Below are 72,089 nucleotides of genomic sequence, written 5' to 3'. Positions count from 1 at the left end.
TACTGATATTTAATGTCTATTTCACTTTCTTTTATGCAAAGCACTTTGAATTACCACTGTGTATGAAATGTGCTATATAAATAAACTTGCCTTGCCTTGCCTACAGCGTTGTAAGCATTTTTTACTGTTGTGTAAATAAAGTCCAGTGTGTTGTTTCCCCTTGTTGAAAAAGTTCACATGTTGGTAGAACTTTGGCCAAACTGTCTTTAAATTTGCGTGGTTGAAGTCACCGGCTATGATGAAAAAGCCATCAGGGTTATTTGTTTGTTGTTCTCTGATGGCGCTATACAGAACTCCCACGGCAGATAGAACGGTCGACACTTCACAAACATAAACTCCACCAGCGATGAACAGTGTTTTGATAATACTGCAGCATTGTTACACCAGTCTTTGTTGATATACACACACAAGCCATCTCCGCGGGAGGAAAAAAAAAACTTGATTCTGTTTTTCATAGCGCTTTACATTTAAAAAAAAAAAAAAAAAAAATGAAGTGAAGTGACCTACTGCCAAGTATGGTGACCCATACTCAGAATTCGTGCTCTGCATTTAACCCATCCAACGTGCACACACACAGCAGTGAACACACACAAACCTGGAGCAGTGGGCAGCCATTTATGCTGCGGAGCCCGGGGAGCAGTTGGGGGTTCGGTGCCTTGCTCAAGGGCACCTCAGTCGTGGTATTGAGGGTGGAGAGAGCGCTGGACATTCACTCCCCCCACCTACAATCCCTGCCGGCCCGAGACTCGAACCCGCAACTTTTGGATTACGAGTCCGACTCTCTAACCATTAGGCCACGACTTCCCCTTTTATTGATCTTCCCTTTAATTATTGGTTGTAGTCATCAAAAACATCATTGTACTTTATATGAGAAGGCTGAGTTATCATCGTTGTATACTCAAAGTTTTAATTGGTATTGTTTTATTTATTAGTCTGTTTGTGGGCTAACTCCATTTTATTTCTCTGAGCTTTTCTAAATCAAAGATATGCTACAATCTACGTTCTAATGATCAGTTATATTTTATAGTCCCTCGGGTTCCCTTGTATAGTCCTGTTGGGGTTGAGAGAGTCCTCTCTCCTAAGTAAGCACATGGCTGGGTGTAAAATGGAGCCTGCTGGCCCTGTGGGCCGCAGTGGAACTGCAAGCCGCAATCCAGAGATGAAGATGCAGAGACTGCCGGGAGCGGAGAGAGAGAAATATCTGAGCGAGGGCATTTCCATGATGTTGAATTCCAGGGTTGAGTGAAGATGAACTCCCAGTGGTATTAGTCTGACTCTCTGTAGTCAAGAGCCATCTCCCCAGGCTGGGGAAACCGCACATGGCTCTATGTTGGGGCCTGCCGGGCACGCTCGCACCGGCTCAGGCGCTCCATGAGTCCAACCATACGGGCAGCAATCGGAAGATTTAGCAGAAGAGAGGGATGGACCTGTGCGTGAGCCCTTTAAAGTCAGGGAAGAGTCACACCTTTCAGGATGGGCTTGAAAATGAGAAAGGCTGAATTTCCAAGTGGGAAGCTGGGAATATTGGGTGGTTTTATGACCCTTTGTCTGAGAGCATGGTTCGAAAGGCTCTGGCAGTCTATACTTTGATTAACCTTTTGAGCGGTACGGTCCCACATATGGGATTTTTTTTCCGTGCCCCAGGGAGTATGGTCACACATATAGGATTTAGCACATTTGGTGACGTCGCATAACTGCCAAATTCAAACTGGTTTCGCGTGTTGACTGGCGCTGAGCCAGAGAGAGACGTGCACTGTGATTGTCATATTATCACAACTATGCAGTGTTTTTATCCGCATAATGCATATTTTATGTTTCAGACATTTAAATACAATTCAATTCAAGTTTATTTGTATAGCGCTTTTTACGATACAAATCGTTGCAAAGCAGCTCTACAGGAATTTAAGTTTCCACAATATATTTATAAATTGCAGAACCTTAATATGTTTGACTTATGGCAAAATTTGGTAATTCTGTATGTTGTCTGAGCATTGGCATCCTGCGAAGTCCTCTGAGGGGTTGGTATCATCTTTCTCTGGTGTTCGGTCATCTCAGATCATTTAAGGGTTGGATCCAGACTGAAGCTTCTGTCATTCCTAGTTACAGAGAAACAAATAGAGACATTAGCGTAGCTGCTGTTCAATCTAAGCAAAAATGTTTTGTTCAACCCAAGCTAAAGAATAATAATAAATTTACATTTGATCAGATATAACTGCAGTACAAGATTATAAGATGCATTATGTGAATGCTTGGCTAAAGAGATGTGTCTTTAATCTAGATTTAAACAGAGAGAGTGTGTCTGAACCCCGAACGTTATCAGGAAGGCTATTCCAGAGTTTGGGAGCCAAATGTGAAAAAGCTCTACCTCCTTTAGTGGACTTTGCTATCCTAGGTACTACCAAAAGTCCAGAGTTTTGCGACCTTAGGGAGCGGGTTGGATTGTAGCTTGGTAGAAGACAAGTTAGGTACGCAGGAGCTAAACCATTTAGGGCCTTATAGGCAAGTAATAATATTTTGTAAATGATACGGAACTGAATAGGTAGCCAGTGCAGCAACTGTAAAATTGGGGTAATATGATCATATTTTCTTAACCTGGTAAGAACTCTAGCCGCTGCATTTTGGACTATCTGTAGCTTGTTTATTGAAGATGCAGGACAACCACCTAGCAGTGCAATACAATAGTCCAGTCTAGAGGTCATGAATGCATGAACTAGCATTTCTGCATCAGAAACAGGTAGCATGTTTCGAAGCTTGGCAATGTTTCTAAGATGGAAGAATGCTGTTTTTGTAACATGGGAAATATGATTTTCAAAGGACAAGTTGCTTGACGTTTCATCTGGTCTTGTTGATATATATAGTTGAGTATCATCAGCATGACAATGAAAACTAATCCCGTATTTTCTAATAATATTACCAAGAGGCAACATGTATATTGAAAATAGCAGAGGACCTAGGACAGATCCTTGTGGTACTCCATACTTTACTGGTGATAATTGTGATGACTCTCCTTTTAAATGAACAAAGTGGTAGCGATCGGACAGGTAGGATCTAAACCATCTTAAAGCCTGCCCTTGAATACCAGTATAGTTTTGTAATCGATCTATGAGTATGTCATGGTCTATAGTGTCGAACGGAGCACTAAGATCAAGTAATAATAGCAATGAGATGCAGCCTTAGTCTGAAGCAAGAAGCAAGTCATTTGTAATTTTAACAAGTGCAGTTTCTGTACTATGGTGAGGCCTGATACCTGACTGAAATTCTTCTTAGAGATCATTTTTTTGCAAGAAGGAGCACAATTGAGCAGACACAACTTTTTCTAAAATGTTAGACATAAACGGAAGATTTGAAATGGGTCTGTAATTTGCCAGTTCATTAGAATCTAGTTGTGGTTTCTTAATAAGAGGCTTAATAACCGCCAGCTTGAATGGTTTTGGGACGTGACCTAAAGATAACGATGAGTTAATAATATTGAGAAGCGGTTCTTCTGCTACAGGTAACAACTCTTTCAGTAGTTTAGTGGGTAAAGGATCTAATAAACACGTTGTTGGTTTAGATGCACTGATAAGTTTATTTAGCTCTTCCTGTCCTATAGTTGTAAAGCACTGCAGTTTTTCTTTGGGTGCGATGAATGAAGCTGAAATACTAGACGCAGTAGAATCTACATTTGATATTGTATTTCTGATGTTATCTATTTTATCAGTAAAGAAATTCATAAAGTCATTACTATTAAACTGTGAGGGAATATTTAGATCGGGCGGTGTCTGTTTATTTGTTAATCTAGCCACTGTGATAAATAAGAACCTTGGATTGTTTTGGTTATTATCTATGAGTTTGTGGATATGCTCTGCCCTGGCAGCTTTTAGAGCCTGTCTATAGCTGGACATACTGTTTTTCCACGCAATTCTAAAAACTTATTTGCGCTCGAGATTACGAGTTTCTTTCTTGAGAGAATGGGTATAACTGTTGTACCATGGCGCAGTGCGTTTTTCTCTAACCTTTTTCAATTTGAGGGGGGCAACAGCTTCTAATGTATTAGAGAAGATAGTGCCCATGTTGCTAGTCATTTCGTCTAGTTCATGTGTATTTATGGGTACGCAGAGCAGTTGAGATAAATCAGGCAGGTTATTTGTGAATCTGTCTTTGGTGGTTGGAACAATAGTTCTACCCGGACGATAACGCGGAGCCATATAATTAATATCAGTAATACGCAGCATGTACGATACAAGGAAATTATCAGTAACATCATCACTTTGAGGTACGATATCTATATCCGTAAGATCAATTCCATGCGATATAATTAAATCTAGCGTATGATTAACCTGTTAGCCTTCACCAGAGCGACCTCGCACTGAACGATCTTTGTTTGCATGTGTCATTGTTTTCTAATAGAATAAATGAAACGGGACAAAGTTAATCTTGTCAAACTCTATATCATTCTGAGGGTCTAAGCCTCAAGCATCGACGACAGATCGCTGTTTTTCGATGGAAAGCTTATAAGGAATGAGTGGCACAAATTTGCAACATTTGTGTAAGCAGTACACATCCAAACACGCAGAGTAAAAAAGCAGTACGTACCTTTATCATTGTAATAACAGGCCACAAACGCGTCCACTGCTGAAATCCCAGTTTAGTTAGAGAGGTAAGGGTCCACAGAAAAACATCCCAGCGAGCACTTTTAGTCCAGCGAAACAATAACGTTGTAATAAGGATGAATATTCCTTTGTTTACGTTTCATTTCTTCAGAGAGTTATTGTTCGCGTCCGTTATGGAATAAATTACGCTCAAAAACAGCGTCTTGGTGGTAAAAAAAACTAAACGATGTTGCAGCATACGGTTTTACAAATATAATGAGACCGTCTACGGAAAAAAACGTCTCAGAAAAGCGGAATATAGATTATTTGAATTTGGCGCTCCCTCCTGCCGGCAGTGACGCTTCTGTGACGCACGCTGTCATCTGAGCGGGGCATAACTTAGCGATCTGCTTTATCCATAAAAAACTGTTTTTTTTTTTTTCTTCTACATTTTTTATGTGTGTGTGTGTATTGTGTGGGGAATGTGGCCGTGTCTGCATGATTATAATCTGTATGGACGCACATCAGCGTGTTTATTAGCGACTCTATGACGGCTATCATTGTGATTCATTGATCAGCTATTATTGATTATATGGCCCATCTGTTTGATTATAATCTGAATGGAAGCACATCAGCGTGTGTTTACTGACTCTATGACCATGTCTGGCAATATCACTTCACGTCTGGCAGTGATATTTATCATTGTAATAACGAATAACGAAGAATACTTCAGTATACATACTATATACAAAGCATTTTTTTTTTCTATTTTTTTTCCTTTTTTATTACTCAAATAATTATTTTTGTATTTTTTAGTGCTCAAATAAATCTGTCTATTGTTTTATAGTTGAAAAACTATGCAGGAACATGTATAATGACTAAAATAGTTTGTATAATTCTGCAATCCATTTGGTGGTTATTTTTCCTCAAACAGGGGGGTGGGGGGACCATAAATAGTTTCAGAAAAAATATTGCAGGAATCTCATTTTTCATGGTATCTTCTTCAAATTTGAAATATGAACTGATGAGACACATGGCTTTCGATCCATTACTTTTCTGGATTGCTCCAGGACTTATTTCATGTATTTGTATATGAAATAAAAAAAAACATTCAGTGTGGAAAAATATTTTTCAAGGCACGTCAGTGCCTATAACTTTTTATCTTTTTGAGCATTATCAACTCTGGATGATAGATAGTAAAGCCCTGAGTCTCTTCTTTCTAAAGATACCTAATTTGTTTGTGTAAGCACACTTTGTCACAAACTGTTACCATTTTAATTTAGGTAGGTTATTTTCACCTGCGAGGCCACAAATGGCAGTGAAGGTTAACAGGTTAAAACGATGAGTGGGCCCGGTGACGTTTTGCTTGACTCCAAAAGAGTTTATTAGGTCAGTAAACGCAAGTCCTAACACATCATTTGTATTATCAACGTGAATGTTAAAATCTCCGACAGTTAGCAGTTTATCAACATTAACCAATAGATCTGAGAGGAAATCTGCAAATTCTTTTAGGAAATCTGTATATGGCCCTGGCGGTCTATACACAGTAGCCAGAGCAAGAGATAAGAGAGATTTCTTTTGCATATCTAACAGTGTAACATTAAGCAGAAGTATTTTGAATGAGTTAAACCTCCTGTATCCTGTTTTCTGAGTAACATTGAGAATATCACTATATATTGTTGCAACACCGCCGCCACGACCAGTGTGACGGGGCTCATGTTTATAACAGTAGCTTGGTGGAGTAGACTCATTTAGACCAAAATATTCATTTGGTTTCAGCCAGGTTTCATTCAGGCAGAGTACATCAAAATTATTATCTGTGATCATTTCATTTACAATAACTGCTTTGGGTGCGAGCGATCTAATATTTAGGAGCCCAGTCTTTAAAAATAGTTTTTGTTCATTTATTTTGCGTTTTTCTGGTTTAATCACGATCAGATTTTTTCTAGATCCTGCATTAAATTTATATTTTGACCTCGCTATTCGGGGAACAGACACAGTCTGTATAGATTGGACAATGCAAGTACTTCTATCTTTTAAGTGGGTAGAACAAAAGTCATCATAGTAGTTATTTGAGAATTGGCTTACTAGTCAGATGGAGCGTAGCGTCCTGGAGATGTTGTCCGACAGGAGTTCCGCTCCGACTCTGCTGGGGTGCAGGCCATCAGCACGGAAAAGCCTAGGATGCTCCCAGAAAAGATTCCAATTATTAACAAAGAGCAGTTTCTGTTCTTTACACCATGACAATAACCATTCGTTTAAAGCAAACAGTCTACTGAACCTTTCGCTTCTTCGTCGATACGTGGGAAGCGGTCCTGACACGATGATCGTCGTCACGGGTGATGTGCTGCGTACCATCTCGATCAGGCTCCTGAAGTCCCTCTTCAGTGTTTCTGTCTGCCGCAGCTTGGTGTCGTTAACCCCCGCGTGCAGCACAACAGCACCGATGCTCTCATCGCCCTTCAGGATCGCGGGTATCTGTGCAGAAAAATCGAGAACACGAGCACCGGGGAAACAGTGAGTGTGCACTTTACCTTCAGCTAACGTAGCACGGACGTGCCGGACGATGGAGTCTCCGACGATCACAGCGTCGCGTTCCGTCTTGCGGAGGGGAGCGAAGCTGTTCCGGGTGGAGATCTCGAAGACCGGAGGCGGCGAGGTCGTTGCACGGGGCTTGGCTTGCGTCTTCCGCTGATGGTACAATCAGGGTCCATGGCATCCCAGCGCCGGAGTGAGGGACATCTGGGAAGATCGCGTCCTGTGTGCACAGGGTCTGTGCAGAGAAACACACGGAGTAGAGGTGGTGGGAGTGTTAGCAGCGTGCTGTATACTTACAGTATACTTTGACTTGTGAGCGTCAGCCCGGGATGTTTCCAGCGCGGCTCTCTGCTCTCTCAGCTGGGCCTGCTTCTCCACCAGGTCGTGGATCTGCTTCTCCACGGACTCCAGCTCCTGCTGCACCGAATGCAGCTCGAACGTGTCCTCACCTGCACTCAAAGTTAGACACAAATCCGCCATTTAAGCAAGTAACAGTGAAACAATGTTAATGTGTGTGAATAGAGTATTAGCAAGCGAGATTAGCGGCAGCCACACTGCCGATGCTAACGGGCTATAAGCTAATAGCAGACTCAAGAAGTCAAAATAAACTAGTGATAACAAGGCGCTCTGATTGGTTTTGTTTTAGAATGCTATAGTGGATATATTCACACGTTATAGAAACGAAAATGATAGTGTATAAAATTGTTTTTAAGATAGAAAATAGACGATAAAGAATCAACTTGACGGAGCTCAAACTCAAAACACGCAGTACTAGTAAAACAATACATTTAGAGCTTGTAAAATACACACAGATGTCTATGAATCAGAATCAGAATGAGCTTTATTGCCAGGTATGCTTGCACATACAAGGATTTGTTTTAGTGACAGTAGCTCCACAGTGCGACAGAATGACAGCAACAGGACAGGACACAGATAATAAAAAAATAAATAAATAAAAAAAAATAATGTACAAATATACAAAAATGGACAATGTGCCAAATAGCACAAACACAATATACAAAATAGACAATTCGGTATGTACAGGTATGTTAGGTGCAAATTTTAAATGAGTATATGTGTAAAATAAAATAAAAAGTATGATAGTGTTGTGTGTTTCATGTTTATTGTTAAGTGTTCAAGTGTTCATGCCTGAGGGAAGAAACTGTTTCTGTGTCTGGTCGTTCTGGTGCACAGAGCTCTGTAGCGTCGAACAGACTACATCAGTTCAAAGAGGGAGTGTGCTGGATGTGAGGGGTCCAGAGTGATTTTACCAGCCCTTTTGCTCACTCTGGATAAGTACAGTTCTTGGAGAGTGGGGAGGGTTGTACCAACGATTCGCTCAGCAGTCCGGACTACCCTTTGTAGTCTTCTGAGGTCAGATTTGGTAGCTGAGCTGAATCAGACAGTTATTGAAGTGCAGAGTATGGATTCAATGATGGCAGAGTAGAACTGTTTCAGCAGCTCCTGTGGCAGGTTGAACTTCCTCAGTTGGCGAAGGAAGTACAACCTCTGCTGGGTCTTTTTCACAATAGAGTCAGTGTGAATGTCCCACTTCAGGTCCTGAGAAATAGTGGTGCCCAGGAACCTGAATGTCTCCACTGCAGTCACAGTGCTGTTCATGATGGTGAGTGGGTGGGGGGGGGGGGGGGGGGGGGGGCAGGAGGGTTTCTCCTGAAGTCCACAATCATCTCCACAGTTTTGAGTGTGTTGAGCTCCAGGTTGTTAAGACTGCACCAGATAGCCAGCTCCTTAACCTCCTGTCTGTAAGCAGACTCGTCACCATCCTGAATGAGACCAATCAGTGTGGTGTCATCTGCAAATTTCAGGAGCTTGACAGAGAGGGATCTTTAGATGTGCAGTCGTTGGTGTAGAGGGAGAAGAGCAGTGAGAAGAGAACACAGCCCTGAGGAGCTCCAGTGCTGATGGTGCGGGTGCTGTATGTGTATTTTCCCAGCCTCACTAGCTGCTGCCTGTCTGTCAGGAAGCTGTTGATCCACTGACAGACGGAGGTGGACACGGAAAGCTGAGTTAGTTTGTGCAGGAGGAGGTCTGGAATGATAGTGTTAAAGGCCAAGCTGAAGTCTACAAACAGGATCCTCACATAAGTCCCTGGTCTGTCTAGGTGTTGCAGTGTGTAATGCAGTCCCATGTTGACTGCATCATCCACAGACCTGTTTGCTCTGTAGGCAAACTGCAGGGGGTCCAGTGATGTCCTTCAGATAAGCCAAAATGAGTTTTTCAAACGACTTCATGACCACAGATGTTAGAGCCACAGGTCTGTAGTCGTTAAGTCCTGTACTCTTGGGTTTCTTTGGGATGGGGATTATGGTGGAGCATTTGAAGAATGAGGGGACTTCACACAGGTCCAGTGATCTGTTGAAGATATGTGTGCGAAGATGGAGGCCAGCTGGTCAGCACAGGATTTCAGACAGGCTGGTGTCACACCGTCTGGGCCTGGTGCCTTCCTTCTCTTGTTCTTTTTGAAGACCTGGCGCACGTCATCTTCTCTTATCTGCAGTTCAGGTGTGGGGGAGAGGGGGGTTGCAGGAGGTGTGAATGGTGTTTTTTCAAACCTACAATAGAACTCATTAAGATTGTCTGCCAGTTGTTGATTCTCCACAGTGCTGGGGGATGGTGTCTTGTAATTGGTGACGTCTTTCAGACCTTTCCACTCTGAAGCCATGCCACTGGAAGATAATTGGATCCTTAATTTATCGGAATAATTCCTCTTTGCCACTCTGATCTCCTTTTCCAGTGTGTATTTCGCCTGTTTATAGAAGACTCTGTCCCCATTCCTGTAAGCATCTTCTTTGGCCTGACGGAGCTGTCTGAGTTTTGCAGTGAACCACGGTTTGTCGTTGTTATAAGTTAGATGAGTCCTGGTAGGAATGCACATATCCTCACAGAAACTGATATAAGATATTACAGTCTCTATGAGCTCGTCCAGATCATCAGCATCTTCAAAAACGTTCCAATCAATAAGGTCGAGACAGGCTTGTAAAACCCGCTCTGACTCATTAGTCCATCTCTTTACGGTCCTTAATACAGGTTTAACATTTAAGTTTCTGCCTGTAGGTTGGAATAAGATGACCCAAACAGTGATCAGAGAGTCCTAAAGCTGCTCGTGGAACAGAGTGATATGCGTCCTTTATTGCTGTGTAACCATGATCCAGTATATTACTGTCTCTGGTGGGACATGCAACATGCTGTCTGTATTTTGACAGTTCGCGGGAGAGATTTGCTTTATTAAAGTCCCCGAGAATTATTAAAACAGAGTCCGGGTGTTGTTGCTCACTCTCTGTGATCATATCAGCAAGTTTCTGTAAAGCTGTGCTCACGTCCGCTTGCGGTGGAATGTAGTCACTCACGAGAATGAACGAGCAGAACTCCCGCGGCGAATAGAAAGGTTTACAGTTGATGAAAAGTGTTTCTAGATCTGAACAGCACATTTTCTTTAACACAGTTACATCTGTACACCAGCTGTGATTGATGTAGAAGCATGTCCTGCTGCCGCGCGATTTCCCTATTGATTCCGTGTCGCGATCTGCTCTGGAAATCACTTGGAAATTAGGCAGATGTAAGGCGCTGTCTGAAATGGTGTCAGCCAGGTTTCCGTGAAACACAGAGCAGCAGAGTTTGAAAAAGTCCTTGATAAAACAAGAAAGCAGAAGGAGTTCGTCCATTTTGTTGGGTAGAGAGCGGAGAGTCGCTAGATGGATGCTAGGCAACGGCATTCGAAATCCACGCTGTCTGAGCTTCACAAGCACGCCGGCTCGCTTGCCCCGTCTGTGCGTCCTGAAGCGTCTAAACAGCGCTGCAGCTCCCCCAACTACTATGTTCAGCAAAACAGCCGAATAATCGAAAACCGGTTGGAGATTTTGTGGTGTGTTCTGCCGAATGTTCAGCAGCTCTTCCTTGGTGAAACTGATCGTGTTAGACAAACAAAAAACAGGAAAAACTAACAAAAACACTAAAACAACTGGAGAGCCAAACACAATGGCTGCCATGCTTGGCGCAATCTTGTTATTTGGAGAACATTATATGGAATATATTATGTTATATGGAAGCAACAATAACAATCCATTCAAATTTAATTGGCTGATGTGTTTTATTCATATCAGATACACATAGTGTAAGTAACTATAAAGTTCACTCTATTCTTCACCCAGTACACCGGCCACTTACTTGCATGAATTTCGGGAGAAATTGATGAATTCACGTGCTCTAAATCTGACTGACAGGACTCTCTGAACTGCAGTGCGAACAAACATGGCGGCACCCATCTCACATTACAGATCAAGATCAACATAATTTATAAAGGTGTTTAAACAACAAAACACACTCATTTACACACAATTGTGAATCAGAATATCAGATTGTAAGCAAGTTTGTGAATATATTAAATAAAAAAGGAAAAACGAAATAAAAGCGACCCATCTGTCATACAGTGTTATTGTCGCCGCGGTGTGTCACTTGACAATCATGACGCGTCGCCATGGAAATGGTAAGGGCAAACGTTCTAAAATAACCATCGCCTTAAAAAAACTCACTCTGAGGGGACCACTAGAATATTTTAAACTGACCACTGAAAGGGTTAAATTACAAACACACATGGCATTCTATGTGAAGGTGGTGTACACCAAAGTGTGCATCATCAAGTGAGCATTAATTTGGTAGGAGACACGATATAGGTGGGGTTACATTAACTAGTACTTCACTCATAAAGCATGCATAAAACAAAATACAATGCAAGAGACACTATACAAGATAGTTAAAATTGTACACAATGTTCTGGGATGCATGTATATCTGTAGAAAGGTTTCAGATGGGTTTCACATCTCACATACTTTTGAGCAATAAAACAGTCTTATCAGATGGTTGCCCTGGTAACTGGGCCCTTTAGGGTGCTCTTTAGGGGGGAAGGGTCCATAGACCCTCACAGATTGTTTGTTGAATGAGAGGGTTTGCTGGATTATTCATTAAATATAATTAATAAATGTGTCTGATTGGTCCAAACGCTACATATTTATTCAAAGTTACGGTGCTTCATATAACATTATCCAAAGAAACAAGTGTTACTGATAAATCCCCTGTGATGTTTGTACTGGTTACTGTATACAGGCCACCAGGGCACCATACAGACTTTATTAAATAATTTACTGATTTTCTATCAGACTTACTGCTGGCTGCAGATAAAACCTAATTGCTGGTGATTTTAATATCCATGTTGATAATGAAGAAGATTCGATGGGATCAGTTTTTATAGACATTCTAAACTCTATTGGTGTTAAACAACACGTGTCAGGACCTACTCATTGTCGAAATAATACTCTAGATTTAATACTGTCATATGGAATTGATGTCAGTGGCGTTGAAATTTTGCAGCAGAGCGATCTCAGATCATTCTCTAGTTTCGTGTATATTCCATATAGCTAAAGCTGTAAAGCCAACTCCTTGTTACAAATATGGTAGAACCATCGCTTCTACCACAAAAGACTGCTTTATAAATAGTCTTCCTGACTTATCTTATTTCCTCAGCATATCCAATTGCTCAGAACAACTTGATGATGTAACAGAAACTATGGACTCTCTCTTTTCTAGCACTTTAGATACGGTTGCTCCTTTACTGTTAAGGAATATTAAGGAAAAGAGTCCAACACCGTAGTATAATGAGCACACTCGGGCCCTAAAGAGAGCAGCCCGGAAAATGGAGCGCAGCTGGTGAAAAACAAAATCAGAGGTATTTTGTATTGCTTGGCTGGAAAATACTCTCTCCTACAGGAAAGCCTTAAAAACTGCTAGATCTGCTTACTTTGCGGCTCTTTTAGAAGAAAACAATCACAACCCCAATTATTTATTCAATACAGTGGCTAAATTAACAAAAACCATAATATCAGCAGGTGCAGACATTACCCAGCAGCACAGTAGTAATGACTTTATGAACGACTTTACTTCCAAGATCGAAACTATTAGAGATAAAATTGTAACCATGCAGCTGTCAGCCACAGTATCGCATCAGACCAGTATAGATCCCCTGAGGAAGATTTCCACTCATTCTCTTTTATTGGAAATGAAGAATTGTATAAACTTGTTAAATCATCTAAACCTACCACCTGTATGTTACACCCTGTTCCATCTAAGATCCTAAAAGAGATGCTTCCAGAAGTAATAGATCCTCTTCTGACTATTATTAACTCATCATTGGCATTAGGATATGTCCCAAAAACCTTAAAACTGGCTGTTATTAAGCCTCTCATTAAAAAAACACAACTTGACCCCAAATAATTAATTAATAACAGACCGATCTCGAATCTCCCTTTTCTGTCAAAGATATTAGAAAAGGTAGTATCATCACAACTATGGTCCTTCTCAGAGAAACATGATATATGTGAGGATTTCCTGTCAGGTTTTAGACCATATCATAGTACTGAGACTGCTCTCTTTAGAGTTACAACGACCTGCTTTTATCATCTGATCGTGGTTGTATCTCTCTATTAGTGCTATTGGATCTTAGCGCCGTGTTTGACACTATCGACCACAACATTCTTTTAAATAGACTAGAAAATTATGTTGGCATTAGAGGAAGTGCACTGGCATAGTTCAAATCGTACTTATCTGACCGCCATCAATTTGTGGCAGTAAATGAAGAGGTATCATACCAATCACAAGTGCAGTATGTAGTACCTCATGGCTCAGTACTTGGCCCCTTTTCACAATTTACATGTTACCCTTGGGAGATATCATTAGGAAACATGGTGTTAGCTTTCACTGTTATGCTGATGATACTCAGCTCTATATATCTTCCTGAGCTGATGAAACTTACCAATTTGCTCAACTAAAGGAATGTATAATTGATATCAAAAACTGGATGACTAGCAATTTCTTACTGCTAAATTCTGAAAAAACAGAGGTGTTTATTTTTGGACCAAAAACTTTTGCATGTAATAACCTAGATCACGGTTTAATACTTGATGGCTGCTCTGTAAATTCTTCGTCATCAGCTAGGAACCTAGGCTTACTTTTTGATAGCAATCTTTCTTTCGGAAAAACATGTTTCTAGCATTTGTAAAACTGCATTTTTTCCATCTTAAACATATCTAAATTACGACCTTTGCTCTCAATGTCAAATGCAGAAACATCAAATCAAGGCTAGATTATTGTAATGCTTTATTGGGTGGTTGCTCTGCACATTTAATAAACAAACTCCATCTGGTTCAAAATGCAGCAGCTAGAGTTCTTACTAGAACCAGGAAGTATGACCACATTAACCCGGTTCTGTCAACACTGCACTGGCTCCCTATTAAACATCGTATACATTTTAAGATCTTGCTAATTACCTATAAGGCCCTGAATGGTTTGGCACCTCAGTATTTGAGTGAGCTCTTATCGCATTATCGTTCTTCATGTCCGCTGTGAAACTCTGGCCATTTGATAATACCTAGAATATCAAAATCAATTGCGGGTGGGAGATCGTTTTCCTCACACTGTTCGGGAAGCAGACACACTCTGCCAGTTTAAATCTAGATTAAAGACCCATCTCTTTAACCTGGCTTACACATACTACACTATCGCATTTCTAGAATTCAAATCCGATAAATGATTGTTAGGCTGCATTAATTAGGTCAACTGGAACCGGGAACACTTCCCAAAACACCCAATGTACTTGTTACATCGTTAGAAGAATGGCATCTACGCTAATATTAGTCTATTTCTTTCTTATTCCGAGGTTACCGTAGCCACCCAGATCCAGACTATATCCAGATCAGATGGTGGATCAGCACCGAGAGATGACCTCTACAGCCCTGAACGTCAGCGGAGATCAGGACAACTAGATGAGCCCCAGAGACTGATCCCCAGTGAAGACCCTGTCTCCTAGACGGCCATCGGGACAAGACCACAGGAACCAGATGAGTCCTTTGCACAATCTGACTCTGCTTTATCCTAGATTTAAACTGCTGATTTTGTCTTGCCAGAGGAGAATGACACTATTTCGACAAACTATTTCCCCATCTAAATACTGTAAAGCTGATATAAAGCCACCCAGCTTTATCAAGCTGATGTAAAGCTGCTTTGACACAATTTGCATTTTTAAAAGCGCTAATAATAATAATAATAAAGCACAAATAATAGTGACTTGACATAAAAGACCTTAAATCCTGACTAATAAATCATATTAATTTTTGTTGTGTTATTCTTATAAATATTATCATAAGAATAGGCCCACTGTGTAAACACAGAGGATGTGGATTGTGCTTTTGATGGACATTAAACAAAATTAACAAAAACGTGATGCATCACATTTTTTGTCTGCAAATGTCACAGAATTTTATACAACATTTGCAATATCTACCTGACTTGCACTAATGTACACTACAGTGTAACATACTAAAAATATTTGAACAGTGTTTACTCCACAAATAGTCCATGATAGTCATGGGTATAAATTTAGTATCTATTTTGTATTTTATATATATTTTTTTTATTATTCAAGTTAGTCTTTACTATTTGTATATTGCAGTATTTTTATACCGGTACAGGGAATTAAAACCCTATAATCATATCCCTACTTCTCAAGACAGGCTCATAATAGACCCTACTAGCCAAAGCAAAGACTGACAGAGATTTACAGCTGGCCTTCACCCCTAGCTTCACCCCTCTGTTCCCAGTGTCCGTTCTAATTCAGTCAAGTTCTGACCACTTGAAACTCGATGTTAAGGATTTATTTAGGTTCTGATAACTAGTTATTTAAGAATTAATTACTCAGAGACTGATTTAAAAGTTTAACGAATCACCAATACATTGGCTTCGTTTTATTTAAGAAATACAGTAACTCATAAGCAAATAACAAAAATAACAAACGAGATGTCTTCACCACGCAACTTGTTGACCCCGTCCATCTCTGCCTTCAGCTTTTTATAGTCCTCCATCCACCTGCATTCCTTTTGCATGTGTCGCCTGTCTCCCCCCCTGTCTGGGTTGGTTTCAGTTCCTCCAGCTGGCAGAGACTGTGACCTTTCACTCAGATATCATTCATGGCATGGTTAGTTCAAATACAAAATAACAACTTCCCCATTTTTCTAAATAGCAAAACATACCCATTATTATTTTAAACTATGGAGAAGTGTAGCTCATCATTTCACACATATACATTCCAAATGTAAGTACAAAAACCCTACACTTCATATACAGCAAACATGAATAACACCACATGACTTGGTCTTGACTAGAAGGTCCATCCTGCAAGTGTATTTTAACAAGTGCAAAACGCATCTCCTTAACAACAACCATTTATTTGCAAAACAAACTTCATAAACACATTATTAATAACTTCAAAGTAATTCATATTCGTGCTCTCCATATACAGCACATACTGGAAACATAACATCCTAACATTTATACTTCTGCAACAAGAGTTTGAAGTTCCATTACCTCTAAATCATTTGTTAACATTTTAAATTCAGTAGAAAACCTACTCAAATTAATCCTCTCTCTCATATTCTTCATTATTCTTTTGTTTAAAGATTCTTGCTTTCTCATCAACTTCAGAATCTCTTTTAACTTAACACAGATTCCAGTTCTGCTTTTGGCCCTCTTGCGTCGTTCCTCTTTTTGTCTCTTCTTGTCCTCCTTACTCTGGTAATGTTGCAGCCCCGGTCTAAAAGATCGTGAAAATCAATTTCTATCTTTTCTGGTCGTCTTGTTTGATTAGTTGCTGGGGATTGATTAGAAAATGTCATACTATTATAACCAAATACAACAATATGTGTTTAATTCTATTGGTTTATTATCTTTTTTTTAATTTTATTTATTTTAACTCATTCACAAACTCACTCACACTAGTTGCTAGAAAACTAGTATTTTTTCTATTTTAGAAAAATTTCTTTTTCAAAGAAATTTATTTTTCTTTGCTATTTTAGAAAAGACCGCAAAACACTTGGTGTGCGATCTTAGCACAGCGTGGCTTTCAGAAAGTGCCCAAAGACTAGCGTGCGCACTTACCATAACATGGATTTGTAAACATCGTTCTTTTCAAATGCTCTGGAGAGATGCTCAAAGGTGACCCTCTATAAAGAGGGGAACAGTGCCAGCTCGACCAACAAGGAGAGCTCGTGAGGGAGCAGCATGCTCATAGGTGACCCTCTATAATGAGGGGAGCAATGCTAGCTCTACCAAGGCAGAGCTCTGGAGAGCGGAGAACTCAACTCTCAGCATGAGAGGATACTCAGCACATACATAAGTAGAGTGGGGCCCAATGTGAAAACCGGGGCCTGACCGACTCAAAGAATGGGTACAAAGCCTCAGCGCGTAACCCATACCATAAAGGATTTTAGAAAAGACCACAAAACACTTGGTGTGGGATCTTACCACAGCGTGGCTTTCAGAAAGTGCACAGAGACTAGCGTGCGCACTTACCATAACATGGATTTGCAAACTCCGTTTCTCCAAATGCTCTGGAGGGAGCAGCATGCTCATAGGTGACCCTCTATAACGAGAGGAGCAATGCCAGCTCGACCAACCAGGAGAGCTCGTGAGGGAGCAGCATGCTCAAGATAACCCTCTAAAATGAGGGGAGCAATGCTAGCTCTACCAAGACAGAGCTCTGCAGAGCAGAGAACTTAACTCTCAGCATGAGAGGGAACTCAGACGCTCAGAAGGGAGCGGCATGCTCATAGGTGACCCTCTATAAAGAGGGGAGCAGTGCCAGCTCGACCAACAAGGAGAACTTGTGAGGGAGCAGCATGCTCAAGGTAACCCTCTATAGCGAGGGGAGCAATGCTAGCTCTACCAAGACAGAGCTCTAGAGAGCGGAGAACTTAACTCTCAGTTCATGAGAGGATACTAGCACATACATGAGTAGAGTGGGGCCCAAGGTGAAAACCGGGGCCTAACCGACTCCAAGAATGGTACGAAGCCTCAGCGCGTAACCCATACCATACAGGATTTTAGAAAAGACCGCAAAACACTTGGTGTACGATCTTACCACAGCGTGGCTTTCAGAAAGTGCACAGAGACTAGCGTGCGCACTTACCATAACATGGATTTGCAAATTCTATTCTCCAAATGCTCTGGAGGGAGCAGCATGCTCATAGGTGACCCTCTATAATGAGGGGGAGCAATGCTAGTTCCACCAAGGCAGAGCTCTGGAGAGCGGAGAACTCAACTCTCAGCATGAGAGGATACTCAGCACATACATAAGTAGAGTGGGACCTAAGGTGAAAACCGAGGCCTGACCAACTCAAAGAATGGTACGAAGCCTCAGCACGTAACCCATACCGTACAGGATTTTAGAAAAGACCACAAAACACTTGGTGTGTGATCTTACCACAGCGTGGCTTTCAGAAAGTGCACAGAGACTAGCGTGTGCACTTACCATAACATGGATTTAAATAACGTTTCTCTCTATCAGATGCTCTCTGGGGGGAGCAGCATGCTCATAGGTGACCCTCTATCGAGAGAGGAGCAATGCCAGCTCGACCAACAAGGAGAGCTCCTGAGGGAGCAGCATGCTCACAGGCGACCCTCTAAAATGAGGGCAGCAATGCTAGCTCTACCAAGACAGAGAGGATACTCAGCACATATATATAAGTAGAGTGGGGCCCAAGGTGAAAAACTGACCTAACCGACTCAAAAAATGGGTACGAAGCCGCAGCGCGTAACCCATACCATACAGGATTTTAGAAAAGACCGCAAAACACTCGGTGTGCGATCTTACCACAGCGTGGTTTTTAGAAAAGTGCACAGACTAGCATGCGCACTTACCAAATATGGATTTTAGAAACCGTATTGTCAGATGCTCTCTGGAGGGAGCAGAATGTTCATAGATGACCCTCTAAAATGAGGGGAGCAATGCTAACTCTACCAAAAAAAAAGCTCTGGAGAGCGGAGAACTTAACTCTCAACATGACAGGGAACTCAGACGCTCAGAAGGGAGCGACACGCTCATAATTGACCCTCGAAATAAGGGGAGCGATGCCAGCTCAGCCAACAAAGAGAGCTCAAAAAGGGAGCAACATGCTCATAAATAACCCTCTAAAGTGAGGAGAGCAATGCTAGCTCGACCAACTATGAGAGCAACCTGACAAGGAGGCCTAAAGAAAGGCCTGACGTGCTGAGGTTTCTGAATAACAGAGCTCTGGGAGCGGAGACTCGACTCTCATATGAGAGGAAACTCGGACGCTCAGCAGGGAGCGGCATGCTCATAGGCAACCCTCTATAGTGAGGGGAGCAATGCCAGCTCGACTAACAGGGTAGAGCTCGTAGGGGTACAGCAGCAACAAGGAGCAGGTTGTTAAGTAACAAAGCTCTGGGAGCGGAACTCTACTTACAGCAAAAGAGGGAACTCACACGCTCATACAAGAGCAGTATACTCAAGGTGACCCTCAACAGTGAGGGGAGCAAAAACTAGCTCTACCGTGATAAAGCTCTAGAGAGCGGAGAATCTACTCTCAGCATGAGAGCTCAGACACTCAGGAGGGAGCGGCATGCTCATAAATAACCCTCCACATTCTAGGCGAGGGGAGCAAAACCAGCTCGACCTACAAACAGAGGGATACCTAACAACCCGAACAAGCTGCTGGAAATAGTATCAGGGTAATAGGTAGCTGAACAGAAGGCAACAAGGGCTCAGGGAAACTGCTACTTAAAACCCTAATAAGGGTGGGCAGTTCTAAGCTAAACCTCTATGCACCTATCATGGCCTCGTTTGAAGAACAAAAGGGCCAGACTTAGAAAATGCTGCTCCTCAGAGCCAAAGCATTGTAATAAAGTCGATCAGCACCATACTTGGTCGAGCAGGGGTAACTCGACCAAGATGGCGGCGCGAACACATCGCGAGGCTCAGCGTCTCTCCAGTTTTTGCAATTTTGCAGTATTTTTCCTGCTCATCTCGGGTCTGTTCTCACTGAACAGCTTTGCCTTAACATCATACACCCGACAGGAGCTTTTGGATATCGGTCTGCACTTTTCCAACAGTTTTATAACCAATCATCGACTCATCCCGGAGATCTCCAGAACACCCGAGGCTACGCACTCTGCTCGGCCGGGCGGAAGTGCTCACAGGCGGCGCCGAGATCGTAAACAAAGGCGGGGGAAGCGCGGAGGACTAAGAGCTAAGCTAAAGCTAACACCGCACCGGCTCTCTTTACCCAGCATTTTCCTCGCTAATGTGCGGTCACTGGTGAACAAAATGGATGAAATACGACTTCGCATCACCCATAGTAAGAATTTTTGGACTGCAATGTCATGGTTTTCACTGAAACATGGCTACATAGCGACATACCCAATAATGCTATTGATCTAACCGGACGCTACACGCTCCGAGCAGATAGAACGGCAGATGACTCCGGCAAGACCAGAGGTGGAGGATTGTGCATTTATGTGAACAAAGCTTGGTGTACAAACTCTGACATTGTTGGAAAACACTGCTCACCTAACCTAGAGTTTCTCATGGTTAAGTGTAGACCTTTCTATCTGCCGCGGGAGTTCACTTCCACCATCATAACTGCAGCCTTCCCCCGGATGCTAATGCCAAGCTTGCTATGAACGAACTGCATGCGGCCATTAGTAAACAACAGACTGTACACCCGGAAGCTGCATTTATTGTTGCGGGTGATTTTAATCACTCCAACTTAAAGACAGTGCTCCCCAAATTCCATCAGCATGTCTCCTGCCACACTAGAGGAGAAAAAACTTTGGATCATGTTTACACAAACATCGCAGGAGCTTACATCGCGACACCCCTCCCCCACCTGGGACAGTCTGATCACCTTTCTTTGTTTCTCACCCCCAAGTATTCACCCCTCATCAACCGTGTGAAGCCATCAGTGAAGACCATCAAAGTGTGGCCAATGGGAGCAGAGTCTGTACTTCAGGACAAATTTCAACAAACGGACTGGAGTATGTTTGCTTCCCAGGCTGCCAGTGGCTCTCACACGGACATTGACATCTATACCACCTCTGTACTGGATTACATCAATACCTCCATTGACAGTGTTACAACAGAGAAACAGATCACAACGTACCCTAATCAGAAGCCATGGATGAACAAGGAAGTGCGGCTCCTGCTGAAAGCCCGCAACACTGCTTTCAGATCAGATGACGCTCAGGCCTACTGCATATCCAGGGCTAACCTGAAGAGGGGCATCAAGAAGGCCAAGCACTGCTACAAGCTAAAGGTAGAGGAGCATTTTTCCAACTCTGACCCCGGCGCATGTGGCAGGGCATCCAGGTCATCAGTGACTACAAGCCATGCAACTCCACTCCAACGGTCACAGACGTCTCCTTCCTTGATGAGCTAAATGACTTTTATGCTCCCTTTGAGAATAACAACAAGGAGACAGCCACCAAGATCACACTCTCAGGAGACCATCAGACCCTCAAACTCACCTCCACAGATGTCTGCACAGCATTGAGCCGGATCAATGCATGCAAGGCCGCTGGCCCTGACGGCATTCCTGGACGTGTGCTCAGGATATGTGCAGAGCAGCTCGCAGAGGTCTTCACAGACATTTTCAACCTGTCCCTCACCCAAGCAACTGTGCCAACATGCCTTAAGGCCACATCCATTGTGCCAGTGCCGAAACACTCCTCCCCGACGTGCCTGAATGACTACCGCCCCGTAGCACTCACACCCATTGTAATGAAGTGCTTTGAGCGACTGGTCCTGGCACACCTCAAGAACTGCATCCCACCCACACTGGACCCACACCAATTTGCCTACCGTAGCAATAGGAGCACTGAGGATGCAGTATGCACAGTACTGCACTCGGTACTCACACACCTGGATAATAACAACACTTATGCACGGATGTTGTTTGTTGATTTCAGCTCAGCATTCAACACCATCATTCCCTCCAAGCTGATCACTAAACTTGGAGACTTGGGTGTTAACACCTCCCTCTGTAGCTGGATTATGGACTTTCTGACCAACAGACCTCAGCATGTTAGGTCAGGCCACACCTGCTCCACCACCATCACACTCAACACCGGCGTACCACAGGGCTGTGTGCTGAGCCCATTCCTCTACTCCCTCTACACCCATGACTGCAGGCCTGTGCATGGATCCAACTCCATCATCAAGTTTGCTGACGACACCACAGTGATTGGCCTCATCAGAGACAACGATGAGACTGCCTACAGGGAGGAGATACAGCACCTGGCTGCATGGTGCGCTGACAATAACCTGCTCCTCAACACCAGCAAGACAAAGGAACTTATTGTGGACTTCAGGAAGAAGAAAAGAGGAACGCATGACCCCATCCACATTAACGGGATGGTTGTTGAACGTGTCTCCAGCTTCAAGTTCCTGGGAACCCACATCTCGGAGGACCTGACCTGGACCACCAACACATCCAGCCTAGTCAAGAAGGCTCACCAACGCCTCTTCTTCCTTAGGACACTGAAGAAGAACCACCTGTCTCCAATCATCCAGCGGAACTTCTACCGGTGTGCAATTGAAAGCATCCTGACCAACTGCATCACAGTCTGGTATGGGAACTGCACAGTTGCTGACCGCAAGGCACTGCAGAGGGTGGTGAAAACCGCCCAACGCATCACAGGGACACCACTTCCTGCCATTGAGGACGTCCAGAGAAAACGCTGTTTACGTCGAGCTCGCGGCATTCTTAAGGACTCCTCTCACCCTGACCATAGACTGTTTAAATTACTGCCTTCTGGGAGGCGCTTCAGGAGCCTCCGATCAAGGACAAGCAGACTCAGGAACAGCTTTTTCCCTACAGCTGTTTCCCTACTAAACTCTGCCCAATGATACCCCCCTCACACACCACCACAAACTCTTCACCCCTCCCCATCATTAAAATCGGTTAAAAAACAAAAACAAAAAAACATCCACACACTGAGTACTATGCACTGGAAATTTTTATTTCTATGCACTTTCAATGTTCATTGCACTAGTATTTATATATCTTAATGTATAGCTTATTCATATCCATTTGTAATTATATTCATAGTTTTTGCTCATAGTGTACATACATTTACTGTACAATCCATCTGTATAGTATGTTCATATCACCCATCTGTATATCATACTGATAGTATTTAAAAAATTTGTAAATTATGTCCATAGTACTACTGCCTTATCTGTATATTCTGTACATATGTAACTATTGTAGACACTGTATATCCTGTACCTCTGCTTATTGCACTTCTGGTTAGATGCTAACTGCATTTCGTTGCCCTGTACCTTACATGTGCAATGACAATAAAGTTGAATCTAATCTAATCTAAACCTGATACCAGCCTGCTTAGTACTGGAAGAAAGGTAGTTCGAATGGTATAAAACACACATACCAGCGAATCTGATAAAATTGGATCGTACTCACCCATCCATGGATCCCGCGCAGAAGAACAGTCCAGTGTAGGGGCTGAAATAAGAGCGCAGGAGGTGCTCACCTAACCTCGGTCAGGTGGTAGAAAACTGAGGTTGCAGGGGAATTAGAGAGGGGAAGATGAGGGCTTTAGATGTACAGGCCCCCTGAGGGAAGGAGAGATGTTCAACTCTTACCCTGGCCTGGGCGAGAGCATTGCAGCGCCCCGTCCGGACCACCTCCCTCAGGTCTTGCTACCTCTCTTTGACCCGCGCCACACTTGAAGCCCTACCCGCAGGCGGGGAAGGGCGCGAGTCACGACACTAGCCTTCTGTGCCCATCTCTGATCCTCAGATCAGGATGGGCCAGGACCCCTGCGCTGTTTGGGCTCAAACCTGGACCTTCTCGTTTAAATGAAGGTTTTTTTTTTTTTTTTTTACAAACCTTTTATCCAGGTCTTTCAACAGATCAGCCTGGTATGCCTGAAACACTGCCATAGTGTGTAATGAGGTGACAGCCTGACCTGCTGCTGCGTATGCATTGCCATTCCAGCGTTTTGTTTTTTTTTTTCTCAGATGACGTCAGCGAAATCGCGTCATTGTCATCCAACAGCTCGCCCTCGCTCGCGACTGACAAGCGCGAGAAGGAAAACCCCTTCTATAACTCATTGGTGAGAACCACCTGCAAACCCCATGAGCTCATTTTCATGAGCTGCTGAAACACGGAGGGTCCTGAACCGCGGGAAGCAGACAGCTGCCCCTCTTTCCTCGAAAAGAGAGACAGACGAGAGCAGAGATTTTAGAAAAACGCTCGCAGTACGTGCAGCGCAAACAAAAGACGCAAAGATCATGTGAGTCATCAAGCATCAGATAACGTGGACACGGATGCACACATCGCTTAACGCCTTGCTAGTGCTCGCATTACAAAAGTAAACCATACTTACCTCGTAAGATGCACGCTTCAAACAAAACAGTCATTGAAGACGAAGAAGAGGATGACGCTTTTTCCCGGTGCCCTTTTATACTGTGGTCGCACCGGGAGTGACGTCATAGGCTGTCGCCGGCCAATATTTGGTGTTTTTGTATATATGCTTCAGACACGGGTCACGTAGATGGAGTTCCCCATAGCGACCTCTAGAGGACGCAGTTCGAAGTTCCCTTGAAAGGGAACAATAAATATAATTACAATTTTAGGTTTTTACTTTCCAAAAAAAAGCAAATACATAAATTAATGGAGACAAACAAAGCAGTTATAACATAATCTCTTTATTTACAAATTAGTATGTTCAAGTAGGTTTATGCCACTTTTCTAATGTAAATCATTTTAGACATTACATTGTCCATTTATTTTTAAGGCTATTTCTTAGCATCTCATTCAATCTGGTTTTATGTACATTGTCTTATTGTATGTGCATTGTAGATGATGACAAATCAGGATAAATGTTATTCTTTGGGGCTGTGTGATATTAAATGATGAATCATGCAGGACAGACATATGACAGAAATGTTTTGACCTCATTAGCAACGATAACAGGTCCTGGGTGAATATTTCACGTAGATAGTGACAGGAAGTCATCTGCCAGACATCTAAATAGATTATTCCATTAATATCTTTGAACATCTCTTGCATCACTGTGTTCAGCTGCATCGTATACCAATCACTCTGAAAAATATTCTGTAAGAACACAGATCAGAATCAGAATTCCGTGCACACACAAGGAAGTTTTCTAGTAAATGAAGCTTTCAGTGCTTCCAAGCTTCAAGACAATAAAATCTAAAAATGTATAAGGAATATAGTTAGTTTGAGACAGAAGAAACATGTTTACAGATGCAAATATCAGTAGCAAATTATACTGTCAGACCTAGATTAACCAAAGTTGGTTTGGACAAACTGTATTTTATATTTGAAACTGATCAGACACAATTTTACATCAATTGGGGAAAAATAAATAAATAAATAAAAATAATAATAATAGGAATGTTGCATAAAATATTCTGAGATGCATCTTTGAGCAACAGTGTTTCTAGTTTTCAATATAAAGGCAGCATAGCAAATACACCATATTGTCTTGTTTACCATAAACATTAGCATAAGAAAACGAGATTTGAAAAAATGGAAAACAAAGCAGGATTTGAAGTGTGCAAGTGTACCTTTCGTCCTGCAGTGTTTCCAGACTTGATGATGACAGTTGTCTCTGGTGCACGACTCAGCAGCGCAACAACAGACTGACGGATTTTAGCCACTTCATGCACATAAAAAGTTAATGGGTGAAAAACCCGGTGGGCAGAGAATGTAAAGACAACGACTGCATGAGAATCACCTGCTATTTCATCAATATCATTGCTGATATAATGCAGGTTAGTAATGAGCAATTTACTAAATCGTAAAGGAACACCATGTGGCCTCCAGTGAATAATGATATTATTTTTCAATTCCACAGCCATCAGGGGTCCACCTGTAGGAGGAGTGTGGAGGTTCATTCTTTTTAAATCTAAAAAAAAATAAAAAAAATAAGTAAAACTTACATTAGACTAATTTCTTTATTAATCTCTTAAACAGTAGTCCCAAGAAATGTACTGGCAAATTAGAAATCGTTCACCCAAAATTCACCCATTTACTTTCCTTCATGTAATTTTAAACTTTCCTTCTTTTTCATTTACATGTTAATTTTCTTTGTTTATATAATGAAAGTCAACAGGGTCCATTGTTGTTCTGGACACCACTGACTTTAACTATTAGAAGAAAAATTTATAATTAAAGGAAGTTTGGAACAACAAACAAATAAATGACTAACAATGAATCAATTATGACAGAATTTTAAGTTTTGGTGCACTATACCTTTTTAATTCACACTGAAATATGTCAGAACAAATTTTCATAAGCCATTTTTGTAATGGCATTTCGCAAGTTTAACCTAAATGTTATCCAAAATTTTGATATTTTACATCTAATACCAAGACACACACACGCACGCACGCACGCACGCACGCACACACACACACACACAAAAACAGCTAATTAATTAATTAATTAATTATTTTTCTTAAAAGTCCACATACTTTTTGGGCCTATGTATGTAAATTCCTTATTTAATTTATATTGCACATTCATGCTAACAAGTCGTAAAGAAAATAATGACAAAGTCTTATTGTTGAATAACTTGCCTGGCACATTTTTTTCTAAATACTCAAACCACTGCCTTGTGGTGGAGTCTCCCAACAAGTAGACAATTTTGTTTTTAAGACAATTTCCCATTTGTGATGAATTGAACTGTTGAGTGTTGCATACAAAAGACTTCCAAACATCTTTCAAATAGAACCCAGCAGGAACTGGTGTTGTCAAGCCAGATCTGCATCTCTCTGTTGTGCCTAAAGCAAAGAAACATTTACCTGAAAAGACTGCTATCATTGTTCATTCTCTTGTAACATTACATTAGATTGCAGATGATATCAGTCCTCTGTTATGTGGTCCATGTATATTTTGACCATTTTGTATTTGTGAAAAAATAAAGAGAACGCAGAAGATATTTTATGAATAAAAGCAAAATGAGATAAAAATGTTTTATAGCTTGAATTTTTCATTCACTGAAACATTGCACACAGCATGATAATATTTAACATTAAGATGAATAAGATTAAAAAGAACATTAAGATGAATAACAGCAACCCACACACTGCTATTTGCTTTCTGATTATTATGTTCCAAACAGGGAAATAAATGGTCATAATATTATGTTCCAAACAGGGAAATAAATGGTCATAATATGTTAATACATTCTCCATACGTTAACATACCATTGCCGTCAGTGTTGGGAAGGACATTTATGCTTGTTTTGTCTCCAGTAATAGCAACATTTGTTAATTTCCTGTAGATAAATAATAATAATACATTTTCTACTTTTTTAACATTTTATAATTATAATTCTTCTGAAATTAATTTTGAATCCTTTCAAACTTACTTTGAAAAAAGTTGATTCTCAAAACGATTTAATGGGCTTTCAAAACGTCCCATGGAGTGACCAACTAGTTTGTCACAGGAAAGTTTCTTGGGTCTCTCACACTGCCACTCCGTCCCTGTTTTTATATCCTTATACTCACAGCAGCAGTTTCCTCTACTCCAGCTTCCTTCTGCACCCCACTTAAGATTACATTCTACTACTTCACTGATCTTGGTGTTCTTGGTTCCCGGCCCTTCAAAGTGGCCATTATAGTGGCTGCGTGGGAATGACGAATCCCTGTATTTTTTAAGAATCTGCACAACCTCACTGGAGTGCTCAAGACGTACAAAAACTTGTGCCTGACCTTCCCAGGGAAGAAGAAGAACAACAGAGTAAGTCCCATTACGATGATCCACAACCTCCCCGTACACACTTGCCTTCAAGAAGAATAAAAAAGGTTAAGTGTATTGCAAAAAAAATAATAAATAAAAAATAAAATATCTGGTAGTAAAGTAAGCTTATAAACATATGTAATATTTTGTAAATAAATCAACAATTAGCAGGCAATCGAAACTCAATATGACAAATGTTTGTATATTGATTTGTATAAAAATGTATCATAAAATATAAAATAAACACACCTTTAGCTTTGAATTGAAAAGCTTTGCTTGGAAAAAATCTCCTCCATATGTTTTCAGGTTTTTGTTGTGGTCTCTGGCTGTGATAATAACGGAGATATTTTCTCCTACTTTGTCTCTCTTTGTCAGTCCCACAATAGAGAATGTTGAGTGTACTGGACTTGTGCTCAGATCCAGCTGAGTGATTAGTTGATCTGGACCAGGCCAGTCGAGAGCCTTCTGTAGTCTTTCCCACTCCTCATCACTGATACCCATGTCAAGTGTGGATATTGCAAAAGACGAATTATTAATTTGAATGACTGATTTAGGTCTGGGGGGCAGAAATGCTCTCATTTGAATCCCACCATTCAGTCCACATAGAGCCTGAGAGAGAACGAGGATATCAGTCACACCAAATTCCTTTTTTTTCCCAATAAATGTTTAAAGTTCAGTGTACATTGTAAAATAATCCACTTATTTCAACTGAAAAACATAAGCTCAGTTGCTGCCTTAATTTTTTTTTTTTAAATATAATCAACTTGGTTGTGCAAGCATTTCAACTTAAATTACATTAAACCAGCTTTAAAAAACCGTTAGATTTCATATAAATTGTTGGATTGTTATTGCATACTGTTTTATAATGTACTACAATACTGAGGTGCAGATAATTGCCGCTATTTGCAAATTTAAAAAGTTAAAATTGCTCAACTTATTGTTGATAAGTTAAAGTAAAATGTAAATTATTAAATTATTATATTGACCATAGGCTATTGCATGCGATGTAACCAGCATTCAAATTATCACAAATAGGCTAGATGTTATATAAAGTACATAAAATAAAATATTCTACAAAAAAACATTGTTATCCATCCCAGTCTTTCTAGCTGTGTGTGTCCATTAACTGATCATCTTTTTCCATAATATTTGTATATTATTATTATAATTAGCATATTATTATATTTTTATATTAGTTTTTTTCCTTCATTACTCTCTCTTTACATAACGTTCTGACCAGTTGTGTAAATAAGCCTACTGTAAATGCTCAACATGAAGCTTGATTATGCTGACTGGAATTTATAGCCTATTGCAAATGCAGTTTAAAGGTTGAATTTAACATTTTTTTTTTTTTTCTGCAAATTAATAATTATTAATATTATAGCCTACTGCCTAGTGTTTCGTTGAGGAATGGATAATTCACGTAGTTTCATTTGTAAATGAAAACACAACACACTCATTTATCATCACGCACTGGCATAAATAGCCTACAATCATAAAGTATTGGCATAATTGTCAGTGTAACGGGGTGAACGAGACGCGAGACGTGCGGATCCACAGTCAGTACACAGGCAGGGTCAAACTCCGGTAAACAGAAATGGCACGGGCAAGACACGAGAGATCCTAGGGCAAGCGTGAGTCGGTGATCGGCAAACAATATCCAATAGGGCAAGGCAGAGAGATAATCCAGGTACACGAGCAGTAGTCCAAGAGAGGTACAAACAGAGTCCGAAGGGCAAGGCAAAGGGTTAATCCAGGAAACACGGGCAGAAAACAGGAAACGAGACTATAAACAAAACAAACTAAACTTAGACTTACAAAACACAGAATGGCTCGGTAAGGCAGCTAACACTTGGAGAGTGTTATACGCAGAACCAGACTCAGAGCTAGACATACACACAGAATGGCTCGGTAAGGCAGCTAACACTTGGAGAGTGTTAAACGCAGAACCAGACTTAAACACAGAAGGGTGAACAGCATACGCAGGACAATACTCGACAGAGAGGAAGAGGAAGTCCATGGTTTAAGTAGAGTGTGTGATAGTTCTCAGGTGTGATTAGTGCAATCAGCTGTATATGTGTAGTCAGTGCAATGGATGATGGGAATTGTAGTTCGTGGGTGAAGTGCAACAGTGGTGTGGTGCAAGAGTCAATATGATGGAGGAGTGACCTCTGGTGGTGAGTAAACAGAAGTACACAGACCAGATTCGTGACAGTCAGGCGTTTGCAGTATTTGCAAAATATATGTTAGCAAATAGCATAATTATACAGAACTAGGTAAAGCGATACACGAATTGAAAGGGGAAATAATAAAATATGATACATGAAATAAACAAAAATATAGTTCTAACAAGTTATTATGACCTAATAATAATAATAATAATAATAAATAATATACAAATATTAAATGAAATGTTTAATGTTAATAAAAATGTTTTATCCATATCTGATAATCCCAGGTTGCTATGGTCACGTAGGTTTATTTACGCATTCAATTTAAATCCCACGACATAAGGATGTTGTTACCTCGACAAAACGATCTCGTGGCCACGACTGTAGGATATCAGAGACTGAATCAGACAAATTTAAGATTCGATCAGAACATCGAAACACGAGAAGCTGAGATTCCACAAAGAGGGGCCTCAAAGCTGTAACAGGACAATGTCACAAATCTGTCCAAATCCTAGCGCCAACTAGTCTGAAGCAAGCAAACTAACCAGCAAGCCTCTTTCACAGAACAGCTTACAACCTTGAGACAAAAGAACACTTATTAATAATTCCAATTCAGGAAGGAGACTGTCAAATTTGGGGCAAGTAATCAAGACTTGAAAATCATGAGCTACAGACTCTCTCTCTCCCCCCATACAAGACAAAGACTTAGACTGGAATTCCTTAGGAGACAGAACATGCCTCTTATTCTCCATAGAACCACACAGAGACAATCTTTTCATATGCACTAAAAATCTTCTTATCAGGACTTATGAATTATTTCTCTCCATAGAAATAACCTATATTATGTTTGTAACCCACACATTAGATTATCATGTTTTAATCAAATATTATGTATGGTTTTCTTAATCAATATTGAATAGCTGAAGGATTCAGATGCTTGTGTTTGGTATGTTTGAGTTTGAAAAATCATGCTTTAAATGTTTCTTCCAATCAATTCTTTGTCAAATGCATCATAGTTTTGTTATAGAAATCATGTTCAAAAGTATATTTTGCAAGAGCCTGTAAAGTTCGGACCTCTGACTGAACAGATAACATGTTGATTTATTGATTGGGTGGAGAAACTGAGCAACACCCCAAGCAAGGACAGTATCTAATTGGACAAGACGTCCAGATGGGACGGTCCGAAAGCCGAGTTTAAAAAAACTCAGGACACCATCAAAAAGTGTGTTTTGCAAAAAGTGTTTTATTAAATTGAAAACTGAATCAAAGGCCGACAATTAGTGTTTGGTTTTGCAGATTTGGTTTGCGGTTCTGGTGCATGAGTGTCAGGTTTCAGAAATTGTGTGACAAGTAAAGATTTTATGTGTAAACAGTTGAAAAAAACTGTAATATAAATCATACAGAATAAAAAGGCTGCATTTTATACATTAGCCTATCACTGGCAGTCCCTTTTGAAAATGAACCATGGCTTTACCAAAGTGACCGTAGTTCAACTAGTATTTCTAGATTTCCATTGTTACCACAACAAGTAAACCTATTTAACCATGTATAAACTAAAAACATAGCATGTCCATGAAGCCCGCCAGAATGGGCAGGGCCATCTGACTATATAACTGGGCACTTCACCATATGATTCAGGTTACTTCAACTGAAGCTACGACTGAGTCGTGCAGCTACATAGCACGGCTAGCAATGCAGTACTCATTCCTGTTTCTCAGGGAACCCAGGTTATGTTAGTAACCAAGTATGTTCCCTATAGATACTTTACGCCCAAGGAAGCGTAGGCTAGCATAACAGCGTCAACTATCCACTTAGAGGGTCTCTGATTTGTGACCGGATGCCCTTTAGTGGGCCACAGAAGCAAACAAAGAGCTGTTCCGACTGCCTAAACTGGGTGGAATTCTCTGTGCCCTAACGGGGCAGAGTAAATTCAACTCCCGATCCTCTTCTTCTTAGGGAGGAAGCGCAGAGAGTGTAATGATCTGTGCCCTGAATGGAGTAGAGAACACCTTGGGTATATAACCATGCCTTGGTTTCAGGACAATAGGTCGGGTTGGGGGTGCCATATCGTCCTGTTCACCTGAGAAAGGAGATCCCACTTAAGGGGAATGGGCCACAGGGCTGCTACGAGCAGCTGAGATAGCTCTGATAACCAATTCTGGATTCTCCAGAGCGAGGCCACCAGGAGAACCTTGCGTTCATGTTCCCTGATTCATCTGATTACCTGTGGGATCAGGACAATTGGGAGAAAAGTGTAAAGAAGGAGGTTGGACCAGTTGTGTCCTTGTTATTATTCCCGGTCTTTGAAATAATAGACTGGGCAATGAGAACTGTCTTTTGAGGCAACAAGGTCCACTTCTGCCTTGTCAAGAACCTCCCAAAATTTCTGAACCGTTTGCGGATGGGGCATCCACTCTTCTTAGGGGACTTTTCTTTGTGACATGTCCGCTCCTTGGTTCAGTTTGCCTGGAACGTGCGCTGCTCTCAGCGAGCACAGGTTGAGCTAAGCCCATTCCAGGAAGTGCTCTACTAGCACAAAGAGGCGCTTGAGGAAAGCCCTCCCTGGCGATTTATGTAGGACACCACAGTCATGCTGTCTGAGCGGACCAGAACATGGTTTCCCCCCAGGTCTGGCAGAAAGGTTTGACAGGCCCGACATACCGCCAGCATTTCCTGGCATTTGATGTGAAGACCTTTCTCCGCCTTCGACCAATGGCCGAAAGTCGGTTTTCCTTCGCACAAAGCTCTCCAACCCATGTTGGAAGTATCTGTCGAAACCAACCTTCTCCTGCAGACCATTCCCACGGTGATGCCCTGTTCCATCCAATGAGCATTATTCCAAGGGGTCAGGGCTGTTACACAGGCCTGGTCTTCGATGACGAGCAGACATCCGTGACGCAACGCATTGGGATTGAACCTGTGGTTTCAGCCAGCACTGAAGGGGGCGCATGCAAAGTAAGCCCAACTGCAGCCATAAGGCCCAGCATTTTCTGAAATGCCTTGAGGGGGCGAGAGGCACCGATCTCGAAGGAAGCCATGAGCTGCTGTATGGCCAGAGCACGCTCTGTCGTGACCATCGACAAGTTCATGTACATTACAACTGATCAATATTAATATTTACCCTGAAAAAGGTCTATCCACAGAAAACCTGTGAATATCACGTCAAATAAGTTAGCGATGTCACCTGCTGATGTTGGATTTTGGAGTTGAATTTCAACACTATTGGTGCATGACCACCCGTAACTTATTTGACGGCGCCTCCACAAGCTTTCCGTGGACAATGCATTAATGCCTATTTCATAAATGCAATGATGTTATAGCGTAATACCTAAAGTACAGTGCTCAGGAAACATCGCCCAGCAGTTTCATGTACATTGGATCTCGTAAAATGACTTAATTTTCATAAAAATGCACTGTCCATGGAAAGCCTGTGTAGGCCCCATCAAATAAGTTGCACGTGGGCACTTCCTGCGATTTTTCCGAGTGGCCTCAAATTTCAATTCAGGAAGTTGCGTCACTTGGCCCTCGACGACGTACCAAGAGGGCTAGGTTGGGAGATGCCAAAAAATATATTGCTTTGCTCTTCAAACAACTCTCTTTCTAATATAGATCTCTGTGGGGGATGGGCCTTTGGAGCAGTTTCTTTCTCAGTGCCTAATTGGCTAAGGAAGCATCTAGGGCCACGAAACTCCGGAACCCAATTCGGGGGCCCCTGACGGTCCCCTGGGATGAATCTCGGGGCCCTGTAACCTTCGTGACCCTTGCGTTTCCCACGTCCCACTTGCAACTTATTCAATGGAAACTTCACAGGTGGTCCGCCGTCAAGGGGGTCTTTTTAAGGCGATAGGACCTTTAGGTCTCACAATTCATACCACATGAATTGAATAAGTTGCGCGCGTCAACGGCTCCCGTTCGGCCCCTGGGGGTCCACATTGAGCGGACGAGCGTCTACCCGAACGCAAAGTCGTTTGTGCACATTTTGGAAAAAAATCTCTCACAGAGGTCACTTCCTCACATATGGCCTAAAACCCTTTTGATTTAACTCAAGTGCCCTGATGTGAAAAGATTTCTGAACTGCAGAAACACATGCTTAGAAGTGATCTATAAATCCAAAACTTGCGGTGCCCTAGGCTACCACTGTACTGAATTTTTTGGCCCTGCGACCTTTTGACCCCTGCATTTCACCCTGCATTAACTTATTTCAATGGAAACTTCACAGGTTGTTCGCGGTCAATAGGCGCTCCGTGCCACTGAAGAAGACTATGGTGAAGTTTAGGTGGTTAGGGGTCAAAATAGGCACTTCGCAATCATTTAGGTGGTTAGGGGTCAAAATAGGCATTCCGTGGCACTGAGGAAGAATATGGTGAAGTTTAGGTGGTTAGGGTTTTTCAACGTGACTGAGAAATCCCCACAGTCTATCTGTCGGTTAGAGTCGGAAGTGGACAGGAGGGAAAGTAGTAAGGAGAGATCGATGTCAGCACCTGCTAATATCTGCGCTCGGATGTTGTGAGCCACTTGCGGTGGTTCCAAGTCGATGGGATTTGTGTGGATGTCAGAGTTGGTCAGCGCCTGCCTCAGACTCGGCACGGTCCACTTCTCTATGGGCAGAATCGTTGGACTCGTAGGAAGACGCAAGGGAATCGGCTGGTGTTCTCCCCGAGGTGGCGAGTGTGAGCCTAGGTGTCTTGGGAGGCATGTTGCTAAACGAGCTGAAGACCGCCCGCGAGATGGGGCCTGGGGCTCAATTGCGTTGCTACGCGGGGAAGAAATGGTCCTGGAACCAGTTGGCTGTGGCGATGGGACCAGAGGAGAGTTGGATTCGTCTCCCGACAAGGAAGTTTCACTTTGCGACATGGTGAATAACGTCAGACAGGCAAACCAGATGCTGACTACATAATACTATTATTGATAGAAATTGCAACAATATAAAATAGAAATAAATAAATTTTATACATTTAAAATTTTAATTAAAACAATAAGTAAACAATAAATAAAAAATTATCTCCTGTCCAGAGGAGAACTGGCCCCCCAACTGAGCCTGGTTTCTCCCAAGGTTTTTTTTTCTCCATTCTGTCACAGAGGGAGTTTTGGTTCCTTGCCGCTGTCGCCTCTTGCTTGCTCAGTTGGGGACACTTAATTTCTAGTGATTATCATCAATTTGATTTAGCAGATACTATTTAAACTAAACTGATCTAGACAATGACATCGCTGAATTCAACAATGAAATGCCTTAACTGAAAATTGAGTGTTTAATCTTATTTTTATACATTACTGACACTCTATCCTCCAATTTGATACTGTTAAGTGCTTTGACACAATCAGTATTGTTAAAAGCGCTATATAAATAAAGGTGACTTGACATGACTTGACGGATTAACCGTCAAATGAATAGAGGTATGTCAGCTGTATTTATTTCCATGCATTGATTAACTTGAAGTGCGTATCACTTGTGTATCTGACGTGCTCCTCCCGAACTTTGCTAGTAAAACATCATCTAATTCAATTGCATGTGAATAAATGCAAATATTCCCTTAAAAACATTCAGTAAAGACAGTGATGCGGTCAGGAACGAGTCATAAACATTCTCATGCAGTGTATGTCTCTTTTATAGGCTACTCGAAGCCGGATGGCACTCTCGCACAGAAACGGCCTCATAGAATCCAGCTATCACTGTAGCCAAAGCTATCTCTACTGTAGCTAAACTGAATAAAAATAAATGTGAAGACAGTAAACACACGAGTGCGACAATATGGTTTTTGTGTGTTTTTCAAGTCATCTCCAGGTAATAAAAAAAAAACATCTGATTCTGAATAATGCAGTGTAAATTGATAACATTTATTACACTTGGCAATAAGTAGGCTACTAGGCTATAATATAACTTCTGCCTTATTCAGTGATAAAAATGAGGGGGGGGGGGGGGTGTAGTTAAATAGGCTAAACGAATCATAAAATTGTCATTAGGAAAATACAGGAAAATATTATAAATTATTGGTTATTGTCCAGTAGTGTATTTGATTTCTCAGCCAATTTAAAGCAAGAGGTAATAATTAATCATTAATAATAATAATCATAATAAAACCTGTCAATTAGACAAAAAAGTTATTATATTTGACATTTCAGTCCCCCTCACTTCTGAAATGATTGAGAATCACAATTTTTTTGGTTTGTTTCAAATAGAGATCACAATGGGCGGACTGGTTAGAGATGATAGAAAGGCAACAGTAACTCAAATAACCACTCGTTACAACCAAGGTATGGAGAATATCATCTCTGAACGCACAACACGTCGAACCCTGAAACAGATGGGCTACAGCAGCAGAAGACCACACCGGGTGCCGCTCCTGTCAGCTAAGAACAGGAAGCGGAGGCTACAATTCGCACAGGCTCACCAAAATTGGACAATAGAAGATTGGAAAAACATTGCCTGGTCTGATGAGTATCAATTTCTGCTGTGACATTCAGATGGTAGGGTCAGAATTTGGTGTTAAGAACATGAAAGCATGGATTCATCCTGCCTCAATGGTTCAGGCTGCTGGTGGTGGTGAAATGGTGTTGGGGATATTTTCTTGGCACACTCTGGGTCCCTTAGTACCAACTGAGCATCGTTTAAAAGCCACAGCCTACCTAAGTATTGTTGCTGACCATGTCCATCCCTTTATGACTACAGTGTACCCATCTTCTGATGGCTACTTCCAGCAGGATAATGCACTATGTCACAAAGCTAAAATCATCTCAGACATTTCTTGAACATGACAATGAGTTCACTTTACTCAAATGGCCTCCACAGTCACCAGATCTCAATCCAATAGAGCACCTTTGGAATGTAGTGGAATGGGAGATTCGCATCATAGATGTGCAGCTGACAAATCTGCAGCAACTGCGTGATGCTATCGTGTCAATATGGACCAAAATCTCTGAGGAATGTTTCCAACACCTTGTTGAATCTATGCCACGAAGAATTAAGGCAGTTCTGAAGGCAAAAGGGGGTCCAACCCAGTACTAGCAAGGAGTACCTAATAAAGTGGCAGGTGAGTGTATAATCAAACTTAATATGCTTAGTCTATTAACAGATTAGTGGTCGCATCTTGTGTGCTTTCTTTCCCACACGCAGCCTTATAGTTAACTCTCCTGAGGTAAATAAATTAAAATAAAAAAAATGACAGAGCCTTTTCTCTGTTGCAGCTGTTTTTCGCTGGTTTGACTTATTTCACCTATTCATACAATACAATATGCAAATATAACATTCATTGCCATAACCAATCATAAATACTCTAATTTGTATAATAATCACAACATTTATTGCAACCCTTCCATTGCAGAGCCTTTAAAAAAATAACTCACTTAAAGGGTAGTTCACCCAAAAATGAAAAATCAGTCATTAATTACACACCCTCATGTAGTTCCCAACCCGTAAGACCTTTGTTCATCTTCGGAACACAAATTAAGATATTTTTTAATGAAATCTAAGGGTTCTCTTACCCTGCATAGACATCAATGTAACTGGAATGTTCCCAGGCCCAGAAACGTAGAAACAACATGGATGAAATAGTCCATGTGACATTAGTGATTCAACCGTAATGTTATGAAGCTACAAGAATACTTTTGTGTGCAAAGAAAACAAAAATAATGACTTTCTTATCCTCTTCATCCTAACTGCAGCGGCGCACACCGTTGTGAAGAGTAATAAATATTGAATAAAGTCCTTAATTTTTTTTTTTTTATGTGTCATCGGTTGAAAATAGACGTGACGCATAATTCGTTTATTCGTTTCGTTTATTTGGTTTATCACTAACAAATATACAATAACAAATATACAACTCATATACATAACTTTTCATTAAACCAAAGGGTATAGGCTGAAGCTCAAGGCTTATTAATGCCTATCCCTCTCAATATTAACAAACAGTCAATCAGTGCTCAATTCTCTTCTTGCAAACACTTGAAACAACAAAGTCATAGAATTTAATTACCCAAAACTTATCTATATGAAAGTATCATCTTATTTCTTAGGAGCCTTTTAAATCCACTTATTGTTTGTGTCAATTTAAGGTCTATATGCAAACAATTCCATAAATTCACTCCTCTTACAGAGATAGTTCTACATCTAATATTTGTTCGTACCTTCAGTTTTTTAAACAAACATGTTCTTTTTAACTCATACTTACAATAACGTTTCTCAAACATACTAAAAATTTTATCAGGCAACATTTTATGATATACTTTATACATTGTCAATGTAACCTTGTAATCCACTAAATCATAGAATTTTAAAATATTTAATTTTAAAAATAAATCGTTTGTATGATCCCTATATTGTGATCTTGTGATGATACGTAAGGCTCTCTTTTGTAAAATAAAAAGTGGTTGGGTGTATGTCTTGTACGTATTACCCCAAATCTCCAGACAATAAGTTAAATATGGAACAAATAATGATGAATATAACATAAATAATGCCTTCTTATTTAACAAATTCCCAATCCTATTTAATATCGCAACTGACTTTGAGATTTTGGATTTTACATAATCAATGTGCTTTTTCCACCCCAATTTAGAATCTAATATAACACCCAAAAATTTTATTTAATTAACTCTTTCTATTTCCTCCACCCCTATTCTTACGTCTGTCACACTATTTTTACCCCAAATCATAAACTTTGTTTTACTCATATTCAGTGACAGCTTATTAATATCAAACCATTTCTTAACCCATTCCATCTCCCTTTCCACATTTCTCACAATATCCTTTAACTCTTTCCCAGAATAAAAAAAATTGGTATCATCCGCAAAAAGAATAGACTTGAGAACACTTGAGACCCTGCAGAGATCATTTAAATATAAAATAAACAATTTTGGTCCCAGGACAGAGCCCTGTGGAACCCCACAAAGAATTTTCAGGGGACTTGACATAATTCCATCAACTGAAACAAATTGTGTTCTGTTATTTATATATGAACAAATCCAAGAATATGCAACCCCTCTGACCCCATACTTAAACAGCTTCTTCAGGAGAATATCGTGATTGATAGTATCAAATGCCTTTTTCAGGTCAATGAAGACACCCAGACTCACTTTCTTGTCATCAATGGCCTTACTTAACTCATCCACTAATTTCATTATTGCAAGTCCGGTCGACTGCTTGGCCTGAAATCCATACTGCTGCTCAGTCAAAATATTATATTTATTGATAAAACTATCCAACCTTTTAACAAAAAGATTTTCCAATATTTTAGAAAACTGTGGAAGGAGTGATACAGGTCTATAATTTGATAAATCATTTTTATTACCTGCTTTAAACAAAGGTATAACCTTTGCTACCTTCATCTGGTCAGGGAATATTCCCGTCCTAAATGAGACATTACATATGTGTGTCAATGGTTTGATAATTTCTTCTATGGTTTCTTTCACTAAGGACATATCTATGTTAGTATAATCTTGTGATCTCTTGCTTTTACAGTTTAAAACCGTTCCCCTCACTTCAGATTCACTAACTTCAAAATCATTAAATTCTTCGGCCACATCCTGTTTCTTGTCTTTGCACATATTATCTTTTATTATAAATTTAGGATATGCAGCTTCTTTAGATTTATTTCTTATTAAACCATTTATGACTTTCCACATTCCTTTCTTAGTATTTTCGTTAGTTTGTTTTTATATACCTTATATTTCATCTCAGCTTTTTCCGTTCTTTGTCTTAAGAAGACCCTATATAATGTATTTTTCTTTTTACATGCATTAAGTAACCCTTTTGTCATCCATGGTTTTTGTTCCCTCTTTTTGTCAATGTACATTTTTAAAGGACAATTCATTTCATATAACTTTAAATAAATATTCAAAAAAGAGCTATACGCTTCATTTACATCATTAACATAAACTGTTTCCCAATTATATCTTAATAGATCTTCCTTAAAGGCTTTCAAGGTTACAGGAGTCCTTAGCCTCCATTCTCTTTTCCTCCTTACAGGTGCTTCTCCATTTAATTTACAATTATAATAAACAAAAATGGGCAAATGGTCACTTATGTCTTCCATCAACAATCCCCCTACAACTGTCACGGTTGGTGGTTGTAGTAATCGGCGCCCACACAAAAGGATAACAAAAAGGTATATTTAATAGCATCAACTCACTTCAAACCATTTACAACTTAATATCCAACAAACATAAAGGCAGAACTGAGGACTTATAAAGAAACAGGAAACAAAGGAGCAAACAGATAATTAATCAAACACAGGTGATGAATATAACTAATCAACAAAACTAGGTCATGAACTAAAACAGGAAGAACCAAATAAGGACAAAAAGGAAACTAAACAAACAGTTCTGTTACAACAACATCATCAACAACATTTGAATAAATATTGTCAATTAGTGAAGCACTATGTGCTGTAATTCTACTCGGCTTTGTGATTGTTGGAAATAAACCTAGGCTGTCCATTGTATAAATAAAGTCTGTGGTACCTTTGTGGCCTTGTAAATTCAAAAGATCAACATTAAAATCTTCACAAACAAAAACATTTTTTCTACCTACCACCTTCTCAAACATACAAACTAATTGATCCTTTGTTTTGTCAATACATGTCCCAGGCGCTCTATACACACAACTAACTATTAGATTTCTACTTGTTTTCATCTCTATTTCTACAGTAACTATTTCAAAATTCCCATCACATTCTTTTGGCATAGAGACAACCTGCTTGCATTGCAGGGCAGTATTAAAATAGAAGGCCACTCCACCTCCCTTCTTTAGAGTCCGATTTACAAAGAACATTTCATAGCCTGTTATTCCAAAATCTTCAACATTATCATTTCGTAACCATGTCTCAGAAATCGCAATAACATCAAATGTCCTCTTCAGCCGCTTCAAATAATCCATAAAATTGCAGAAATTTCTATTTAAACTTCTGCTATTGAGATGGATAATATAAACTCCATCCCTCTCTACAATGTAATTGAATTGTTTCTCAGTGAAATATTTACAGTTGGACCCATCTGTTGTGGAGTCAAAATAGAAATTCCTCTCGGGGTCTATTTCACTCCCCACATCGAACGCTCTTTCATCCATATCTTCTAATCTTCCACTGTGCGTGTAATTCAGATAGGGTGTAACTAAACTTGACATTGACATTTCATTGTCCATTTTATCACTCTTCGGCTGGTCCAAGTCTTTGTCATGGCCATCAATAAAGGGAAATACGTAATCTTTAAGCATACAATCAGTCATTGTCATGTAAAATATTCAACACTTGTAGGCCAAGTCCTCTATCTATGATCCGTACGCACAAACAATCCATCCATCCAGTTTCACAGCATTCCAAGGCCATCAAAATAGACACAGTCAGTAGGCTCAATAGCCCTAAGCCCCAAATTAACCATCCTCTTCCAAAAACATCACACAATCTGGGCCATCTAGGACTACTGCCATTTCCATCAGAGTGCAATTCATTCATTTCAAGGTTCATGTTTTAAATCTTTCAAGTTCGCGTAGATCTCTTACCATGATAATCTTGGCTTCCTCAGGCGTTCCGTTTAATTTGATTATCACCTTCCCATTTCTTGTCCATGTTGCTTGAATCTTCATTTGTTTCCTTAGGTTCCTCGCCACTCTGGCTATATCAGCATTCTTTTTGGTTAAATGTTCATTTATGTAAACATCGCTCCCCTTCAGTTTTTTCCCTTGCTTTAGAATGTCTGTCTTATGTTTAGTCTCGACAAACCGCAAGACAATGGCTGGCTTTGTTTGTTTGTTTTTCCTCGGAAGACTGTAGCAAGATGACACATTTTTGCTTTTAATATCAATGTCCTTTGTCTTGAAAAATTGCATCACTTGATATTCGAGCGATTGCTGTTCTTCGCTCGAAATATCTTCACCGTCCTTTCCAGCAGCCACACTTGAGTAAGATCTATTTTGGGTATCAAGCCCACTAATAATCAAGTCATTCCCTCTTGCATTTTGTTCCAACTCATCAATCCTTCTTTCCAACTGGTCGACCACCATATCCTTTTCTTTTACCAAACTTTTCAATTGTTTGACTTCCGACATTAGCTCCTCCAGCATTTCTTGTTTTTTAGCAACTCGAGCAAGATCCTCAGACAACATGCTCAGAGATTTTCGAATTTCCTCCATATCCTCATCAATTTTCTTTTGTCTTGACATGTTTAAATTTCAAGCATTTACTTCTCACACTGTGAGACTCTCAGAGTCGGAGATTCAAACCGCGCGCGCGGTTTGAATGAAGTGTGGAGGTGTATTCATTGAACTTTCTGATGAATAGAATTTTTTTTTTTTAAAAAGACTTTTGAAAAAGAAAATTTGTATTATTTGACATCATTTAAAAATGCATTTTAGTAAAATTATAAATGACTTTACACATAATTAATTAATCCCCCAATAAAAGCCATAAAAATGTTTTCAAAAGTTTTGAAAGGAACAGCAGAGGACACGGAGCCATCTCAAACAGAAAACGCGTTTGTAAAAATTCCCCTTTTTATACCCTAAACAGGATTTCATAATGAGTCTCTATAAACAATAATTTATGAGATAGAATGTGAAGGATTTGTCCTGTAATGAAATCGCAACATCACCAAGGCTGTAACACTGAAAGTCACCAATAAATGCAGTGCTTGAAGTGGAAAAAAAGAAGTGCCGGTACTCACCCCCTATTTATTTATTTATTTATTTATATTAAATAAGTACTTTTTAATAATTCATAATATATGTATAGTGCCACATTCAATAATTAAATAAAAGTTTTCAATATAAATTAGCACAAGTCAAGCTGCAATACCAAACAGGACCACAGGGAGACACCAAAGACCACTAAATTGCCTGCCTTTAATATACGGATCCATTCAGAATCGCTAAATCTCTGGCCACCGCATTATCAGCGTTCATTATAAAACACTCTTGCTTTTAAGCCAAATACATGCTGAAAAGAATAATTTTACTGACATCTGGACGTAAGTCACTATTCTCTCTGTAATCGCTGATGAAATCGGCCGTGTTTTCTCTGCATTAGCGCTGTTTTGAGCTTATTGTTTGAATTCGTTCACTGGATCCTTGGACTTTCCAGGAGTTTACGGTTTAGAATGATGTGATTGCTAAAGCCTACTTCTTTTCATTTTTTAGAGATGATTTCCGTTATAAAGTACTGATTCAAATTAGTAATCAATAATTAATTATTATTGTACTCCCCCGCGCGCCTCCCCTGACATGCTTTTGCGCACCACACAATGAAGTAGACAGACTCTTCTTGCGTTCATTCACGTGATTGGTCGAGAAGAGAGGTGATCCTGGCTGGGTAGTGTGATTTACATAGTTTCTATATAATTTCTAATCATATATGGGATCATAAAGCTTTATAGCCTAATCACCCAGATCCTGACGATTTTACTCTGAGTATCAGCAGCATGTCAGAAGTGCCTGTATGCACAAAAAAGTGCAGGTACTCTAAAGGCTAATTCAATGCTTGAAGTGGGCCGGTTAATGTATTCGCATATCTATAGCAAGTAACTCAACCCGTCCCGCATACGATCAGCAGCTCATTACAGATAATTTGCTCTCACTAAATCATGGGTTTTTATTTTTTTCAATACTTCTACAGCATTTATTAATCTTGGTTAATGTTAATTTCAGCATTTACTATTGCATTATTAAAATCACACGTTGTGTTTGTTAACATTAGTTAATGCACTGTGAACTAACGTGGACTAACAATGAACAACTGCGTTTTTATTAACTAACGTTAACAAAGATTAAATCATACTGTAATAAATGTATTGTTCATTGTTTGTTCATACATTAAATGTTAACAAATTACACCTTATTGTAAAGTGTTATTGATAAGTCTTTATAAATTACATCAAAATAATATATTAAGGCATTTAATTGGAATGAGAAGTTGGGATGGAAGAATTTACTCAATTGCAATTCAAAGACATTGAACAGCCGTGTTTATCCTATCAATTGCTTGATATTAAGAATATATATATAAATATATATTTCTCAGCTAACAATTTGTATTTATAATGAACTGAATTAAATTATTAAGTTCAATACTGTGAAAACAAGTCCACTACAATGCATTCAGACAACTTCACAAAAATAAATATCACACAAAAAAATCCATGGTTTTCTTGAGAAATAATTTTCTTATTTAATGATTATTTTTAAGTCTGTATTTAAGTGTATATCAAGATTCTTAAGGACTTACCAGCCAGGATAATGTACAAAGAAAACATGCCAGCAGCAATACATGTTTTAACCTGTCGACTGATAATATACAGAAATCAGCAATTTCCAAATCCTTCAAAACATAAAACTATTTTGACCCATAATATGAAAAATGCAAATATGTGCATAAACCAGTGATTACCTGGTGGATTTGATTTCCTCATGGATGGTATGACCATGGCCAAGTCCGCTGTTCTCCTAGAATAATTTTGATATCAGCTAGTGATCTAAGTAGGTATGTTCTCCGACCTGGTCACACTGCTCTAAAACTGAGGCATGACGTGACATTTACGTGGCACAATACAGCTTTCCTCAGTAATATGTTGTTTATCCAGTTTGCCTTACAGTAAGAGTTTGCCAGATAGTGAGATATTCTTGCTCTACAGTTTTCTTTCTTTTTTTTTATATAAAAAAAAAAAATTAAAATAAAATAAAATAATAAAAGAACACAAGAATTTCTCAGAGAGTGTAGAGTCTGTGGCACTTTTACAACATTATTATATTGCAAGGAAAATATACCACATGGAAGACTAATAAAAATGCACAGCAAGAGGGCACCCAAGAAGGGCTATATAAATTAATAGATAAGATTAAATGACCAGACTGCAGAACCAACTATGATGGTCAAATGGGTTTGTTTTGTTTTTTTCTGTCTGTTATGGTTGATTTCAATATCACATTGGATATGTAAAAAAGATCTAACATGATTTATCTTGGATTCAATTTATACATCAGTATAGGGGTGGTGATGGCGCAGTGGATAAGACACATGCCTTTGTTGTGAGAGACCCGGGTTCGAATCCACTGTGAGACACCAATGTGTCCCTGAGCAAGACACTTAACCCCTAGTTGCTCCAGAGGCGTGCGACCTCTGACATATATAGCAATTGTAAGTCGCTTTGGATAAAAGCGTCAGCTAAATGAATAAATGTAAATGTAAATCAGTCATTTTAACGGGCTTTTAAATTTTCTATTTTAGTCTATGGGACTCCATCAGTCTATGTGATTTTTTCCCTACTTTTTTCATTTAATAGTTGAAAATTTTAAGTCCATTTGCTTGAAAAATAGCACACCTGTCCTTAAAATGCTGCATAAAGCTGGGTGTTTTCAGAATGTTTCCCATTACAGCAATAGACGTCATGCTTCAAACAACTCATTTTCATCAAAACTGACAAAACTGCCCCTCCCCTGCCTTTAAAACTGCTAACAATCTGAGGAATGGAATTCTGCTTGAGGTATTTTCATGGTACATTAACCTGTTAACCTTTATTTTTATGGAAAAAGCAGATCGCTAAGTTACGCCCCGCTCAGATGACAGCTGCGTCACAGCGTGCGTCACGCTTTCAGGAGAGAGCGCCAAATTCAAATAAACTATATTCCGCTTATCTTAGACTTTTTTTTCCGTGGTCGGTTTCATTCTGTTTGTAAAACTGTATGCTACAACACCGTGTTGTTGTTTTTTACCACCGAGACGCTGTTTTTGAGCGTAATTTATTCCATAACGGACGCGAACAATAACTTTCCCGAAGAAATGAAATGTAAACAAAGGAATATTCATCCTTATTACAACGTTATTGTTTCGCTGGACTAAAAGTGCTCGCTGGGATGTTGTTCTGTGGACCCTTACCTGTCTAACTAAACTGGGATTTCAGCAGTGGACGCGTTTGTGACTCGTTATTACAATGAATCTGGTACGTACGCCTTTTTTATTCTGCATGTTTTGATGTGTACTGCTTACACAAATGTAGCAAATACATTCCTTATAAGCTTTCCATCGGAAAACAGTGATCTGTCGTTGATGCTTGAGGCTTAGACCTTCAGAATGATATATAGTTTGCCAAGATTAATGATATTCTTTCACGTTAAATCCATTCATAAACATTAAACTAGTGGGGAAAAACCGCTTCAGTGCGCCGTCGCTCTGGCAAAGGTTAACAGGTTAATGCTGATTAGATTGTAAAACACTGATTAGACTTCCAAAATTCCAAAGATTGGGCAGGCTCCTAAAGTGGTGAGGTTGTCTTTGTGCATGACTGTGTGGTGTGTCAAAGATAGAAGACAGAATGCAGAGGGTGTTTCTATATCAGGTCGGGTTTCAAGTGTAATTCGGTCGAAGTTATGGTGCTTATATAACATTATCCAAAGAAACAAGGGTTAATGATAAATCCCCTGCGATGTTTGTACTGGCCACTGTATACAGGCTAGGCACGTGCAGAAGGGGGGCTCGAGCCCCTGCCCTTTTTCAAAATCTTTCAAAAGTGCCCCTCTCAGACAAATAGCAATATATTGTAGTCAAAACATAATGCATTTGAATTATAATTAACATGACAATGTGTACAAAATGGCAACTAATCGCTCAAAAGTCAGAAAATTCCTATTTATTTTATCTGTCAATTAGAGGCGTTGCTATGGGTCGCGTGCGTTTTGCTTGACAGACTGATATTCCACAGTCTGTTCGGAGGCTCTTAAGCCATATATGGTTCTTTCAGTGAGTGGGACCATGGAAGACAAAAACAAACAAACAAACAATATTTTAAACTTTTTTTCATTAGTAATAAAAGCTAGTCAATTAAAAAAAAAAAAATCCATATATTATATATTTTAGAATATTACATAATTCATCAATGACCGTTTATCATATAATACACCAACCAATCATGATCTGGCTCAAGTTAAAATTTCTTTGGACGATGATGTGAAGTGGAGCGGTCATTTTCCGTTCTTATTCGTAAATCGGTTGAAAATTACATGGCAGAAACATGCTAATTTGTGGAGCGATCTGGATCTGCGGTTTGTCTCATTTTGTAAATCAAATTACATTGCTGAGAAAATGGATGCTAAATGACTACAATAGAACTGCACAAAACCGTGCGGCGCTAAAAGTCGCGATAATGGTAATCAGTATTCAATTCACTTACATTTATGTATGATGCACCGTTTACTATTTCATGAAACTATCATAGTTAATGAAGCCCAAGTGCCACCTACAGGCATATTATGTGAATGGTGACGTGAAAGGACTCACTAGAAACACTAGAAAGTGTCTTGAAACAGTCACACAGAACACGAAAATTTGGGGCTATCCTATGGGGCTATTCACACCAGGAGCAAGCATTCGTGATTTTTTTTATCCTGTTTGTTTAATTTTTTTTTTTACCCCTTTACTCTGCGACAAAACGGGCCATCCAATTATATTTGAGCTAAGATCACATGCCCGGAGCAGCTGCTGTTGCACAAAAGGGTGAGAGTGGTGGCACTGTTTTGAAAACCAGTGTAATCAAACACCGAAGAAGAATATTCTGAGAGAAGAGGATGTGTTCTTGTTATCATTGGTATCTGAGAACAGATTTATTCGCACATGTTCTTTATACAGAAAATCATTTCTATTAATTCTCCACTGAATGCGATCTGAAGAGCACTGTTTGTTTTCTTCCATGTGGATGAGTGTTATGGGTGCTCACTCAAGATCTGTCAATCTATAATATAATATAATATAATATAATATAATATAATATAATATCTCCTGCCATTGTATGAATAAATGAGAAACATTTAATTTAATGCATGAAATATGAAAGCAAATAGACATATGATTATGATTATATATTTTTCTGTATGTTTTATGCAGCTTGTTATATTTTTATGACAATAAAGGATGTTTATGACAAATGAGAAGTAGGTGTTGCATTCAATCCATTATAAAACACAGAGTGCATGTCTGCCATTTATAGAATAAAGAAATCCACTTTAGATCTCAATCAGAAATTATTACAAGCACTCGATGATGGTTTAAAGTGGGTTTTAAGCAAAACATAAATAATCACATACATTTTCAAATGTAGCTTGATGCTAATTGTACCTCTATTTATATTTTAAGGTGTATTCTTATAAGCATTATATATAGTTTCTGTTTCTGGTGTAGACCCAAACTTTATCTTATTTTAGATAATTAAGATGGCGCCGCTGATGGCAGCTGTTGTGCGTTGCTCTTCAGTGTTTATACTGTTTTTGTTTGTTTTTCCTGTTTTTTGTTTTTCCAAATACGTTTGTTTTTCCTGTTTTTTGTTTTTCTACCACGGATGACCTGCTGAACATTCGGAAGAACACACCACAAAATCTTTTACCAGATTTTGATTTTTCGGACGTTTTGCTGGACATTGTAGTTGGCGGAGCCGTAGCTCTGGTCAAACACTACAGGAGGCGCAGGCGGGGGAAGCGAGCCGCACACTCGTGAAGCTTCGACAGCGCGGATTTCAAACGGCGTTGCCTAGCATCCATCTAGGCGGCGGGACGTGCTTTTACGTCAATGCTAATTGTACCTCTACAATTAGTGTACAGATGTAACTGTGGTGGTGTACAGATGTAACTGTGTTAAAGAAGATGTGCTGTTTAGATCAAGAAACACTCTTCATTAACTGCAAGCCGTTCTATTCGCCACAGGAGTTCTGCTCGTTCATTCTCGTGAGTGTCTACATTCCACCGCAAGCGCACGTGAGCACAGCTTTACAGAAACTCGCTGATATGATCACAGAGAGTGAGCAACAACACCCAGACTCTGTTTTAATCATTCTTGGGGACTTTAAAAAAGCAAATCTCTGCCGTGAACTGCCAAAATACAGACAGCACATCACATGTCCCACCAGAGATGGTAATATATTGGATCACTGTTACACAGCGATAAAGGACGCATATCACTCTGTCCCATGGGCAGCTTTATGACTCTCTGAATACTGTTTGGTTCATCTTATTCTGACCTACAGGCAGAAACTTAAATCTGCAAAGCCTGTATTAAGATCTGTTAAAAGATGGACTAATGAAACAGAGCGGGATTTACAATCCTGTTTCTCTTTCACTGATTGGTCTGTTTTTGAAGCCGCTGCCATCGATCTAGATGAGCTCACAGAGATTGTAACATCATATATCAGTTTCTGTGAGGATATGTGCATTCCTAACAGGACTCATCTAATCTACAACAATGACAAACCATGGTTCACTGCAAAACTCAGACAGCTCCATCAGGCCAAAGAAGATGCTTACAGAAAGGGGGATAAAGTCTTGTACAAACAGGCCAAATATACACTGGAAAAGGAGTTCAGAGTGGCAAAGAGGAATTATTCTGACAAGCTAAGGAAAAATACTCTTCCAGTGATCCTACTTCAGTGTGGAAAGGTATGAAGGATATCACCAGTTACAAGACACCATCCCCCAGCACTCTGGAGAATCAACAACTGGCAACTTGAACGAGTAATGTCATTTTGAAAAATCACCCCACACCCGCCCTGAACACCTCTCCACACAACCATTAACACCTCCAGCAACCCACCTCTCCCCCACACCTACAATTCAAATCAGCGAAGAAGATGTGTGCCAGGTCTTCAGAAAGAACAAAAGAAGGAAAGCACCAGGCCCAGACGGTATGTCACCAGCCTATCTGAAATCCTGTGCTGACCAGCTGGCCCCCATCTTCACACAAATCTTCAACAGATCACTGGAGCTGTGCGAAGTCCCCTCATGCTTCAAACGCTCCACCATCATCCCCGTCAAAGAAACCCAAAATTACTGGACTTAATGACTACAGACCTGTGGCTCTAACGTCTGTAGCCATGAAATCATTTGAAAGACTGGTTTTGGCTTATCTGAAGCACATCACTGGTCCCTTACTGGACCCCCTGCAGTTTGCCTACAGAGCAAACAGGTCTGTGGATTATGCAGTCAACATGGGCTGCACTTCATCCTGAAGCATCTGGACAGATCAGGGACTTATGTGAGGATCCTGTTTGTGGACTTCAGCTCCGCTTTTAACATCATCATCAGCTTAATACGCTCAAAACTGTGGAGATGATCACAGATTTCAGGAGAAACCCCCCTGCTCTCCCTCCACTCACCATCATGAACAGCACTGTGACTGCAGTGGAGTCATTCATATTTCTGGGCACCACCATCTCTCGGGACCTGAAGTGGGATGTTCACATAGACTCCATTGTCAGAAAGGCCCAGCAGAGGTTGTACTTTCTTTGCCAGCTGAGGAAGTTCAACCTGCCACAGTAGCTGGTGAAACAGTTCTACTCCGCCATCATTGAATCCATCCTCTGCACTTCAATAACTGTCTGGTTCAGCTCAGCTACCAAATCTGACCTCAGAAGACTACGGAGGGTAGTCCGTACTGCTGAGCGAATCATTGGTACAACCCTCCCCACTCTTGCAAGAGCTGTACTAATCCAGAGTGAGCAAAAGGGCTGGTAATCACTCTGGACCCCTCACATCCAGCACACTCCCTCTTTGAACTGTTACCGTCTCATCAATGCTACAGAGCTCTGAGCACCAGAATGACTAGACACAGAAACAGTTTCTTCCCTCAGGCAATCCATCTCATGAACACTCAACAATAAACGTGGAACACACAACTATAATACATTATCCATTCACCACACTCACTTATTTTATTTTTATTTTATAATTTCTAATTTGCACATACTTGACCTGTACATAGTTGTCTATATTATATATTGTGTTTTTGCTGCTTTGTACATTGCCTATCTGGATATGTGTATATTATTCTTTTATTATCTGTGTCCTGTCCTGTTGCTGTCTTTCTGTTGCACTGTGGAGCTTCTGTCACTACCACAAATTCCTTGTATGTGTAAACATACTTGGCCAATAAAGCTCATTCTGATTCTGATTCTGATTAATGCTTTATATTGAGCAGTGAACAATGTTAGATCTAAATACGAGATAGATATCTGAGCAAAAATGCAGGCTGTGGCCTTAGCAGTGTGCCGATGGTGAATTCTTGATGTTCTCGCCCAGCAAAGGCAGCACCCATTGAAAAACACTCAAAGTGTATTTATAGAAGTTGTTAGGTAGTTCCTGACGTGACTGCCACACTATAGCGATTGAGCATTATATTAAATTTCGCTGATGTGTTGCTATTTTTCTCAGCACTACTGTTAAATAAGTAATAGCGTCAAATAAGTAAAAACATTGCTGCTGTTTTTTTGTCATTCATCCACGGGGATGTCTTAAGTGTCTTAAGATCAACAAGGCAGCAGGCCCTGATGGTATCCACCCAAAAAAACTATTTGAGACCCATAGCTTTGTCATCACATATAATGAAATGTTTTGAAAGGATGTGTGTTGAATACGCAAGTGCCAGTTTTTCAAGATCCTTTACAATTTACGTACAGAAATTGTGTGGCAGTAGTGTGGCTTTTTTATTTGCACTGTATACTTCTGACTGTAGGCACACTCAGACATCTTGCTGTTTACAAAAGTTTTCTGATGACAATGCCCTTGTGAGTCAAATCAATCAAAAAAATAATGATTTGGACTATAAAAGAGAGGTTGAGCTTTTTGTTACATGGTGTGAGGAAAATTTCCTCAAATTGAACGTGGAGAAGACTAAGGAGTTGATCATTGATTTTAGAAGAAATAAAGAAGCAGTTCCGGTGACAATTAATGGCCAGAGTATCGAAATAGTCAAGTCTTACATATATCTCGGTGTCCATTTGGACAGCAATTTAAACTGGAAAAGGAACAATGAGGTTGTTTTTAAGAAGGCACAGTCAAGATTATTCTTTTTGAGGAAACTAAGCTCCATTGGTATTAGTAGAAAGCTTCTTCATGTATTCTAGCACGCACTTGGATGGGTTAAATGCAGAGCGCAAATTCCAAGTATGGGACGTCACACGTCACACCCTTTCTCTTCCTTTCCTTTCCTTTTTAGCGGGCTTAAGAGTTAATTTAGTGGGAGGTTAGTAATGCCTCTGTGTACTACAGAAAGATTTAGAAGGTGTTTTATTCCAACTGTTGTCAGGTATTTTAATGATACTGGTATACGGATTAATATTGTTGTTTTGTTTATTGTTATCATTTATTGTGGTTCCTGCAATGTACAATGGTGGCAAAGGGGTTGTTGATGAAGTGATTGGTATGTTGTGTTGCTGCTTAATAATTTATTTTGTTGTTTGTATTGTATAACTGTGGCAAATGAGTTTTCCCTTACAGGGATCAATAAAGTGTCTAACTAACTAAAAAGTGAGCCCTGACACTGGTGTCCGCACTTGCTCTCATACAAAAAAAAGTTGTTTTCGCAGATAAAGAATGTCTTTCCTCACAGAGTCCATAGTTTAAGCCTTTAAGCTGCCTGCCTTGCCGCTGGACCAGTTCTTTTTTTTTTTTTTTTTTTTTTTTACAGTGTTTGAATTTTGTGATGGTGGGTTTTGTTCAATTGTTGTTGTTTTGAGATCTCACAAGGTGCACATGGTGAAAGGTAATGATCTGTACTGTTTCGGCTGGTAGTTTAAGCTGATTTTTCATAAATTAACTGATTTTGCAGGGTCACTATTGAATTTTTTCCGGGATGCCTGTCAAAACCAAGTGTCCTTCATGCTACGCATTTGCAAGTCCAGAATGCTGTCTTTCACACTTTGTTTTTTGATAGCAGAGTGGTGACCTGGAATTCCTCACGTATCATTTCGATATATTCTTCAAAGTTATCCAGTTTATATAATGTTATAGACCAGGTTTTAAATGGCATAAAGTGCGAAAATAAGACAAAGAGAGAGAGAGGGATGGAGAGATCTGAATTTTCAATCTGATATTCTTCCTGCAGAGGAATGTAAAACTCCTGCGGCAAGTAGAAAGGCTTACAGTTTATGAAGACTGCTTCTATATTAAAGGCCCCGATATACTTCAAACGAAGTTCGCTTTCGTTCTTCGTTTGGGGCAAAAAGAAGTTAGAAAAGGCTGAGCGATGGTATACTGTTTTCGAATATTCCAACATCCCCGCGCTGCTGGAGGCGGGGTGTAGATTAATGTAAATTTAACGTGTCGCGACTCTCGCGCATATGCCCTGAACACAACAACGATGCAATGATGGTGTATAGGTGTGAGACAGGTACCAGTGGTCAGAATATTATAGACAAAATAATAATGATTAGCAGCAGTTCAGAATCCAGTATCATGTATGTAATATAAAATAACCATTCCATTTCCATAATCAGTCATTTCAGTGTGAATGGCGCTTAGTCTGAAAACTTTAGCATGATGTGGAAAAACAATATTGGATTCATCTCAATAACACAAACTTATTTGTTTATTATATTAGTGTTCATTCATTTTATTAAACTGGATAAATTATTACCCCTTTTTATATTTTGTGTGGTGTCATGATTTGATAAAAACAAAGGTTTATTATTGTATGTTCTTTTGGTATTTCATGTATTGTATATAACCCCCTCCCACCCCCTTCTCTCTCTCTCCTCTCCTCTCCTCATCATTTTTAAAACACACTCAAAGAGGAAAACACTGTGGCAGGTGTCAATTTAAAAGTATGCACATTCATACCTTATTTGTAAATGAAATTCATCTCCAATCCTTCGTCTATAGTTTCAGGTTTATCCATAGTTATTTGAATGCTATAAAAAAGCTGCTTTTCCCAAGTAAAAACCGCCAAATAACGTTTACACGTAGTTTCGTGATGATACGTAATATTCAGAGGTCTTATTGGAAATTGAACAATTCCCTTCTTGTTTGAAGGTGTTAAGAAGAATATCACATTACTGATTGAGCAGTACTGGAGAAAAGATTTAGTGTCAGATTCATATTGTTGTCAGTGGGAGCTTGAAATTAGTAAATATTTTAGAAAATTTGGTAGTAATTTAGCTAAATTTAGCAGAAGAAAATAAGGTGGTGTCTAAAATTACAATACTTTCTTCTAAACCCCCAGAGCTGTTTTCTGAATTGGACAAGCTTGAGTATGCTGACCTGTAATCTAAACTAGATGAGATGTTCACTTATAGAGCACAGGGTGCTTACATTACATCTAGACAAAAATGGATGGAGGAGGGAGAATGCAACACAGCATATTTTTTTCAGATTAGAAAAGAGTACCTGATATGCATATCTTCTGGGATTGTCCTCACTCGCAGCTATTTTGGATTGAATTCTCTAATATTATCAATCGCAAAGTGCTCCAGGGTTTCTCTTTGCTTTTCCAGGATGTACTGTTTGGCTTCTTTAACATACAAAAATAAAAAAATAATGAATATTTTATTATTAACCTATTATTACTTCTTGCAAAATGTCATATTCACTGCAGGAAATTCACTCATCACAATCCTTTATTTATTGGTTTAAAAAAAGAGGTTCAACAGTATATCCAAACCATTTCATCTTCCAAGAATCTTGAAGCTCTTAAAGTTAATTTACTTAATCTTTTTAACTTATTTTGTTAAAGCTTTGTTTTGGATTATTTACTTATTGTTACATACGCCTAGAAATGGTGCTTTGCATGTAATGTCACCTCTTTGTACATGTTTTTATTTTTTATCTTTGGTACCTTGGCATTAATAAAAAAAACAAAAAAAAAAAAAAAAAAAAAAAAAAAAATAGAGAATAGTTCAAATCCCCGGAAAAAAAATAAATATATATAAAATTCAGAGGATGGGGAGATGGGGGATTCCCCCACTCTATATGACTCTGCATAGACTGAATGATTTCATTTTTTATTTAGGCTATTTATTTATTCTTTTTTTTTTTTTTTATTCCCGGTGAATAGGAGTTAAAACTCCCACCAGGGTGACACTACTCCAATAATAGACCATGAAAAAAAAAAAAAAATTATATATATATATATATATATATATATATATATATAAATAATAGTAATATAAATACTGCCACGAATCTGGTCCGTGCAACTTCCATTTGTTCACCACCAGAGGTCACCCGCTTACCACATGGACTTTCACACTGATCACGCTTGCACCTGAGAACCATCTCACAATCACCATCACCCATCACACACACACTTTATAAGGCTACGTCCACACGAAGACGGGTTTCTCTGTATCCAATCTTTTTTTTTGCCTCAAATTCCGTAAACACGGAGTCATCTCAGGAAATATCTGCGTCCACACGGAATCACTGAAACCAACTGAAAACGATGTAGTACACATGCCAGACCAATATGTGGCGCTGTAAGTCTGCCACAGAGATACACAAAAAAACAGAGAAGAAGACTTGGACCATGTGCGTAAACCTTGCGCGCTGAATATAAACTAACACACAAAGCAGAAGATTTTGCTTTAATAAAACTAATGAGCTCAGTAGGTTCTGCAGCACGAACACAGGCACGTAGTCTGATATTGTTGTTGTTGTTGTCGCTGTTATGTGACGTAGCGGTGTCTGATTAGGGGCGAGACGTGGGCTGATGACGTCATCGTTTCAGAAAATATACGGATTCGCCGTCCACACGAAAACATGAAAACGGCGTTTTCAAATTTATCCACCCTGGGACCCGGTTTCAAAAATGATCCGTTTCACTCTTCGAAAACGCCGGTTTTGTGTGGACGAAACGCCTATACGGTAAAAAATGTATGCGTATACAGAGAAACCCGTCTTCGTGTGGACGGGGCCTAAGTCTGGGACATTCTCTTGTTCACTGCCGAGTATTGTTTAGCCCAGCTACCTTACAAAGCGTTCCTGTATTTCTTGTTTGATTTCCTGTGTTTTGATTCCTGCCCGTGTTTCTGGATTATTCTCTCTGCCTTGCCCTGTTTGGATACTGTTTGCCGATCGTCGACCCACGCTTCCTCTAGGATTGCTCCGTGTCTTGCCCCTGCCATACCTGTTTGCTGTGTTCTGACCCTGCCTGACTATGACCTTGTTTTATAATAAAGCTTTGCAAATGGATCCGCATATCTCACGTCTCGTCAACCCCGTAACAGTAACGTTGCAAACAACAAAATCAGAAAAGGTCTTTAACTGTAAGCGACGCAAGTATAAGGAAAACAAAGGTATTGTTTCTTATTTTTTTCTGATGTTTGTTTTTATTTAAAATTTTATATACATTTTTATAATTTTTTTTTTTTTTTTTTTTACCACTTGTTGACAATAACGTCTTCAACATTGTCTACAAGCTATGTTTTTAGTGGACTTTCAAAATTTGCTTTGCTTGAGAAAGCATGAAAATATACAGTTATGATGTTTTTTCATATGATTTAGTAGAGTTAGTTTTGCCTTAAACAATGTAATTCGAGATCTGGCAGCAACAGCGCATTTTTCCGCTTGGGCGAGCGTTTCTTGGACAGCTTACCTCCGGCATGAAATCAGGCGTCTACCAGCAAATCACTGAGAACGCGCAACAATTCTGAGGAGTCATAACAACAGAGCGGAGGCGAGAAAGCTGCTTACCCGGAAGCTCTCGTAACTGACGTAAATTTACAGAAAATTACCGTTGTTTGTCAAATAAATAATTTCACGTGTATTTGGTACTTGCTACCTTAGATCTAAGACTTTTTCTATGTACACAAAAGGCCCATTTCTCTCAAATATTGTTCACAAATCTGTCTAAATCTGTGTTAGAGAGCACTTCTCCTTTGCAGAGATAATCCATACACCTCACAGGTGTGGCATATCAAGATGCTGATTAGACAGCATGATTATTGCATAGGTGTGCCTTAGGCTGGCCACAACAATGTTCAGTTTTATCACACAGCACAATGCCACAGATGTCGCAAGTTTTGAGGGAGCGTGCAATTGGCATGCTGACTAAACGGTAACATAAACGGTAACAAGAACAGCATTTATTCAAAATAGAAATCTTTCGCAACAATACACACTACTGTTCAAAAGTTTGGGGTCAGTACTTGAAACTGAAAACACTGAAAACTGTAGCAATACCTGATGAAAATTCAGCTTTGCCACCACAGGAATAAATTTTGAACTTTTTTTACTGTATTTTACTAAAATTCAGTCTTGATTAGCATAAGACAATTCTTAAAAAAAAAAAAAAACTTATCCTTAACTTTTGAACAGTATACACACATGAACTTACCAGACAGATGGTTGTCCAAAGACATAGGAGCAAACAGCAAATGCAATGGTGTTATCCTGTGAACTAATAAGACACTATAATGAGTGAAAATTTACAGATGCGACCTTAAGGAGTTATTTGATTTGGCCATTGGTGTTGGTTTAAGTCATATTAAAACATACACAATGTATTAAATCTAAAAGTAAACAAGTAAAAAAGACCTCAGTCAGGGTTGTGGTATGATTTATATTCTAATCATCTTCAAATTAAGCTCCCCATAAGCTGCTATTTATCTGAAGAATCAGGTGTGGGTGGAATGAACATGGTCACATCCGATGCTTTCCTTCTTTTTAGGATACATCAGCAAGTATCATATAGAGTGCCAGTCCTGCTGCTGTGTGTGTATATTCAGAATTACATTTTATTTTTTATTCATAAGAACATGCTGAATTCCATTCAATTCTACAATTATGGTTATACAACACAAAATACCAGTCCTCATATTTTATTGAACAAGCGGCATTCAAAAGTGTGGATATGTTGTATAACAACACTGGGATATTTCACGGTTTATTTTTCCAATTAGGTCTACAAATAAAATTTTATTTTGTGAATTTTTAGGTGTGTCCCAATTTGCATACTTATGCACTATTCTATGTCATTTTTTAGTATACATAGTGTGAATAGCATTTTTACACTGACAATTCCAAAAAGGAAAAGTACACTTTAAATATCCAGATGATACATTTGAAAAACCAAAGTGTGTGATGTTGGACACTTCATGCAGGCAACTGCTGCAGGTTTGTACCGGAGGGGGTGGGACTATCAAGTTTTGATGTTGAATGACAACATAACCCCATATAATTCATACACTAGATGCTTGAGTACACTGTAAAAAAATATCGTGATTTTAACGGTAAAAAACTGTGAAAATGCTACGGTAAAAACCTGTTACATGGTTGAATGAAAGTTCCTGTAAAATTTACAGGGAAAAAACGTAAACTGACATTCCCAGAATTCCCTGCGTTCCATTTCAAATTCTGTTTGAATTTGACGTTTTTTTCTTTGAAATAACTGTTTCTTCTTAGTTTTTTTCTTATCAGTTATGTTTATTAGGGTTGTATGTTACATCTAATGTTGTTAAATTAATGTTTATAGCATATTTCACTTTAATGAGTCTCACCATGATGGTGTTTAGTGCTTGTGTGAATGACACTGTGCACCTTCTATATATGCTATTGTTTAAAAGTTGCTTGTGATGTGCTTTGGCTCATCATGTGACTTTCTCATCGTCACCTGCATTTGGTGGATATCAGTGTATTTCAAAGGAACAAAACAGATTTCAGTACTTTAATAGGTTGGTATATTAAGATTATATCAGTTAAAGAAATTACGGTATTTAACTGTAAATTTAAGTTAAAACCTAAAATGTTGCTACCGTATTTTTACGGTAGAATTCTGGCAACCACAGCTGCCAGTTTTTTACCGTAAATTTTACGAAATTTTTTTTACAGTGTACGCAGTGCATAGTGTATACCAATATAATTTATACTAAGCTCAGCTCATAACTATAACATTAGGGTGCAGTGGAAGCACAACAGAAACCAATTGCAAACATGGTGAACAATAAGCATGTGTGCAACAGCATGTCTTTTTTTTTGCAAACTTCATTTGAGTGATTGCAAATGCAAGACACATTGGCAATCAAACAACGTGGACCCAATACTTTTCAGACCGCTTTTATAAAATCAGACCATCCAACCTAGTGATGTTTCTCATAATTCATCTGTTAGTCTGACTGCATTGCATTTAGAATACTGTTTGAAACATTTATTGTGGAATTATAAATACGGTTCTGCTCATTTATTTATTTATTTTTAAAATAAATAAAAAAATGTGAAGAGACATACTTCCAAGTATGGTGACCCATACTCGCAATTTGTGCTCTGCATTTAACCCATCCAACGTGCACACACACAGCAGTGAACACACACCCGGAGCAGTGGGCAGCCATTTATGCTGCGGCGCCCAGGCAGCAGTTGGGGGTTCAGTGCCTTGCTCAAGGGCACCTCAGTCGTGGTATTGAGGGTGGAGAGAGCGCTGGACATTCACTCCCCCCGCCTACATTCCTGCCGGCCCGAGACTCGAACCCACGACCTTTGGATTACGAGTCCGACTCTCTAACCATTAGGCCACGACTTCCCAATAAGTTAGTATTCTATTCCAATCATAGCTCCAGGTTATGTTAACCTGTTTGATTGCTTCATTGAGAGAGAGAGAAGAGAGAGTTGAATTTGAACTAATGAAAGTTTGACTCCAAGCACAGTCCTAACATTCATAAAGAAATTGGCAATAATATGATGAAAAAAAAAAAAAAAAAAAAAAAAAATTTGACCTCCAAATCAAACTCCTGTGTTATTTGGCCTAGATAGAACCACCAAATTGCCAATTTACTTATCAATCAAACAATTAAAAGAAAGACAAATCCTTTCAAAATATTGATTCAGCGACCATGACTTAGAAATAGAGAAAGCAAGACATAAAAAATCCTGGATTCCTAGAGAACAGTTATTATGCAAATACTGTGACCTGAATCAAATAGAGGATGAAAAACACTGTCTTCTTATCTGCCCCAACTACACCACTGCAAGGCAAATATTCTTTCCACAATTTGAAGTATTGAATTATTTTTTATTTTCTCTCTGGGTGACATCCAGAATTACATCCAGACAGAGAATTACATGGCAATCAAACTAGCTGCAAAATATGCATACACCATAAACACAATACGGAATGGTTAATTCATTGCATCCAGTTGCTTCATTTGGCATTCTTCATTGTATATAATTGTATTTATTATTATTAATATTAGAAATACTGTCTGTTGTTTTTATTTTTATTTTATTGTATTTATCTATTTATTTTCTCTAATTTATTACTGATTTATCTCCTTTTTGACTTTGATGGTGTAATCATATTCTGTATTATTACACATCTAAAATGCTTTGGCAATACTGTAACACGAATGTCATGCCAATAAAGCAACTTGAACTAAATGAAAAATAAATAAAACTATATAAACTGACAAATGTATTATTATTGTTTTAAATACTTTATATTGTTGTGTTTATATCAACTGCCTGACAATTGTTTTGGCATTTTGAAATTGAATTAGACAAGTCAAAAAAAAAAAAATCCCAGTTTTAGTTTGGAATCAATTCCCTATGCTAATAATTTTGCAATATCCAATAGCATAAGACTCAAAGAAGTCATTGAATAATAATAATACATTTAATTATTTTCATTATTGTCACTAGAGAGATAAACAAAGAAAAGAAAAAAGGTGGAAATGAATGCCTGTTTCTTGCATTCTTACCTAATTTGTGTCTTTCAGTGATTTATAATTTCCAAGGTTTTTTTTTTTTTTTTCTTAAGTGACACTGTCGTGCAGTTTTCGCGTTCACAGTCTGTGTTTAGTCATCTCGACTGTTCTGCTGTTCACTGCAAATAATGTGGTGGAGGGGAGTTTGAAGTGTCGACAGCACCGGTGCATTTCCACTGGCTGTGGAGAAGGGGAGGGTCTTTATTACCCCCAGACCGACACTGAATCAGTTCAGTACAGTTGGAGCCGGAGACATCGGCAGAAACAGACGCGCATCACGACACAAGACTCCGGCAGATGTGCAATGAACGCATCCTGGCCGCGTTAACGACGCTGACGCAGTTCTAATATAATAATGATTTATATTCCGTTACTGTAGTGGTTCTCCATCTTCACGTCAGCCACATTAAAGGAAGTCGCTGCTATAAGGATTTCTCTAACGGTCGCTGTTGATGGATGTACAAACGGATATGATATTGTAAACACTGATATTTTTCTGAGGACTGAGGGAGATTCTGCGCACTGCAGTAAGGCTACATTCATCAATGCACGCGATTGGACTGCGGATGTGATGGATATTGAGTGTTGTTCGGCAAACGAGATCACATTTGGGTTTTATTAAGAACAAAGTTTGCTTGCATGAAAACATCAGTTGAATTAATAGCGTTTGTGCAGTTGCTCATCCAGTGTGACTGAGTGGTTCAACGCCACTATATCCTTCAACAGATGAGAAGCAACCAGTTCCTACAACTTCAGTTGCCTGCACTAGGGGAAAATAATGTTTTTTATGGCAGAAATCTCAAAACATATCGGAATCATCCCACAAAAATAATCACCCAGCCTGGAATCGTAATGAAAGTGTTGCGGAGAAAAAGAATCATACTGTTTATAGCGTATTTTCTGCTGTTAGTTCTTACCATGCTGAACTTGGCTAACTACAGGTGGACTAAAGAACCTCAACAGTGTAATCTCCAGATGAGAAGCACCCCATATCAGGGCAGGTCAGACATTCGATTCCTTTACAGATCATCTCTTGCTAAGAAGAGACAGCTTGTCTATGTTTTGACCACATGGAGGTCTGGCTCATCCTTTTTCGGAGAGCTGTTTAATCAACACCCAGAGGTTTTCTTTCTGTATGAACCGATGTGGCACATCTGGCAAAAGCTGTACCCGGGTGATGCTGTGTCCTTACAGGGAGCAGCAAGGGACATGCTAAGCTCACTGTACCGCTGTGATCTTTCAGTTTTTCAGCTGTATAACAGCCCTGGAGGCAAAAACTTCACCTCCCTTGGACTTTTTGGGGCCACACTTAATAAAGTCATCTGCTCGTATCCTCTTTGCTCTGCTTATAGGAAGGAAGTGGTTGGGATGGTGGATGACAAAGTGTGCAAAAAATGTCCTCCACAAAGCCTTAGGCTCTTAGAGGAAGAATGCCTTAAGTACAACACTATAGTTATAAAAGGGGTCCGGGTTCTGGACGTCAATGTTTTGGTACCCCTTATGGAGGATCCGTCTCTGGATCTCAAGGTGATTCACCTTGTGCGAGATCCCAGAGCCGTGGCCAACTCCAGGATCAAATCGAGGCATGGTTTGATTCGTGAGAACTTACAGGTGGTCCGAAGCAGGGATCCCAAACTGCGTCGGATACCCTTTGTGGATCCTGGCCACAAAATTAGCAAAAAGGACGGAGCAGATTACCATTCGGTTGGAGCTATGGAGGTGATATGTGATCGGACGTACAGGAGCCTGAGGACTGCCTTAAATCCACCCGGCTGGCTGAAAGGGAAATACCTGGCAGTGCGCTATGAGGATCTGGTGGAAAACCCTGTCAAAACGCTCCGGAATGTTTATCAATTTGCTAATCTCAGTGTCAACCTTGACATCGAGTCCTTTGCTCTTAACATGACGAATGGCACAAGCTCTTCTTCAAAGCCATTTATTGTGTCTGCCAGGAACGCGACACAGGCAGCCAGTGCATGGAGAACAGTGTTGAGTATTCAACAGATAAAACAAGTGGAGGAGTACTGCCATCATGCAATGGCCATCCTGGGCTATGAACGTGTGAGAACAGCTAGAGAAGCAAAAGACTTGAGTAAATCATTATTGGCTGCTTCCAAACTATGATAGATTTCAAATGTCCACCTAAAACTGAGCACCAGCTCAGTAACTGAGTATTTGTTTGATTAAATCAAAGTGCTTTTGAAGGATTTCACAATCTCTTTATGGAATGTCACAGCTCTTTGTGGTCATTCAATAGCACCCTTACTTTTCTAAATGGACCTGTGGATCTGTGAACCACAACTGGAACATTTATATTGTACAAACCAAATGGTGCATTGCCCTTTTCCCCCCAAAAAAATGATTTTTAAGGTTGTTTGGAACGTTCTAGGTCTGTTTTTGAGTTTCAGTTTATTTGCTGTATGTAAAATTGAGAAATGAAAATGGAAAATGAGCAACACAGATACTGATCAGAATTGTTATGCGGAGTGCAGGTAATGCCGTTTTTTTAGAATCAATTTAAAGACAATCATTAAAGTTCACAATGTCCACACACTTTATGAATGCCAGTGTTATGTGTTATGTAAATAAAAACTTAAAGTAATGCGTTGAAAAATTTGTAAAGGCTTTAATTTTACAGCTTAGTTCCTGTGGAATTTTTCAAGAAAGCATTTGATTCCACTCAAGTCATGAATACAGGAACATTATAGCTACAATTATTGCATTTAAGTAAAAAAAAAATCTACTGTGTAGAGAAAATTTGTCAAGTACGATCCACACACTTCAGCATTACTAAAAAGTTTTTTTTTTTTTTAGCTCATGTGCATTATATGGGACCTCTGCTTACAACCTCCATGTCTTTTATTGGTTAAAAATATAATATTGATCTGCTTTTACTATTCAGAGATGTGAAAGGGAGTGAGAGAACACCAAAGCAATCAAACATGAATTCAAACAGGGTTTTACTGTAAATTGTTATAACATGACACTTACTATTTACTTTTGAGTAAATTAGCTGATAATATAACTGAGTACAACACATCTTAATATGCTGCAGCATGTGTTTGTAGCCACTGCAACCAAGTTTAGTTCCATTTTGTTAACCTAGGAACTGTAGTTACTGAGAAAACATCAACCCTAATTGTTAAATTGTGGTGTCAGTCTGCAAAATTGATTTTGATAGTAAAAATCCAAAGCAACGAGTAAACAATTCACCAGAATGAGACAATTGTCTTTCCAATTTGACTGTGGAATTATGTGAAGTGTCAGATTTGATGCAGACTTTAATCATTTCACGCAAATTGTTCCTTTAGTGCATGCTGAGAAGAAAGCAAATAAGACTAAACCACTGATTTTTCAGACTATTGTAAGAAAAAACAACAACAGAAAATCCAGATCAACTGCTAAATGTTTTTATGTTTTTAACAACAACAACAAAAGCTATAGCAATAATGCTAAAGATATAGTTTTATTTTTTAAATCACTAGAAATGTAAAACAATAGCAAAGTTCACATCTATAATGGAACAGAGGAAAGCCTACCAAACAACATTTATTTTCTCAAGTTATTTTAAACATGCATTTTACTGGCAGTAAAAGAAAAGTGAGTATATCTGTGGACACCACACATTCAAGTATTTATGATAGCTCTCGGGATACTAAGCAGAAACAAGGGTTATTGTCTTTCTTTTACCATAGGCAGCATTTTTCAGGGCATTTTTTTTTTTTTTCAACAGCTTTCGTATTTTTCAAAATCAATCGATGTGGTTCAGAACCCTGTGTAATTGGGGTTCTGTTTGAAACAAAATGGAACTAAACTTGGTTGCAGTGGCTACAAACACATGCTGCAGCATATTAAGATGTGTTGTACTCAGAAACACGCTTGCACACAGTTTATTCCCCATGTACATCATAATGACCTGGTACCCCATAGCATTTCTCTGCTTGCCTCTGACTGTCTTTTGCAGTTGCCATGACAACAGCTCAAGGAGGTACAGATATTATGTGTGTATGAACTGAAGCTATGGGAGCAGGTAGTGAAGACTCAACCTTATAAGAAAGAGAGACAAAGACAGATATACTGTATGTATGCACTTTTGTTTAATTAGCAGGAATATGACCCAGCAACACTTTTGGTGACATCATCGAATGCATCACATGTGGGAATTGACTATGTGGTGACTGAATCATGTTTGTATCATGCATAGGATGTTGAATTGGACTTACTGTATAATGACAGAAAGGACAATGGTCACCATCGCATTTGCTCAAAAAAAAAAAAAAAAAAAAACTTCCGTTCTATATTAATATTAAAATTAACATACATGAAATTCTAAACATGAACATACATATATTTAATTATAAAAAAGGCATTTTACGGTGAACACAGTTGGCAGTAGACCATTGACATGTGACATTCCCGCATCTGCGCCCGCGGCTGCTCGCACCTGATGTTTGCGGCTGAATGCAGTTGTTCATAATTGATGGACAACTATGCTCATGAAAAGACAAAAATCAATAAAGATGAAGCCAGTGCATCAATTTCAGATACATTAATAATCCTGTGAAACATTTTGGGTTGTTGACGTTAATAACCTGTTTTAATGTCGGTAATAGGCTAATTTAACCACCCACAACTCTCTGAGTTTCCATGTTCCCTTAAGGAAATTAGCCATGATTTTACTACGAATGAAACCAAAAATCATGGTTCTTGTAGCCATGGAAGGTAACTACTTGTTACTTCAAATAATAGTTTACAATGAAGTATTAAGATAATATTTCTTTTTTTTTTGGTGATTGTAAAATCAGACCAACGCCAACAACAGCCTTTAAAATTACTTAAAATGTATTATATAAAACAATGAGGCAATAATGATTGGTTAATTAATAATTATATGGTTTCATTGAATAACACTGTTAAAATACATAATGCAATACAAAATAAACAATTTATGTACACTACATATTATTACAAATGCCTGCAAAGGGAGCCAAAGGTCTGGTAATTGCTGCTGTTACACTTACAGGACGATCAAATCCTTTAATATTGACCAAACATTCAGGCTAATTCAAATATCCACTTAATTTTTCATTTTTGGTCATCTTTTTGCAAATAGAAATGCTACAGCCTCTATAATTTATGTAATTAAATTTATTCAACAAAAACATTAGGACAGACGGAAAGGTTGGCTAAACATCTGATGCATATGGCACACTTTTCTGAAAACACTTCAGGAATGTCGAAGTCGTCTTCTGACTGGTTGAATTAAACCAGATTTCAGGGAGACGCGAGTGTTGCGTTTATTTTCAGTCCGCTGGGAAACAAGGATGCCGTGGCCCCAAACCCCCCCACGAAAGAAGAAAGCCGTCGTTTTTACAAATGTGACGACAAACGTTTATCAGAATCAACTAAACGCTGGATTTTCAAAAGTATGTGAAACAGTTCGTGGCATAGAATCTTTAAAATATATGCGATAGTTTCACACACCGGTTCGTTATTGTGGTGACATTTTGACGCCCCGAAACGTGACACTAAACGAAACAAACTATGATTGATTGTTTGACATATCATGAGAGTTCGTAAGCGAACTGTGTGATGAGTGGCGCTTAAAAGTTAATGCTCTATTGCGCTTGAAAATAATGCACCAACTACACTAAATCTTACCTTAAACTTAACTGAATGTTTCAAAATTAAAAAAAAATTCAGCTTGTTTCTATGAGGTTTTGAGCTCTTTTATGGAATGTCATGACTCGTGTTTCAAAGGACTCGTACACTAGCACACCACATCGGAATTGCAGTGCTGTAGTTTAGCAAAAATGTAGGTAGAGGCACATTTTTCCAATGAGGAAGGGTTGGCAAAAATAGTTGAGGGTCCATTGGACCACAGAGGTCAAGAAGCAAATCGGATCTGCATCAGTGAGTTCAGTAGCTGTTATGTACACAAGCATTAATGCCTTAAACATGATGTTGGTAGCTCTGTGGTACAGCCAGTGAAGCAAGGCCGGGAGAGGTGTAACGTGGGCCTTCTCATCTTGGTTGAAGACCAGGCACAGTGCCACATTTTGGATCATCTTCAGTTTCACACATGAAAGGAAGACACCCAATGGATCACTGCAGCAGTCAGTCAGATGACAAGGAGCTATGAGGCATACAAGAAACGTCCTGCAAGATGCTCTTAAAGGGACAGCTCAAGCAATAATGAAAATGATTACAAACCCATAAGACTTCCATACATCTTCGAAAACACAAATGAAGAAATTTATAATGAAATGTAAATTATTTATGTCCCTCTATTGAAGGTCCATATACCCAAAACTTTCATGCTTTAAAAAAAAGTTCATAAAGACATGTAAAAATAAATCCATATGAATCGAGTGGTTTAATCCAAGTCTTCTGAAGAGGCTTGATTTATATGATGAACAGATTTAATTTAGGCTTTTATTCGCATATACAGATTGATCAACATTCCAGTAAACCAGTGGCATTTGTTCTTGTGTGTCACACAAGCACGTTTGAGGTTCTGCAAGAATTAATGAGGTTAATAAGTAAGGCTGAGCTTCTGTTTACCATGATACATAATACATTGCTCTATGTATTAATTTGAAATGTTTATGATAAGTTATGGTGATGACGGTACATTTTCTAGGTATTGCGCCACATAACATTCTATGTGATATCATGATATTTGTATCTCCCTGACATTTCTGACTTTATCCCCAATTTTAGACATCATAGACAATTTGTATTCAAGTTATGGAACAAGTTAATAGAATTTTTTATTATAGATACAGACAAAACAAAAATTAATCTCATGTCATTTACTAAGTCATCGTTAAACACATTTAGGCACATATAAGTAATGTAGGCATGTATACATAAACACGTTCTGCACCATCTGCACTGTCGTGCTGAGTTGTGGAGGCTAGAATCTGAGCTGCTTGGCTGAGTTCTGAGCCAGACTGGACAACCAGAGGAGAGCTAATTCAGCTGTGTTATATACACAAGAACAGATGTCTTACCACTCGACCCTTGACTCTGACGGTCCACTTTACACCCTTTACATTCCCTTCTCATTTCTCATTCTTTCTTTATGTTTATGATTCTCTCAGTCTGTTTTTGCCTGAGCCCACATGACTATATTAGTTTCTGGCACAGCAGAAAACCACATCCACCCCATGTTGAAGTCTTGTGACTTACTTCCAGTAACATTAAACATTTTAATATTCCAAGAACAGAAAATACACATCTAATAAGCTTTGTGCCAAAAGCCAGCAGATGATCATGGCTCCACTTTGTGACGACACTATAGATAAATCACTGTGACTTATGGAGGGGAATGTGTGCTGACATAGCACGCAGCTCAGGCACTGACATTTTAAGAACTCAAATGAACCAAGAGACATCATAACCGAAAGACTCAATGACCGTCTTTGGACCAGGAACAGGATACCATGAATACAAGATATGTGTATTCCAAGAGAGGACATGAATGGAGGTTTGAAAAATTCCAGGATGGGCAATTTATATATGACTTTTGGACAGATAGTTATCCCAATTTGCGACCACAATCATCTGAAAGCTGACTGAATAAGCATTCCAGTGATGTATGGTTTGTTAGGATTGGACAATATTTGGCCGAGATACAACTATTTGAAAATCTGGAATCTCAGGTTGCAAAAAAATTAAATAAAAAATCTAAATATTGAGAAAATCACCGTTAAATTTGTCCAAATTAAGTTCTTAGCAATGTATATCAAAAATTACGTTTTGATACATTTAAAGTAGGAAATGTACAAAATATATCTTCAGGGAACATGATCTTTACTTAATGTCCTAATGATTTTTGGCATAAAAGAAAAATCGATAATTTTGACCCATACAATGTATTTTTGGTCATTGCTACAAATATACCCCAGCGACTTAAGACTGGTTTTGTGGTCCAGGGTCACATATACAGTCTATACAAATTGATGCCAGTTGCCTATAAAGTCAGAGCGAGTCTGAAATTGTGTATGATGGTCACAGACTGTGATTTTTTTAGTAGCAGACTAGCGTTCCATTCAGTCTAAGGATATGATATTTGTTTGATATTTTGAGCCAGTTTTAGAACACATACTGTTTTCATTTGTCACACATCACCTATCAATTAGGCAAGTGTGTGGTCAGATTTGAAAAATTGTGTAGTGAAACAAAAGCAGGCACAAATACAGGATTGGAACCATAGCTGTGGGAACATATTTTATTTGGGGGGTGCTGGGGGGCGGGGCCACGGTGGGGGATTTTAGACAGAATCCTAATGTTAAACAGCCCAAACTCTTATAAATGAACATACAAATTAATGAAGACAGAGTTATGAGAACAAGTATATATTTGTGCTTTTGTCATTTCAGTTCAATAATTTTTTCTTTAATATTTCTATTATTTAAGGGTATTTTACTCGGTTTTGGTCAGTGTGTGCGCTCACTGACTGAATAATTCACTTTGTCAAATTCTCTCATCAGAAACAACAAAGTGCAGATGTACATGCGATGCAAATAAGAGATTCATTCATCACAAACTGACACAGCTTCACTTATAACTGGAGCTTTTTTTTTTAAGAATCTGAATGCATTATTATAGCCTATAATTTGAAAATGTAATGTTCTTTGCTCGTTGTATAATTTGTTCGTTGTTTGAATTATCATGGACATGCGGCATTATAATTAAACTTAAAATGTCTCTCTATTAAACATGTGATCAGGTTAAATACAAATTCATTCTTTTAAAATATTTTATGGCATAACATGGTAGTTGCCCAAAATATTATGCTGTGCGTAGTTATAGATTACATTAGGCTACAGTGTTTTGAACGCGTCTGACTAGAACACAATTACAGAGCTGTTGTGTTTATGTGATTGTCGGTGGCCGTCTTGGGAAGTGAAAAAGCTTCAGAAAACAACTCATAAAAAGGACTAGGATGTGAGTGTTTTCTACAAGTTGGAATTGAAAATTAAGGCAATATCGCGTGAACATTTCACATGAAATTATGTCAGTGAGAGGGAGGACGTTGGCGAAAAATACAACTGCACTAGGTATATTTCGGTTCATTTTAATATGTAATTAATCACAAAACTATCACACAAATTAAGTATCCTGGGGATGATCGAGGGGCACAAGAAGAATCTGGAGGTGCACAAGAAAATCTGGGATATATATATATATATGATTTCAAGAAACAGACACTTAATATATATCATAGATTCAAGGACTGTGTATGTCTGTGCATCTCAATTGTCTGAATAAAGTAATATACTAAAATTAATCGGACTTTCCATCTTCAGAAACAGAAGACAGTTTGTTTGAATATTGCCTTTCACAGCTATAAAACTGCTTGCATAACATAAAATGGCATTAAAACAACGGCAATGTAGCATTGTACTGCTCCACACTACAGCACACTGGAGATGTAGCCTGTTACTTGAAAATGTTCTTTATTTTGCAAAGTACTCTGTTGTCAGATTACTAATTTTAGTGGTGCTACAAACACAGTTCCACTCCAACCCCTCATGAGGTTAAAAATTGCAAAGCAACATACGTATGTATGCATGTATGCATGTACACTATAAATATATAAATTCCCCTTTAACAGAATACTCACCACCTGTACTGAATTTCTAAACATATCAGTTTTATTTTTGATGCTCAGGAGGAAGATCACTGAAATTAACATACCAGGAATAGCTCTGCTATAAATAGTTCTGCTCATTCAGATGGATTTGGATGGTGGAATGGGGGTTATCGAGGGCCAAAGCTGAGAATGATGGGAACAGGACTCATTCCTCTTCCTCTGTACACACTCTCCTGTGACAACCCACACACTCTGCAAACACAGCCAATAATGCTAAGAGTTCTGGTATTTTTATACGTACAGGAAATGCATCTTAGCACATCTTTCCTTTAAGTTTCTTGCAAGTACAAGGATGCAAACAAATACATAAGTATCTCACATATCTTACAATGTCATTTTACTATCAATCAGTGTTCCATCTTTTTGACTGTGAGAATGTGTGGTTACACTATTTCGATAGTCCACTTTAGACATTCTACTAACTATAAGTAACTACATGTCAACTAATTCACATTAATTTGCAACTACATGTCCACTAACTCTCAGGATAGACTGTTAGGTTAGGTGAAGAATTCCAGGAAGTATTATTTCCATGATAAAATGTGCAAGTGTTAGTCCAAGTGAAAATGTTGACCACACTGAAACTGATGTACAAATGCTCCATCTGCCCCCACACACACATACACTTCCATATCTTGATCATACAGAAGACTGCCAACATCTGCAGAAAGGTCATGTGATTTCCTGGGGCACATACTATATCTCCACATGTTTGTTGTATAACCGAGCTTGCTCACAAAGAAAAAACTAAATAAAAGTATACATATCTAAACATTCCTTTTGCTATTGATTGTAATGATGATCATCCAGTCTGTCTGGAATGACATGAAAAAAAGAGCAAACCGAGACTAAATTCAGAAGAACTGTAGCAACGTCTCCAAGACACTTGGAGAAACCTTCCTGTACTGTGAAAAGTTTTAGGCAGTCGTTTAAAAATGCTGTAAATTGAGGATGCTTTCAAAAATAGATTTTATCTATCAATTAACTTCTATGAACTAAATCATATCAACATTTGGTGTGACCACCCTTTGCATTTAAAACAGCTTTTGTCCTAGGTAAGAGTCCAAAACACATAATCCACATGAGCAAAAACAGGAAACAAACATAGGAACAGAATGCAATACTGACACAACATGAACCAGGTATATATAAGGTGAGGCTAATGAGTAAATGACAAACAGCTGACAGTAATAAAACAATAATCAGTGCAAAAAGTTGTGGGAAACAAAGTCCACGACAGAAACAATGAATCAGGAGGAGTGCCCTCTGGTGATTCATCATATAAGAGGTTACTGTACTATAAACAAATCCTGTAAGTTTAAGAACTCAAAACTTTCTTGTTAGTCTAAAAACAGCTCATACTGAACCCAGGCCGCCAAAACAACAGATTGTGGATTGTAATAGTAATAGTATTATGTTATAGTGTGGGTAGTCCCGCCCAGAAGATTATCAACACCTGCTTCTACTTCTCTGCCATAAATAAAGAGAGGGGCAAACACAGATCTACACAGAAACCAAATGATAAAGATGTATCTGAAGACAACAAGACTCTGTGCAGTGCCAAGCTGTGAATAGTCTTTGCCTTCCTTCTGATCCCAATGTTAGGAAAGAGTGAATTAACTTTATTTTTAATGAAGAGCCAGACCGCACCAGTAAGAACTTACTCCTTTGCCTACTTAATTTTATCGCAGATTCAATCTATTAGCCAATCATAGCAGTGGGTGTTTACTTTCCGGTCTACAATCCTCCATGCCTATTCAAACATAGCTTTCTGATAAGGGAGGTCAAATCAGGACAGAAAATAGCCTATTACTATGTTTTTTTTTTAATGCAAAAATCTTGATAACATCATACGTGGACCTCAGAGAACAGTACAAAATAAAAAAACAAAAAAAACAAAGACAGCTCATAATCCCTTTAAGGGCAGTTTAGACCATATACATGAACTGATTTTGAATCTTTTTGATGACAAGTATACTGAAAATAACATATTTTCATCTCTGCATTAGTCTGTCATTGTTATTTTGAAAGTAGATACATTTTATCACTGATAAGTGATGCATTT

The 72,089-nt window shown here is 39.1% G+C and overlaps 1 protein-coding gene and 1 pseudogene across 2 annotated transcripts; one reads left to right on the top strand and one right to left on the bottom strand.

Annotated features, from left to right (window-relative positions):
• Positions 1 to 24,911: 24,911 nt before the first annotated feature.
• On the bottom strand, positions 24,912 to 44,400 carry LOC306863229 (NXPE family member 3-like; annotated as a pseudogene). The gene is made up of 8 exons: positions 44,304 to 44,400; positions 44,142 to 44,200; positions 28,013 to 28,372; positions 27,393 to 27,808; positions 27,229 to 27,299; positions 26,599 to 26,802; positions 25,585 to 25,925; positions 24,912 to 25,108 (listed from the first exon to the last, which is right to left on the bottom strand). The product of its transcript is annotated as an NXPE family member 3-like (transcript).
• Positions 44,401 to 60,599: 16,199 nt separating this feature from the next.
• On the top strand, positions 60,600 to 62,963 carry LOC306863233 (carbohydrate sulfotransferase 2-like). Its single transcript, XM_079406477.1, has one exon. The coding sequence runs from the start codon at positions 61,087 to 61,089 to the stop codon at positions 62,482 to 62,484; it is 1,398 nt and encodes a 465-aa protein (XP_079262603.1). The 5' UTR covers positions 60,600 to 61,086; the 3' UTR covers positions 62,485 to 62,963.
• Positions 62,964 to 72,089: the final 9,126 nt, after the last annotated feature.

The sequence above is a fragment of the Barbus barbus genome, assembly GCF_936440315.1.
Source record: "Barbus barbus genome assembly, chromosome: 44".
NCBI classification, from domain to species: Eukaryota; Metazoa; Chordata; class Actinopteri; order Cypriniformes; family Cyprinidae; genus Barbus; species Barbus barbus.
The sequence above is the reverse complement of the archived record's forward strand: the minus strand, read 5'-3'. Positions and strand labels throughout refer to the sequence as shown.

Coding starts and splice junctions, on each gene's coding strand:
- LOC306863233 (XM_079406477.1), top strand. CDS start 61,087: ATGAGAAGCAACCAGTTCCTACAACTTCAGTTGCCTGCACTAGGGGAA.